Consider the following 70,756-nt stretch of genomic DNA (forward strand, 5'->3'; position numbering starts at 1 on the left):
CCGCTGATTTTCTAGAGGAGACTCTCTCCCTGGGTCTCATTTTCTGACAAGCCTCTGACTGAGGGGCTCTGTTCCCCTCTCTATGCAAAAACACTGGCCCCTCTGTTCTATTTGCTAATATGTTCCTCTGTGAGGTTCCTCCTCCTTTACGGTGATGGTGTCTGTCCAGCCACATGCTGACCCCCACCCAGACCACCTATACTGATACTCATTCTAAAGACTAAAACCCCTGGAACTATCAGCCTTTGGTTCTCCCTGTCTCTTCTATCTACATACTCCTTGGGCTGTGCGAATCATGCTCAAGGCTCTGCGCATTCCGACAAGGAGTCTGAGTCCTCCCTTTGCCAGGGACAGGGCCCAAGGAGAACAGCTGGGTGCCTGGAATCCCTAGAAGATAGCATGTGATGGTTTATCACTCAGATGCTATGCCAGGAGGAAGCGGGACCAGCCCCTGGAACACAGCCATACTATCAGAAGTACTGGTCAGGGAAATAGCCTCAGGGGAGTGGAAGGCAAGGGGAAAGGGGGATGAAGAAAACTTGGGAGAATACGGGTCACTGAATTCTCCCATTGGCAACCCAAGAGATGGGGCACACCATGCCTCGAAGGCCTCAAAGTCAGGCTTCTGGATATGACAGGTCTGTGCCATTCATACCTGGCTCTTGGCAGCGTTGTTTGGAAGCTGCCCTTTATGGAGTGAGTGTTGATTCCTGCCATGCAGGCTCTTCTGATCAGAGGAGGACTTCATACCCGGAAGCCACAGCTGTTGGCAGACAAAGCCATAACGTGACTGAATCATTATGGATGGACACAGAAAGTCCCAAGCTTTGGATAGCAACCAAAGGCCTCTGCCACAGCTGAGCACCAGGCCTCACCAAAGCAAAGGCAGAAAGAACAAGAGACTAGGGAGGCGACAGCAGTCCGTGGCCACCATGGGCAACATTCACCATCGCCAGGTTAAGCCTGTGTTCATATTCAAACCACATGCGTATACGCAGCACCGTTGCATAACTCCCTCCTCCTTCCTACACATTTACTCAGACAGCCTATGTGCCCACACCAGGACCCTTTGCATGCAGGGCTCCCATCTGCACACCCAGGAACAGCTCACACTCATGCTCAGCTGCTCCTGTCTGCATCCTCTGACACTAGCATGGTTGTCTAAGGACTGGATATGAGTAGAAGACCACAGCTTTATCAGCAGAGGGAGAAGATCCATTGTCCTGGGTTCTGTTCTGCTTAGCTACATAGTATCTCCTAAGCCCAAGCTAACTCTCTGGTGCCCAGGAGCCCTTGTCTAGCCAAAGCCTAGTCAGCCTGAGCTTGGAGGCTAGGTATACCTTTGACCACTGGGCTATAGCACAGATGTGTCTGCTCAGCACACCTACAAGACATCCCAAGGTTATAGTCTCAGCCACAAAACTGTCGCCTCCATCAGCATGAGTACCTGAGGCCTGGGGAGGACTATAGGGTTGGTTTCTATTAAAATGGAGAGCTTGACCCTCCGTCACCCAACCATCACCCTCCACTTTGCTCAGTTGCAAAAGGCAAGAAAGAATACTTACTGGTTCGTGTGACTAAACTCATGTATGGCTAGATCCAGGAAGTCCAAGGGCATGGATTGATGGACTGTCTGTACTGGCTGGTTTTGTGTGTCAACTTGACACAAGCTGGAGTTATCACAGAGAAAGGGGCCTCCCTTGAGGAAATGCCTCCCTGAGATCCAGCTGTAAGGCGTTTTCTCAATTAGTGATCAAGGATGGGAGGGCCCATTGTGGGTGGTACCATCCCTAGGCTGGTGGTCCTGGGTTCTATAAGAAAGCAAGCTGAGCAAGCCAGGGGAAGAAAGCCAGTAAGCAGCACTCCTCTATGACCTTTGCATCAGCTCCTGCTTCCTGACCTGCTTGAGTTCCAGTCCTGACTTCCTTTAGTGATGAACAACAATGTGGACGTGTAAGCTAGACAATCCCTTTCCTCCCCAGCTTGCTTTTTGGTCATGATGTCTGTGCAGGAATAGAAACCCTGACTAAGACTCTGGACTCTGACCACCACATTGCCTCCATTCTCCCATTGGTAAAATGACAGTAAATGTCCCATGGCTGACTTGGTTGGTTCCTGACCCAGAATGAAGAGATGCTCTCTCTGGCAGAAAGCAATTATCAGATCTCCCAGGAATCTGATTGGACTGGACAGGACTCTCCTGAAGTCTCTAAGGGGCTGTGGTTGGGGACAGAGCAAGGGAGTCTCTGATTACCTCTGTCCTGAGAGCATGTGCCACTCTGGGGATGGTAAACCAAATACTTGATCCTAGGATGGAGTTTCCAAAAGAGGAAGAGACAAAGAGGACTGTATACTCACAGATATGAGGTTCTAACCTGTTTCCTCTTCCCTCCCCATCATCCTACCCACCATGCCCAAACCACCACACTCTCCTCTCCTTGTGTCTCTCCATCATGCCATACCCATCCAGGCTCTACTCATCAACCATCCATCTCAGTGATCACCAACCATAGGTGGATGGTGACCACATGGTGATTATAGATGCCCAGGAAGGCAAGGGAATGATTGCTGACCAAGACCCATAGCAGATGAAGTCAGAATTGGCCTCCAGCTAGTGTGGACTCACTGCACATCTTGAATCCATCTTGACTTTTATCTCCCTGGTACGGGGAGGGGGACACTGTGCCCAGAAAATCCCAGCTCCAAAGTCCATTGTGCCTAGCTGCAGACCCCGTCCTAAAGCCGTTGACAGGACCCTCGCAAGAAATGCAGTCACCCCGTTTTCATACAGCTTTGCTTCTGATGAAAGACATAAATTTGGCCAAAGTCTAAGGTGTGGATCTGTGACCTCACATAGGGCCTTAGGCTATAGCCCAGGGATTTGTCTTGTCCCTTAGGACTATTCCAGCCTCTCTGTTCCTGGATTGTTCCTGAGTATTTGAGCTGTCTACCTGAGACTGAAGGTTCAGGGTCAAGGCTGGTTATTCTCCAAGGGGTGGTCCAGCAGAGAGCTCAACAGGGGTGAGGGAGGTTTGGAATAGAGAAGATGTAACAACATATGGTTCTATTCTGATAGAAAACAGCCCTTCCCCTGGTGTTATACCTGAGCTTGATGACAGTGCAGTGCTGAGTCTCAGACCTGGGACCCTCTGCCCAGGCTGCACCCTTAACTGGATCCCCCTCCTTTAAAAGACCAAGTTCATAGGTTAGTGGGGGGGGGTATCTTATCTTAGGGCCTGCTGAAAGTGAAGGTTCTCCAGTCTACTGAGACCAAAGAAGTCCTTGAATAGCCCTTTTCCAACCTCCATACTAATCCTCATTGCTCTCCTGAGGCTAAGTGCTTGGGCAGCTAGTGAAAGCAGTTTGTCTCTGAGCCCATCACTCTCTTGAAGGCCCAGAATGTATAACTGGGTCTCTGAACACCAAATATACCAGACTTCAGCAGGTGAAATGTGGAGGCAGGCATCAGGTCAGAAAGCTGCCATGGAGAGGCAGGACAGGTTCAAACATGTGAGGACAGAGGGGGTTTCAAGTGCTGGGGACTAAAATGTCTAGAGCTGGGGAGATGGTTAACTTAATGAGAAACCCAAAGCAAACAGAATAATCCCACAAGAAGGAGGAAACTGAGTCTGCCAGTTTTGTGAGGTCTGGGCTAGTAGAAAAGGAATCCACTCCAGCTTCTCTTCAAGGAACAAGTCTGCCCACAGCTGCAGAATCAAAGAAAGAGATTGGTGATTATCAGGTATCAGGTAAGATACCTGAGTGCATGTCAGCACTCAGGAGATAGAAGTCAAAGAATCAGATCAAAATCAGGCTCAGCTCCATACTGGGTTTGAGGGGCAGCCTTAGTGACATGAGATCCTGCCTCAAAAAGGGGGGGGGCTGAGACTCATTTTACATCATCTCTCACACAGACACACTTCTTGGTCAAGTGCCTTAGTCAGGGTTTCTGTTGCTGTGATGAAACACCATGACCAGAAAGCAACTTGGAGAGGAGAGGGTTTATTTGCCTTACACTTCCACTTGCCCTTCTCAGCTCAAGGAAGTCGGGACACAGGGTAGGATCCTGGAGGCAGGAGCTAATGGACGGATGCTGCTCACTGGTTTGTTTCATGTGACTTGTCAGCCTGCTTTCTTATAGAACACAGGACCACCGGGCCAAGGATGGCACCACCCGCAATGGACTGGACCCTACCCCATTGATCACTAACTGAGAAAATGCCTTACAGCTGGATCTCATGGAGGCATTTCCTCAAGGGGGGCTCCTTTCTCTGTGATGGTTCTAGCTTGTGTCAAATTGACACACAAAGCCAGCCCATACAGCCAAGGACCTAGAGTCTTGCCTCTCCCCACCTAGAAGCCTTCCATTCTCAACTACTAAGTTTCACAATATTGGACAGGAATGACTTTGAATATCAGCTAGACTTGGGATGATATACCAAAGAAGGACTCCCCTCCCATGCAAAAATGCTTGCATCTTAATCCCAGAACCTGTGAAGCTGCTGCCTTTCTTACTGATGGTCAGAGCTGTCAGGGTTGCAGCAGGTATTTCTAGGTTTTGGCCTTTTATCCAAAGAATTGAAAATAAGGGCTGAGCTCTCTGAGAGTGGTGCACACTGTGGAGCACTGTACAGTCTGCTCCATCCTGACTCATTGCTGTTCACTCCTGCTGAAGAATAAGTCTGTCAGGAAGCCATGCCTCGGCCATGGCATTTAAAGATTACGGGAAAGAAGCCCTTGGAGCCTGAGGTGGCTGGCAGTTCACTGAATTTGAGTCATGCTCACCACCTACAATGTGAAGTCGCTGGAGATTTGTGCAGATTTGATCAAAGTCGCAAAGGAAAAGAATCTGAATGTGAAAAGGCTGATGTGCATGCATACCGAGACATTGAGAATCACTACCAGAAAAAAACACCTTGTGGTGAAGATCCTAAGCGAAATCTTTTCCAAATGAGGATCTGCAAGCTATTCAATGGTTTACACTGTCCTTCTGAGATTATTAAGCAGATTACTTCCACCTATATTGAGCCAGAAGTAGAGGATGAAGTCACCATTGCAGATGTCTAAGTTAACTGTTTAAATAAATTAACATGATGTTAAAAAAGAAGAGCTCACACCAATTTGTGTAAATGTAACTTACCAAATATAATTGTCGTCTCAGAGACTTACTGCTGAATAAGTTCACCGTTTCTAGTTCTTTGTGAACTCTGGCTGGCTGGTTCAACACAGCTGTTCTGGCTCAAAACTTCTCTCCAAACTGACTGATTAGAACTGGCTTCTATCAGCATCTGACTGAATTGCTCTGCTTGGCCTCAGAACTTATGCAATCTGTTCTAATCTTCTGATTACTTCTCATTCCCTGGCTCTTTCTGTCTTCACCTGCAACATATCTCAGTAAAACTGCCCAGGGACATCTGCCCCACCCCTCTCTTTCTGTGCTGCTCTCTTACATCACCACTCTTGCCTTCCCTCTCCTCATGAGAGTTGATATCCTGTCAAATCTCTCATTTGTCACGCTGCCACTCAATCAGACATCACTTTCAAACGTGGGTGCTTCCTTCTACAAACTAACCTTACCTACATTGTTTGGGATTTAAAGTGTATACTAAAGGCATGTCTGTATTACAGCCAGAGCTGTTAGAAGTGTGTGTCATGTCAGCATTTCAGCTGAACCACACAGACCATAGCCAAGTAACTCTAATCAGGGGGAAGTGGTGACACAGATTGGAGAGGGACACACTGTCAAGACTGGCATGGTTGAGGATACTCAAGGCTCCAATTATGGCTCCCAAGAGAATGAATGGTATGTTACTAAGAGGTGGAGCGAAGATGGTTCTCTGTTTTGATTGACAGCTTTGGACATCTAATCATCTTTCTTCTGTGCATACCCTTTCCAACAATGCATCTGACTTTCATCATACACACACTCTGCTATGCATAGACATAAGATGGTAAAAATAGAAGATCCTGCCTACAAGCTTAATCCAGGGTACGGTTTTGCCTTATCCTGCATGTTTACCCGAGACCACCTGAGGCCACATCGGCCTTTCTAATCTTCATACCTAGACACACTGGGGATATATTTAAATAGAAATCATCTGATTGTTGTTAGGGGAAGAGAAACTTAACCCCATTGTTTCAAAGAGTGAGTGTGCAACCTGACAGAGGTAGTGAGCCAATGTTGCTAGGTTACCTGGTTACGAGGGGGAGTGTGTGCACAGTATGTGCATGTAAAGGAGCTAGGACTGCCTGTTATTAGTAGAAGAGAGAGCTGCACCTAGCCTAACCCAGAAGAGCCCCCAAGTTACTGAACTATCCCTTGACTGCCTGCCTCACCTTACCTGGCAAAGGAGCTTTGAAAAATATACAGTGAGCCCAGATCCAATCCCTGGCACCCACATCCAGCAGCTCACAACCACGGTGACTACAGCACCAGGGCATCCAGGACCCTATTCTGGACTCCATACACACTGAACACATGTACACATGTAGATACACAGGCATACACGATTTAAAATAAAAACATTTTTATTTAGGAAGCCAGAGTCCAAAAGGTTGGGAAGTCTCTCTCTCCAAGAACCCCATACCCTAATAGCCTACTACTCAGCCTGCAGAATCCTGAAGGCCAGATGCAAGGGGACCCTGCTTAGTAGAGTGTTTTCCAAATTTATTTAGCCACAGGTCATTTCTCACAAAACCTGAGAAGTGACCCTCCAAAACGCAGTTTATAAAATCTGACCCGGATGGAAGGAACGAGTAGTCTTGGGATCAAGCAAGGACACTCTGGCTCTTTAGGGATGCCAATCCCTGCCACACTCTACCAACCACCCAGACAGCTGGAGGCAGTGATGCCCTGTGTCTAGTAGGCCTTGTGGCCCACTATGTGCTACCTAACCTTTTCTAGCCATGAGATGTTACGGCTGGCACTTGTTCCATGACCCTTGCCCTTCCAGGTCTGCCTGATAGGTAGCCGCCCTTGGAAAAGCTAGTTCTGGCTGTTTCAGGTGTGATCTATGAGCCGGAAGGTTCTGCAAACCCTAGCCACTATTGGTGATGGTCTCCTTTCTTCGGTGTCGAGGTGCAAGGACAGCAGGCTCTTTCTGAACCATGTACACTATACTAAGAAACGTGGTGTTTGGAAAATGGACACATGGGGCTGGAGATGGCTCAGGGGTTAAGAGCCCTGGTTGCTCTCCTAGGTTCAATTCCTAGCATCCCCATGGCAACCCACAACTGTAACTCCAGTCCCAAAAGATTGCCCTCTTCTGGCCTCTATGGTCACCAGGCACACATCTATATATAGGCAAAACACCCAAACATATAACAATAAAATAAAACTACATCAAATCAAAAATGAACACACAAACCAGACATGGTGCCACATGCCTGTAACTCAAAAGGCTGAGATAAAAATACTGCTGAGAGTTCAAGGCAAGTCTGGGCTATAAAGTATAACCCTACTCAAATAAAGAAAAAAAAGAAAAGAAAAAAGAAAAAAAGAGAGAAAATTGACATCATAGTTTAGCTGCAGAATTTATTGGCTACCATAGAGCAAGAGAAACATCACATTTCTTCCCAAAACAGGTGCTCTGGTTAAGCAAAGGCAAGTACTGGACTGTTCCTTTGCTAATTCTAAAGATGCCCCATCAGGACTGCTGGTTCAAACCTGCCTTTCCCAGGTTTACGGTTTATTCATTGCTAGACTGCAGGTGCTGGTAAACAATCCCCCTGGCTGCTATTCTTCTTCATATTAACAGAAAAGTCCAAGACAGGAAAGACCACGAGCTGGACTCTTGGCCCTCTTTCTAGCTACCAGGCAGGCATCCCAGGTACCTACAGACAGGTAGAGCAGAGCAGAGCAGAGCAGAGCCAGCTGGACACATGCATCTGCAGCCCCACCCAGTCCATGCTGTGTCTCTCCAGAGTACACAGTTATCGTCCCCTTCTATCATCTGGGTCCAGTCTTCTCCAGATGCTCCATCTGCCCAGAATGTCAAGAGCAGCAAGGCTTTAAATGCCTTTGTGGGAGAGCCATGACTTTCCATCTCACTGTCCAGGGAATGTCGGTCTTTTTCTTGGTCTCGACTGGTTCAAGTAACAGCTGCACCTTTGGTGCAGTTATGGCCAAGCAAAGCTAAGGTATTTTCTGATCCAATAGAAATGACTTCATGCTCTGTGGTCCGTGACATCCACTCAGATGGAAAAACACTTTAAAGGAGTTAAGGCCACTGTCACTCTCACTGGAGCAAGGGCACTGGTCCTCACACAAGGGCAGGAGAAAGCGATGGGGCCTTGGAAGCCCAGCTGGCTGCCTTTGGCCTCCCTCAGCACAGGGTAAAGTGTCCAGGTCCCATAAGCCCTTTTTTTTCTGACATAGAATGACATGAAACTGGCAGAGTCTGGGAAAGACCTCATCTTCAAGGACACTGGCACCGTGCAAAGACTGGTTCAGGATTCCCCAGTGGACACTGAGGGCCAGATGACAAAGGAAGAGAGGTTACAGTACCTTCATGCCAGGAAACCCTGGGCTCATGCCAAATAAGAGGTGTGCCAACGCCTAGTGATGTCTGGTCTCCTTGAAACTTGTCCGGTACCGAAAGATGACAGAATCCGCAAACTGCCAGCTCTTCTCACAGAGGTGGGGGCCGGCGGGCGCTCAGAACAGAAGGGCTGAGGGGAACTGCTTAGGAGGAGGCAGCCCAAGCCAGGTATCTCAATGGTCCCAGCACCACTATGTCCTGCCTTGTGACCTTGAAGAGTCCCTGCACCTCTCTGGGTTTCAAATCCTTACCTGGGATGAGACTGCTCCCTCACCCCACAAGGTGACCTGATGCATAGGAACCAGAACAACCTCCAAGGATACAGCAAGTGTTTTTACACAGAGCTTCAGCGTCAGGAGGGGACCTCGGGAAAGTATATTGCAAGGATCTGACAGACAAAAGCGGTTTGTACTACAATGAAAAGACCATTGTGAAAATAGATCTGATCAGATACAGACCCTCCTGAGAGTAGATTCTTCCAAGTGTTCCTAGCAGCTGACCTGGCCCTGCCTGGGCTGTTCCTGACACTGGCTTGTACACCGCTCAGTCCTAAGGCCCATGCTTCCAATTCTCTGGAGTTAATATCCGAGCCCGGTTTTGCTCAAAGAGTTCTAACATTTTCTCCAAGTTGTGGTCAGCCTCAATCACCTGGAAATAAAACAAACAGGTCACAGGCTGCACTAGCCAACTCCAGCCCACTGGGGAGGGAGGCAGGAGGCTGAGAGACCAAGAGGGTCAGAACCACAGACTCCGGCTCCAGGGCAGTCGACACTCAACCGGATTTCCATGGAAGAATCATCCTGGCAACAATGCCCTTTCTTTTCACTGGGATTTGGAGTCTAAACCCAGGTACTCCAATGTCTAGACAAGCTCTCTGCCACTCTCCCACTTCCCAAACCCCTTTCAGGTTTGCTTTTCCCAGTGAAGGAAACAATAAACTCTGAACGCTCCCAGTGAAGAAGTCCCTTGACACTTCCCTCTCAGGGCTAGAATGTCTATGTGGCCTACAGACCAAGGCCATAAACAAAAGCCCATGATCCCCTGCTAGATATGTGGCAGCCCCAAGTAGCACCTGTCTGCCTGAGGAAATGCAGAAAGGGCACTAGAGCACAGAGCATACGCGGTAGGACATACAGATAAGCAGGACACACAAACACTGCTACAGTGGGACCAGAGCTCAGAGGCAAAGGAGTGTGGCACTGTATACCTCAGCACCTCCTGAAGTGCCACTGTGTGACAACTAAGGACAGCCACTGAGATGGCTTCAGAAGATACTGAGTCACATAACCGTGATGATGGCTCTGTGTCACCCACTAAAGAATAGGCCATATTCCCAAAGGTACAAATGCAAACACAGGTCCAGAGCAACTGGGAAACTCTTGTCGTGATGCTGTGTATGACATGTTACTAAAATAACTAGCCTTCTCAAGCCCACATCCCTCTGAGTCTCTGTCCAGAGCTCTTTTCTGTGGCATGGGTGACATTCTCTGGACCTTCCTCTCATAGGAAAGTTTCCACCCTGGGAGGAACACTGACTTACCAGAACAGGGGCTGCAGCTGGGAAAAGGCTACCAGTGACCAGCCACTCCTCGTAGAGGTGGTGAATAGCACTGAGGTATTCCTGCAACAGAAATACAACAGCTGTGGGAGCGGGAAGGGGGAAACCCACCCACCAACAGTCTTCTCACAGGGACAGGGCAAAGCAGAATTCTCAAGGACTATTAGGAAGTGACATGAACAAAGGCCCGTGTAACAACCAGCCTGGCTGTGGAATCAGCCTGCGATCTAAATGGTCATTGCATCCCCAACCGCCCACTGGTTCTTCCCCAGCTCCCACTTCTTGCCATTTCTCCAGTGGGAGACCCAGTTCTACCATGTGTTAATGACAGGTATTCCCGGACTGAGCAGATACACACTCTCCCTCTGGCTTGTCCTAAACGTTCCCTGTAGAGCATTCATTAGAGACTGCCCAGGCAGGCCACAAGGACCACTCCTGTGGAAAGCCTGATGTGGGGCTCCAAGACAAGAAGACAGATGCCCCCCACGCCTCTGTTACTTCCACTCTGGGAAGCCCTGACTACATGTACTCTCAGGCACTCAGCCAGTGTATGCTGGCTACCTGGTACCTCCTCCAGCAACACTCTGCCCTGTCTCAAAGGCCAGCCACAAACCACGCTGCCGCCTTCTTACCCACTGAACTCCCCCTGGGTACTAGGAGCCAAGCTTGTCCTAAAGACCTTGTCAAGCCCTTGGATAACGGCTTGGAAGAACTCCAGGCATGGCATTGCCAAGCCCCATGACAGCACAGACCGCAGTGCTCCATCCTCTGTCACTCCTGCCTTTAGATCTCAAAGGAAGTGCTCGGAGCAAGGCCTGGGCCTTCATGACTCGACTGTGCCTTGCTCGTCCTCAACAAAACGTGACTGAGCTTAGGAGATCAGACAGGCCTTTCAGCGCTCCACTTCATCTTAAGTCCAGAACAGCATGATGTCCCAAAAGAGCTTGCCAAGCCCCTATTATCCTTCAAGGAAAACTGCATATAAGGTACAATATTAACTGAGCCACTTCTCGGTGCCAGGCCCCAGGACACATGTTAAAGACAGAAGAAATAAGACCAAAATCTAAAATGTTCATATAAAGAGAAATGGGAACAAACACTGTCAATGTGCTATCCTGAGGGTTCTCACCATGGGAGGCCTAAGCCCAGTGTAAGGAAGGTCGGGGGAGGTAACATCACAGCTGAAGACAAAGAAACTACTGTACAAAGATACGTTTGTGCAAGTGCATGTTGTGTGCGCGTATGCATGTGCGTGTGTGAAGACAAACTACTGTCCAAGAGCAAACGTAATCTATAGTGTGCATGTATGTGTGTGTGCGTATGTGTGTGTATGTGCGTGTGTGTGTATGTGTGTGTGTGTGTGTGCGTGTGTGCAACGTGTGTGTGTGTGTGTGTGTGTGTGTGTGTGTGTGTGTGTGTGTGTGTGTGTGTGTGTGTGTGTGTGTGTGTGTGGGAGTGCAGAGGCTGAGTCAGGAACCACAGGAAGTAAAGTGGCCCTTGGACCCACAAGGGCTCCAAAGCCATAGAGGAAGCCAGAGTTCCCTTCTGTTGTACTTCCTGGTTTCTGCTACAGATAACCTTGATAACGTCATGATGGATGAGGAGGGAGGGCTGGCAGGATGAGGTGGAGGAGGTTGTGGTTCTTACCATCGGAATGACTTTCTCCTCTTCCCGGCACCTCATCTTTAATCTCTGGTAGCAGATTTCAGGAGTGGTTCGAAGATAAACTGAGAAGTAAAACCACAAGTGGCCCTGACTGCTGTGCTCCTGGTGTGGGAGCACAGACAGGGGCAGCACATGGGCTGGGCTGGAGAGCAGCTACCTTGGTCATGGCAGGAGCCTTACTAAGCCTGCTCAGTCTGTGTGACCAACAGGAGTCTTGATCAGGCCCCAATCCCCTTTCTTGTCCTCAGCCCCACAGCATCATCATGATGCTTAAAGAATTCCATTCTTAGACAGGGTCTGGCGAGCCATCGGCTTTAGCCATTACCCAATTTCTGCCCCTCCCACATGATACAGAAAAGCCATCAGATCAGAACAGATGGGGCCCCTGGAAGTAGTTGACCCAGGGGAAGGAAGTTTACAGAACCAAGGCTAGAGTTTCTTCACAGGCGGAAGAAACCCCTAAATTCTGCCTGCCTTTGGGGAGCTCTGAGAGAAGGAATCATGGGTGATAGGTGTCCCTGCCTGCTGTCTCAACAAGGTGGAACCTCCCAAGTATTCCCCAGCTGTGCCCAGGGAAGGCTCCAGGTAGGGGACAGAGAGAGACTGTCTTACCTATCAGATCAACAGAGACATCAATGTTCTTGATGATCCAGTCAAACCACTCAGACAGAATCGCATAGTCAACCTCGGGCATCTTCCCACTGCAATCAGAGGTCAAAGGTTTTTTATTCACCCATGTGCTATGTCATTTCCTCAAAGAACCAAGGGATGGCTTCTGTTTGGAAGGGCAGTACCAAGAGCATGTTGCATAATGTGGTCCAGAGGTGGCCGTGGTACCCTGATCATCTATCTGTCTGACTCCACCACTAGGAGATGGGAGCTGCCAGGACAGTGACTGATGGAGACTACTTTGGAACTGAACTCAAGTAGACAAAAGCACCTTTGTCTGCCCTCTAGACATGGAGACATCCTTCAAGTCAGGAGTGGATGAGAAAATCATTAGAATTCGTTTTCTGTGAAAATACTCATGGATTCGTGCCATGGACCACTGTTCAGCATAATGAGAAATGCAGTGGTTGATCTACCTCTGCAGCAAAAGCACATAGTAGCTGAAGGATGGTGTAGTAAAGCCATATGCAGGCAGGGGAAAGGCTCTGAACTTGATGCTCGATGAACACGGGAGGTTAAATTGTATGCATATGCCTGACCACACAAAAAATATATGTCCACACATTTGCAAAAAAAACACAGACATGCTGGCAGTGTTGTTCTCTGAGCTGCAGACGGTAGACTTTTTCTCCTTTGCTCTTTACTTTTCATACTTGAGCAAAGTACCAGTGCTCAAAACAAGAGTGAGGCAGCATTATTACATAGTTTAAATATTAAAACTGAAAAAAGCAAAGCTGGGAAAAGGGCTCAGTAAATAAGAGTGCCAGCTCTGCGAGCTGAGTGCTGAGTTCAATTCCCCATAGGAAAGAAAAGGGAAAAAAGCCAGGCATGGCCCTGGTGCCTATAAACCCGGCCCTGGGGTGCTGGGATGGACAGAACTCCCAGACTGGCAAGTCTAACCAAAAGACAAGCTTTAGTTCATTCAAGCCCCTATCTCACGAGAAGGTAAAAAAGTGATGAACAGGACTCAGTGCCCTTATCTGGCCTCCACACTCATGTATGAGCACACATACACACTGGGTTCTATAAGAAAGCAGACTGAGCATGCCATGAGGAGCAAGGCAGCAAGCCAGCAGCAGCACCCCTCCACGGCCTCTGCATCAGCTCCAGCCTCCAGGTTCTGTCCCTGCTTTAGTTCCTCCTGGTTCTAACTCCTCATGATGATGAGCTGTTCTATGGACCAGTGAGTGAAATAAACTGTTTCTTCTCCAAGCTGCTTTTGGTCATGGTGTTTCATTACAGCGATAGTAACCCTGACCAAATCAACTCATTACCTGAGCCACGGACAGCCACACTGTTCGCCATACTTTGTACTTGGTTTCCATTTAGTTCAGTTGAAAATACCTGATGCTCAGAAAACAAATCAAAGGCTGGTTGCAGCGGCATCCTAGCACTTAGGAGGTTGAAGCAGGAGGACTTTCTGATTGACACCAACCTGGGCTACATAAAATTCTTAGTCCCAGACTAGCCTAGGCTACACAATGACACACTATTTTAATTAAGACAGCAACCTGATAATTAAACACACTTTTTCCTGCCCCAGCCCTAAGTTCCAGCTGAGGATAGCATGGGGGTTCAGGCCCGAACCTCACCACAGTCCCACCTGCTCCCTACTGCATTAGCTGTCCTCCCTGTAGGGCTAACCTGGATCAGTGTGTTTCTGTGGCCTAGCCTCCTGGTTCTGGACCAGGGCAGTGGAGGTGGGGAGGACCTGCCCATTGTTCCCATGTGCCGGGTGAGCCAATGCCATGCTCCCAGCTGGGCCCACTCCACTCCTCTAGCCTGTCCTTAGGAAAGGAGGACCCAGCAGGCAATCTTGTAAACCTTTGCTCAATCCCTCTGCCCACAGAGCTTTCTACACTTCCTGTGTGGCTTCTTTAGTCATAGGATGCTTCTGCACCACCCTCAGCTTTGCATCATAGCCCAGTTAGTGCCACAGCTCAGACCTTCCTTTTTTCTGAGGACAGCATGAAGGTTCATCTTCCTCTTCAGCAATGCACACAAAGCTCTCTCGGACTGCTGTTGGCATAACTACACACTCTGCCCCCACCTCACCCAAGAGGTGGGTTTCTCCTTTTCAGTTCTCTTCACTTGTTCAAGATCCCAAAGGCAAGAACACTGAGAACACTGAGAAACTTTGCTTTAAGGAAATGTAGAACACCAATTCACGTCTGTTGGCTTTCCCAGAAACCCAAATCTTCAAAAAGAGATGGCAAAGCCAGGCCCCTACCTCCAGATCCTCAGCAAAAGGTTCCAAGGAACCTTAGGGAAAAGATCAACCTGGCACTGCCAGGTCAGCCATGAATAGACCTCTGTGTATGAAAGGGCTCTCTACCATGCACATTAGCAGCCTTTCCCTTGAGCATCACAGGAAGTAGGGAATCACCACTGAGCTTCCACAAGACATTTCCAAGACATTTTGGTCCAAATATAGGCTACCACTAAGGTTCTTCATTACTTATGGTACAGGCTGAAACATGTTGGTTGCAACTGTATTTTATCCACCATGTGAACCTGGTCTGTATTCCAAGCCCTAAAGAGGAAATAAAGATATTCAGATAGCCATTCAGATAGCTTAACTGACACAGGACACACTGTCGGCTTTTTGTTTATTTAGTGGTGATTTTTTGAGACAGGGTTTCTCTGTGTGACCCTGGCTGCCCTGGAACTCACTCAGTAGACCAGGGTGGCCTCACACTCAGAGATCTGCCTGCCTCTGCCTCCAGAGTGCTGGGATTAAAGACATGCACTACCATGCCCAGCAACCCTGACAGCTTTAAGAAAAGCTAGGTGCTATCCAACTGCCAGCCTGAACAAATAAATCTCTCTTCCTGCTGAAGGGTGCTGGGATCCATCCTCCATCTTGCTCCATCACCCAAGACACACTTCTGCCCACAAATCCCTAGTAAACTGCACTTTGCACAATCCTGGGTCTACCTGGCTCTTATTTGGTTTTTCAGCACTGTTTACATTTGGTGACTAATTCTCATACGGCAGGATGAGATGGGAACAGGAGGCAGAAAGCTCTAGACAATCTCTCTATGGCACCCCATTGTGATAACCCAGTGCACTGGGCATGCTGGAGTTACAAGAAGAGTGACTTTACAAGAACCCCAAATTCCCATCTTCCTCCCATTGGTCCTCTGAAGCTCTGATCGAAAACCCTTTGCACTGTCAAAACAGAAAGCCTTTGGCTGACAGCTGCCCCACTCTAGGCCTGGACAGAAGTCTGGGAACCTTTACCACAAAAAGTGTAAAAACCCGACCAGCAAACCTCAGGCAATACATGTGAAATGGAAATCACAGGCAGAGTGCAAGAAAGAAGAAACCTCGAACCATAAACCCTCAGTCCCAAGGACAATTCTCAGAGTTCAGTCTTGTTCCTGCAACAGAAGCCTCCTCCCCAGGAAAAGGGCTAAGGTGTAGGGATGGAGGGCTCCCTGTATCATACACATCATATTCCTCAACCAGAAGGTGCTTGATAAACATTGAAGTCCTGGCCCCAGCCGCAGTACTAAGGAGCCTTGCCTGTCAGTATGGTAACAGGGGCACCTCTGGGTTGTCCTAAATAAGAGAACTCTGGGAGCCTATCACTATTCCTCACCCTTTGCTTGATAATCATTCCTTGTCTTGAACTGTTGCTTCCACCTTTGGAATGGAGCTGGCTATGTGATCCTGTCTTAGCTCCTCCCTCACCAGACAGAGCCTAAAGTCAATCGCAGCAGGTCCAGTCCATGGGCCAGCTTCACCCCTTAACCCCTACACAAATGCCCCAGTGTCTAAGGATGAACAAAGCTGGTCCAGTTCTCAAGCCAATTACCTACCTAGAGAAGCTGATTCCGATGCCTGGTCTAGACTCTCTGCTGACCTTAGGGCTTAGGGCATGAGACTGGGGGTGGCAGGGGGCACTCAAGGCCACTCAATAAACATGGTATTTACTAAAAGATCATCCATTTTCTCAGGATAAGTATACAGACTAATGTCTAACATTTAGATATGAATAGAAAAACACAGACTCCTAGGATAAAGGATGATATTCAGAAGAAACACCCGAGTGGTTAGGAGGGCAAGGAGCTAAGTCATCCCCACAGAGGTCTGAGGGTCATGGCCCTCTCCCATGGCCCTGTACCCTGAGGCAAGTAGTCTTGCTCTCAGAGCACCCCAGTGCTGCAGCAGCCTCTGAACTACCTAAGGTCACATGTGGGCCAACAGTCTTTGGCTTCTTCTGAGAAAACAGGAAGGCTTTCAGGGAAGCCTGCTCTCTTGCAGGCTACACAACCTCAAAACAATCAGCTCACAAGGACAGAAACAAAGACTGAACTCTTCTGTGCTTCAGAGTCTCACAAAAATCCAAACCACAGGTGCTCGAGAAGTACAACCATAAAGTCACCAGGACAGGAAAGGAGCTGGAAAAGGAACAAAAGGGAGAAAAAGAGAAAGGGGGAGCTACATTCTCCTCCTCTGCCACCCACAAACAGCCCAGATCAAGGCCAAAGGAGAAGGGGTGGAGAGAGCAAGGATTTCAAACTCTCCCCTCACCTCTGGCCATTGTACTCCAAGTTAATACCTCACAAACCAGCCCAGCAAACAGCCTTCAAGAGAGAGGCAGTGCTGTCTCCCAGGTTCACAGGAAATCAATCAATCAATCTCTCTCTCTCTCTCTCTCTCTCTCACACACACACACACACACACACACACACACACACACATGCACACACACACAGGGCTGGGGCAGGACCTTAAGGAAAGCTGTGTTAGTACAGAGGGATCTGGGGAGCCAGGAACATCCTGCACAAGTGTCAGAACCAGCTGCCCAAGAAGTGGCTGTGGTACTGCAGGCTCAGAGCAGGAAGAAGTGGTAAGAATCAAGGGGAACCAGACTCACGGCTGTAAAGATGGAAACAGCTCAGAAAGGGCTGAAACTTCAGACTTCAGTCTGCAACCTGACTCCTCTAAGACCCTCCCAAATCATCAATACCTGAGCACAGAAGTGTAGCCCCCACCCCACACTGAGCCCAAAGCACTAGGGGGTCACTAGAAGCCTTCCAACCATCTAGACAAAAGCTTTCGCCTGTGAGGACAGAAGCTACACACGGCATAAGCACTGGGCAGACTAAATGCTCCAAGCATTGCAACCTTCATCCTCCCATCAGCCTTGCACTGTGCCACAGAACCCTCGGCCCTCTTGCCTGCCAACCCTGAACCCCTCAGCTCTCTCATCTGCCAACCCTGAACCCCTCACCTGCCAACCCTGGGTGTGGGACCAATGGGATGTGCACAGGGTGGAACAACTGTGAACATGCAGCTGTCTCCCACTGGGACTTTTGTCCTATGCCATGCACATGAGATGACAAGCCTATGCTTACTCCTGGTCCCAGAGGGGATGATGGGCAAGAGGGAGAGAAAGGAGTTGCCTGGGTTACCCTGGACAAGTCCATTCTAGTCCAGCCCATTCCCAGACATTTTGCTAAGCCCAGCCAATGTAAAAGGAGCCACCTGTCTTACCTCTCAACTGACCTGGCAATAAAGGAAGGTGGCTGTCACTACTGGACTTTGGGGTTGTTAAACAATATTATAAAGCAACAGAAGCTCATCAATACTGTTGGTGCTCCGTATCAGTCAGGTGGATAGGCAACTCCACCAGCAGTAGTTTAGGGTTGGGGAGATAGCTCTGCTGGTAAAGTATTTGTACTAACATGGCGAGCCAAGTTCAACTGCCAGATCCCATGTAAAAAGCATGGACGTGAGGCTACCTGCTTGTTATTCCAGCACTGAGACTGAGAAACAGGCAGATTAGGCCAGTCGGCCTAATAACGAGGCCAACTGAGCAGCTCTGTCTCAGAAAGCACGGTGGAGGGCTGGAGAAATGGCTCAGTGAGCAAGAACATTTGCTAATATTTCAAAGGACCTCGGTTCAGTTCCTAACACCCACATGGCTCACAGCCATCTGTAACTCCAATTCAAGGTAATCTAATAACCTCTTCTGTCTTCTGTGAACATACTGGAACACATACATGTATGTAAGCAAAAAACCATCATACACATAAAACTGAATAAACCTAAAGGAAAAAATATAGTAATATGGATAGTTCCTGAGAACCAACACCCAAGGTTGTCCTTTGGCCTTCACACGCCTACATACCCACACCTATGCACTCATACCTACAGGCCCACATCTACCTACACCTACACACACATATATACATATACACACATACACAAAACCAGTTGTTTAATAAATGATGGACTATACAAGCTACAGTACCTTCTATACAGGTTTTCTACAAAAATGTATCTTGCGCTGTAAATTGACCTTTCCATCAACCGTACAGGTGACATCTAAAGGAATGGAAAAAGGAATTTACTCTCAGGTAAGGAGGAGGAAGGTACAGGAAGCCCTGAACACTTGCCTATCCATCACACGGTAAACACCTCTCTTTGCTGAACAGAGACTGTGAGGAGAGGACGACAGGATGACAGAAGCCAAATCTGCCATGAGGCTCCCTGTGCATCTCCCTCTCCCTGAAGTTTACAGGGCAGAGGACAGTAAAGGAGCCCAGGACTGCCAGCGGCCCCACAGTACCTCTCACAGGAGAAGGAAGACTCACTAGGGGATGGAACACGCTGGCAACACTGTCTTACTGTCGCAGTCTAATGAGTGGAGCCCTGAGCCGGGAATCCGCCTACATGAGGACCTGAGTGTCTGAAGCAGAGCCCCAAAAGGCTAGGGCTGGGGAGGCTCTGCCTGCTGAAACTGACAAGTCAACTGCCCAGCAGGGAAGAGGCTGGACAGCACCTTTCTGCATGTTGCTCACACCCTCTAAGGATCATCTTTCCCTTGTCTACAATGCCCCTTTGGAGAGCAGGAGGGACTTGCCTGTCTGACACCTGGTGGACAAACAGTGTGGCCCAGAGCACATTCAAGCCCACAGCCTCCTGTCTGCTTACCTCTCGGCCCTCCGGGATCTCTGCTCACCCACCTGCTTCCTTCCATCTCTTCTGTCCATGCTCTCCTATCCTTCGCTGCCCATCTTTTTCTGGCTCCCTCTTCAGCCATCTCTCTCCTGCTTAGTCCAACCAGCTCTGTCTCTGCCTCCTTAGCAGATTTCAGCCCGTATCCCATAATATTCACATATTATCAGATGTAATTAGAATGCCCATCTAGGCAGAACAGAGCAGAGCAAGCCAAGGGGAAGGTGCTAACAGTAGGTGTTCTGCTCTCTATGCTTTGGGAAAACATTTGGAAAGGACAAATTCCTATTATTCTAAAGAGTTTATTCACGTCTGTCAATTTGAAAAGATACATATTTATGCCGACAGAAAATGAGACCTACAGCTGCAGGTAACCAGACTTGGAGTAAACTGCTCAGCCTAACGACTGTGCTAACACGATTGGCTTTAGGGGTATCCTGTCTTCTACATGGAAAGGCTCTAGCTATGTATAAAGCTTGCCCAGAGGTAGCAACCATGGTCACCCTTGCCACCTTACCGCCTAAGATACTCTGCCCCTGCTAATGGAAGGGCCTAAGTATTGCTATGTGCCCTGTCCTGCCCCTACACCTGGTTGTGACCCAAGGTGAATTAGAGTCTTTCTGGGATGTGAAAGCCAGACCTCACAAAGGTCTGATCAACTGTCCTCAAACACAGACACACAGAACACATGTCCAGGAGTTCTGCACAGACTCCTACACTTTAGCCCTAGATTTTCTGACTCAGTAGATCTGGGGAGGAGCTAGGAAATGCACACTTCTACCAAGTCCCCAGGTGACAGTGATGCTGCAGTGCAGGGAACTCTGTGTTAAAGGATGGTTAACAGTTGGAATCACACAGGGCTGTGACACGAATCTCAGTTGTGTGCATGTGAAAGAAGATGGGTCGTCAGCCATCTTTTGGTATAACAGAGAAAATCCATCGGCCTTCATACAGAAGCCAGAGAGGAACTCAAGGCTTGATAGCAAGTAAGACAACTGTAGTTTAGATGTCTGAGACTAAAGGAGACACGTCAGAGACCAGAAGGACAGCCTCAGAAGGTTGCATCATGGGTATTATCCTTATCAACTTTTCATCTGATTACAAACGTGAGCTCGGGATGGCACCAGGACAACCACCTGGAGGACAGGAGACCTTGCTGAAGTCAAAGATTGCACAGCATAAAGGCCCAAAGGGACGTCATAGTGAATGTCTCTATCTGACAACACCTTCAAAAACAAATCTGAAGGATGCTTACAGGTTGAAATGAGACCTGCAACATACCTGAGGACGAGTGTGCTGGTCCAGCATGGTGAGCTGCACATATGTCTGCAGCGTGAGGCCCCACCGACTGGCATCATGGTACATGAGACTCTGCAGAATGGAAAACAAACACTTTGTCTCCAAGTGGCAAGTGCGGGCCCCAGGTCTAGAAGCCCGAAAGCCATTTCAGGAAACCTACAGGTGCAGGGCTAGGGCCAGAGATGTAGGCTGTAGGATTCTCAGAGTAGGGTGGGTAGAGACAGATGTGAACACAATTATGAGAGAGCCCCTAACAGCCAGACCAGGATGTGCTCCTTGAGGAAAAAGCACTCAGACATTCGTAGTTGGCCTTTGAGTTTCCCTGTGGTCTGTTCTCTATTCAGCAGCCAAAGTGAGCTTGCTAACATCTCCCTTGTAGGAACTTTGCATTGTGTTCAGATCAAATCCAAACCCTCATCTGAACCACAGGCCCTAAAAATCCACTGCCATCCATTTGTCTCTTACCCTTCTTTCTCTGGCCAATCAGCTTCCAGCCACACAAGCTTCTATAGAGCTCTGCAAACATGCCAAACGGCCCCCATCTCAGGGCCTTTGTACCTGCCTCTTTTACTTCTCCTTCGGGTGTCTGCAGTGCTTCCCTAACTCATGTGTGGGTCTCTGACAAATGTCACCTTAACAGAGATGCATTCTCCTACCTACCCTAATAAAACAGAGGCTGGCCCTCAATCATTCCATTACTATGGATAAAAGCACTTCCTGATCCAGTGTGCTCTCAAGGAATCTTTTGCTTCTCTCTTTGGGGGTGCGGGAGTAGGGGTGGGGGTGTGTGTGTGTGTGTGTGTGTGTGTGTGTGTGTGTGTGTGTGTACACGCGCACATGCATACTTGGGGAAATGGGTGGGAGTTCTGTCTGGAGAGAGAAGAGGGAAGACCAGGTCTTCCTGTACAGACAGGACAGTCAAGAACTTGGGATTTTCCTGCCTCAACTTTTACAAGTGGAGAGATCACGCATGTGACACTATGCTAGCTTCTTTTCTGCACTTTTATTTTTGCTTGGTTTTGATTTTTCTTCTTGAAGTAAACTAATGGCACTCAAGCCCTCAGCACTGGGAACTAATTTCCTAATTATGGGTGAAAGAAAATCTCAGCACAGAAGCTGGATGACTGCAGAAACAAGTAAATTTCTGTATCACAGAAGCAGTGCGGTGACCCATAACTGTCACACAAGCATCAGTCTTGCATCTCCAACCAGCAGAAAGTAGTGGAAATATATCTGATGATGATGGTGGTGGTGGTGATAGTGGTGATGATGATGAAGATGATGAAGATAATACCCATAATGCAACCTTCTGAGGCTGTCCTTCTGGTCTCTGAAGTGTCTCCTTTAGTCTCAGACGTCTAAACTACAGCTGTCTTACTTGCTATCAAGCCTTGAGTTCCTCTCTGGCTTCTGTATGAAGGCCGATGGATTTTCTGTTATACCAAAAGATGGCTGACGACCCATCTTACTCCACATGCACACAAGTGAGATTCGTGTCACAGCCCTGTGCGATTCTTATTTAAAAACTGAGCTTTTGTCTTCTCTAACTAGCATCCTTTCACCTGCTGTAGCTCTCCTCACAGCTCATGTCACGGCCACCACAGTCTAGTACCTGTCTCCTTCATCTCCACACTGGATCTTAGGGCCAGGAGGCCAGAGACTTTATTAAACTGTTCAGTGTCCCAGTGTGCAGAGCAGCGTCTGCCACGTACAAGGTATGTCATAAATCCTCTCTGAAAGAGAGGATTCTGAAAGAGCAAGCAGATTCTAAAGCCTCGGCAACACAGCTGTGTGCTAGCAGACACAGTGCTGTCTGCTGTGGACCTGAGTCTAGCAAACCCCACGAGCTGCTGCCACAGCACTGCGAGGCACTGCTAACCTACACGGCCATTTTCTTAGTTGAGAAATACTAAGCGCCCCATACCATAGCATGGGGCCCAGAAACACGGTTCCTTTCTTCATCCCCTCTGGTAGTATCTGCCTTCTATCAGTCTTTTTTTCAAGCAGGTAGCACGAAGCTTTCTGAGTATGGGAGGAAGAAGAGGCGCGTGCTCATTACGGTCCCTTGCTCTCTAACCCTGCCTTGGGAAGGAAGATAGGTAGCTTCGGGGTAAACCACAGGGATCCATTACTGGATACTGTGAAGCCCAAACCCAAATCGGAGGCTCATCTAGAAACCTGATGATCTGGAATGAGGTCCAAGGAAAATTAAGCCACTTGCAATGTTAGAGACAACATTAGAGGTTCCTGGGCTTCGTGCAAACACATCCAGGCCTCAGAAATCCCTGGTTCACCATTCTCCATTCCTCCAAATCAGCTAACAGTCAGGTCAGACTGACTGTACTGGGCTCAGGTTTCAGCACCAGCATTCCTAGGTGCTCTCAGGGAAGGTGGCATCTGTGCAACAGACAAACTACTCACCAGAGGGTTATGACCGTGGATATTTCTCCACTTGAGCACAGGCTCCATTAACACCTGGAAGGACAGAAAACATGTGACAGCGTGCCAAGTGTAGAATACAGACAGACTGGCACTATAGGACAAGGGTGGGACGAACCCTCTGAATGGCCACAGCTCCTTCTAGGTGGGGAAGTCCTTCCTATGGCTTCCAGAAATAACCTGCAAATGACTGCAAATGAGTTCAGTCTAAAGGGGAGTAGGCTTAGCAAAGTAAACCAAGCTCTTCACAGCTTGGAGACAAACACAGGTGGCCTCCCTGAAATCCCCAGCCTTAGCTGGGTCTGACCCTGACACACATGACCTGACAGGTGAGGACTCTCCACAGGGACAGATCCAATTGCATGAACATAGAAACTGGCATACAAGATGAAATTCGTTAGCAAATTTGGCTCATGTAATTACGGAGGCCAAGACCTGTGTGCCATGACAAGCTGTCCACAGCTTGGGTTCTGGGGAAGCAAGCAGCACAGCTCAGTCTAGGTCAAAAGCCTGAAAACAGGGAGGTCATTGGTGTGATGCTAAGTATGAGGCCGAAACCCTGGAACCTGGGACCTCTGGCTAAGTCTCAAAGTCCCAAGGCCGGAAAGCTTGCAGTTCTGAGGAAGGAGGAAACCCTTTTCTTTCCTTTTTTGTTCCATCCAGGACTGTGGCCAACCATATGGCCTGTTATATTAAAGGTGGATATTGGATGTTGGCCCGTAAACCGGGAAAGGGAATAACACTCGAAATGTAAATAAGAAATACTCAAGTTAAAAAAATAAATTAAAAAAAAAAAAAGGTGGATATTCCCTACTTATTAAGGCCACCAATTTAAATATCAGTCTTCTCCAGAAACACCCTCTAAACATGTATACAGGTAATATTTCATTAGCTCTCCAGGCCCAGTCCTGCCTCCTTGTTACTGGGGTTATGTTGCAAGATCCCCAGTGGATGCCTGAAGCTTCAGATACAATGCTGTGCCTTTTTCCCCTATACTAGACAGAGGGATGGTTTACATAGGCAGGGTGAGGGCTCACTGGGTACATCATACTACAATGCACAATTTAAATTTTATGACTGTTTACATCTACGAGTTTCTACTTAATACTTTCAGATCCTAGTTGACTCCAGTAACTGAAACCACACTTCAGTGTGGGAGGCTGCTGTAGTCTTTATTTCTGGCAAGCTGCCACCTAAAATTAACTATCATACCATATAAATTTTATAAGCCAGTTATCATTTGATTCCTCGTGTCAGCAGAGGTAATTAATAGTGCTTACCTCAGAAGGGTTAAGCAGATGAGTACAGAATCAATTAGATAATGCCATAAACACTTAACACGGTGCTTTGGATAATTTTAGCTACTGCTTGGCTACTGTTGCTAACTGGTCCCAAGGTCTACAGTGGGAACATAAGCACTTTTCATGTTCTATTCAGAGGGTCACCACTCAAGGCAGGTGCTGGGTTGCTAAGACACCCTTTTCCAGTCTGGTGATTGATGAGACATCACCCAACACTGACAGTCAATATTAACTATAACAGCACCAAATCTGCAAAGAGAAAATGTACCTGGAGGGAGACGGGGCAGAACTCCCAAGTATACTTGCCCGGTGGAGTCACACAAGATTTTCCCAGCAACAAGTTGTGACAACACATGTCAAGTGCTGTCCACCAGGGAAGCTGACCTGGCCCTGGGAGCTCAGGGATCCCATAGGTACACAGGCTAATGCTGCCTGGCACACACCCAAACCCCAGCTCCCCAAGAAGCAAGCAGTTGTTCAGGATAACAGGACTTGTGTTGTGGCCCCAAACAGGGGCCACAAGCCACATGCAACCACGATGACCTTGAAGTTTGACCACAGATGCTCCTCTTCTTACAAGGGGGCTGTATCCTCACTTGAAAATAGCCTGAGTTGAGATTCATTATATACTAATCTACTGAGCATCTCGGTGCTGTTTTACTGAATGTGTGCTGCCTTGGCAGCCCTGTATAGTCAAGTAAAATCCTAAGTTGAAACATTATGACTTGGGGACTATCTGTCCAGATACTATGGACTATGAGTCCAGATCCCAGGGATTTAGTATCAAACACAGAATGTGAACAGCCCATTTATTACTTTAATACTGACTTCATGTTGACATGTTAGCATCTGGGGTGTCTTACAAAGCTCCTTCTGCTTCACTCCACGAGGCTGTGGACCACACTGGCGGCTGGCATCAGTCTTCTGCTGGACAGGGCTACCTGTGCCCCATATCACTTATTCCACTGAGGTGTTTCAGGTTCCTGCAAACCCACTGTGAGAGCCATACCTCGACGTCTGTTGTGTTGGAGAAGAACTCCAGGCATGTTGTCTTTCCACTTGCAATATTGCCCTCAATACAAACCTGGCGGAAGACAAATGTACATTAGGGATAGAGATGATGCTCCCAGGGAATCGTGACCGAACAACTAGGCTCGGGTAAATAGCCCACTTGGTGCTGGCCAGGACCCTGCCACAGGAACCCCCCAACATCCCACCAAACGGTAGGAAAAAGCATCCCTCATGCTGAGCCCTTCTGACACCCATGTGACCCATCCACACCTGACCCAGCCCCACTTATTCTTGTTTTAACAATAAGCTAGGGGTCAAACCCACAACACACACACACACACACACACACACACACACACACACACGTCTATCAAGCTGTCTACCCCTGGACTACATCCTCAGTTCAAACCAACACTCCCCTCTCCCCACCCACCACCTGTCACCTGAACCACAACACAACTTGCCTGCCCAGTCAAGTTCGGAGCCCTTCCCTAGATCCACCCTGATGTGTGTCAGCTAAAAAAAAGTGTTCCACTTCCTTAACCTGACTCTGATCCATATCTTTGAGACTGAAAAGCAGTGTGTGTTGTCCAGGATCCAATTGCAGATTGTACAGAGAAGCCCTCAACTGATATTTGGGTTTTGGTTCCAGCAGATTACAATGGTTGCACAGTTCATTATAAGACAAATGGCTCCTTCAGACACTCTTACACATCCTGAGTCACACAGAGACATGCCCACCCTTTCGTACAGTGGTCTGTTGCTTCACACCCTGGCTGAAGTACTCACCATATGTGGTGATTTGCCAAGGCAGTAAACCTGGTCAGTGGGTTAATTACACCTAGGTCTTCTTATGACCTGTGATGCCTGTCACATTCCACACATAACACCTATCACATCTCTCCTTACCACACCCAATATAAAACTCTCCCTACCAAGTACACTGTTGATTGGCAGCAAAGACCTCCAGCTTTGACCCTAACAAGTGCCCAGAATGGACAGTGACATTTCCCATGGATGCAAGGCCATCCACCAATCCCAGGTCCCTGTCAGCTCATATGATAGAACCCAGAGTAAATACAAAATGAACCCAAAGGAGTAAAGTAAAGAACAAAAAGCCGCCCCAGAGGGCACTACTGGGCCTTTTGCTGCTGTTCCTTCGTGAAGATGACCTTTGTTCGTGGGAAGACCACATGCCTGGAGTTCTTATCCAATACAGCACTCAAGCTAGACATCACTCTATAGCTGATATTTCTTTCCTGTTCACTACAAAGACGCCATTGCTGTTCAGACTGTTTGAAACACTTGCCCCTACTCCCACCACGAAATCCTCAAGAGGGATGGTAAGTGTAGACTTCAAATGTGCTCAGCTTCTTCTCCACCCTTCCCCATAGAGCAAGCAACATATAAATGAGAACACAAGAGGAAAAAAGGATAGTCTGGCAAAGGAAGGCTTCCAATTTTTTTCTTTTTTAATGGGGGTTCACTATGTAATCCAGACTGGCCTGGAACTTGTAATCCTCCTATTTCAGCTTCCTGAATAGAATTACAGGCATATACCACCATACTCAGCCCAGATCCTTCTTTTGTGAGTGTATATGTGTGGGCACATGTGTGCACTCATGCGTATGCATGCAAAAAACAGACTCCAGGTATCTTCCTTGAGCATTCTCAACCTTATTTTTTAAGGCTAGCATGGAATTCTCCTGTCTCTGTCCCACCCACCTACCCCTCCCCGACAGGGGTGACAGGCACATGCTTTGCTTTTTATGCAAGGGTTGGGGGTCCAAACTTGGGTCCCCATGCTTATGTAACAAGCACGTTACCCGCTAAGCCACCCCACCAGCCTCTGCCTGACATCTAAAAATATTTTGAGTGGTGTCTGCCCACAGAAGAAGTTTAAGTCATCACATAGAAAATATCACCCACAAACTCAATGCAAAGGTAACACCATTGTCTTTTGGCCTATTCCCTCATTTTTGACTCTTTCAATTGCTGGCTGGAGGCCTACTATGTGCCTAGCACTTCAGATGGAAAATCTGGTCCCACCCTCCACAGTGTTCACAGTAAACGTGAGGGTAGCAAAGAAAGTAACAGACGATTGCAGAGGTAGGAGGATGTGCTGCCGAAGTATGCAGGCAGCTTGGCCCAAAGTTCTGTGTCTGTGCTGCAACTCGGCCCACTTTCCTTGAGACAGGGTCTAATTTCCAGCCACTGTGACTGGCGTGGATGAGCACCTTTCTCTGGAGCTGGGAATGGAACTTATCTGATGCTTGCTAAGCACACACTACTGACTGAAATCCACCCCTACTCTCATTTTCACTTTTAGTTATCTGAGACAGAGTTGGGTTGGAGAGATGGCATGTTCTCCAACGTATGCCTGTTGTCCATGAAGACCAGAAAAGGGGGTGGGGAAGTGGGATTCAGATCCCTTAGAATTCGAATTAAACAGTTTGTGGACTGTCATGTGTGTGCTAGGAACAAAAACCTGAATCTTCTGTAAAATCAATGACAGCTCTTAACTGCTGAACCATTTCTCCAGCCTTGAAGACCAAGCCTCCTCTCCCTGTGACATCACTCCTCCTTCCCTGGGTCATTTCATCCTCCTGACTACCCCCACTGACCCCCAGGAGGGGCAAAGGGGGGGGCACACCTTCTACCCTCCAGAGGCATCAGGTACTCCAGCTACCTTTTCCCAAGCCATTCGAGCTACAGGCTTTCAGTTCCCTTACGGAAATGAGCCCCTGACCACTTGTAGTGACACACCCCCAAAATCCCAGCATTCAGGGGTTGAAGAAGGATCACAAGTTTAAGGTACATGGCAAGATGATCTCAAAGGAAGAGACAGAACCCTTGGGCTGATGGTAACCAAAATGTTGCCTCAACATTTAAACCTGTCCCACGTGCACTTCCTCTGACCTTCGACCTCATAGCCCTACCCCCAGAGCCCACCTTGTGGACCCTCATGGATTCTCTGGTCTCCCCTAGACAGCAGAAGGTAATGGGAACACTCCCCCCCCCCATCTGGGCTGGGCAATCGGCAGTGAAGCAAATAGGGACATTTTAAAACTGTTGACATTACTCAATCAGCATCTTCTGTAGTTCACACATACCGGAAGAAGAGTACTACCTGAACACCCCACTCCCACCTGTACACGACAGAAATGGCTAACAGTGGTGGGATCTGGGGAAAGGGCCAGGGGCCACAAGAAGGAAGAGAAACCTTATCCCTGGATAACGTCTGGGGTTTGTTTTCTCACTGTGTATCGAACACTGTTTGGCTCGTAGCTGGAGAAGGCATGCAGAGAGAAACTTACCACTGCTTTTTTCTCCTTATCTTTTTCTCTATCTTTATCTAAAAGAAAAGAAAAGACATCGATGTTTCAATTACTCACTCTGCTCTGTGCTGACCTGGTAAATGACCAGATTCTGTATGCTTGCTCCTTGGCTTATGTTTACCATTCTTAGAACTCTCTACGGTTGGGTCCTGTATGTGACACTGTATAATGGCAGGCTGGGTCTAGGTCCACTTGTGCTTGCTTACTTCCCTTCGCTTGGTCCATTCTACTTTCCGTTTCACCTGGATTGTGTGCTTAGGGTCGTCACAGTGCACACAAGAATAACCTACACTCGAGAGATTCCGAGGGGTGGGTTTAGACTTAGGGCTGGGACCCAGGCTGTCTGTTCTCTAGGCCAAGGCTGGCAACACTGCCAACCCACCTGGCAGCAGCCCGAGACCAATGAAAGCCATGCCACCTGGTTTCTATTTCAGAAGAGAGAGATCCGCACTGCCAGCAAGAGTAGGAGAAAGTCAGAAGCCTGAATTCGCCCTCTGGGTCCGCAGACACCTGCATCCACTGAGAGCTGATTAAATACAGCCTGTGCCCTAACTAGCCACCTCCCAGGCTTAAAGAATCCGAACAAAAAAAAGGGGGGGAAGGGGGGCGTCGAGAAGCCGCGTTTGGGCCCCACCTAGTGCGGGTCCAGACAGTTCTTTGGGCTCCACAGTCCCCAGGCCCTTCCTAGGGACTAGCAGGTGAGGGGGCGGGGTCCAGCGGCGCCCCTACGAGGTGGCACAAAAGTACTAGTTACCCGGAGGACAGGCGCGGCGAGGTGCCCACAGCGGCCCAGCGCCCGAATCGAGACTCCCGGGGCTCCCTGAGCTCCCCGGGCCCATGCTGCGTAGCGACCGGGCAGCCCAGCTACGGAGCGACCGCAGCAGCATTGCTTCTAGTTCATGTGCAAGTCCCACTTCCTTCCGGTGCGTCCTGGAGCCCAGCCCCACCCCTCGCCAGGTCCCGCCCCACCCCTCGCCAGGCCCCGCCCCTTAAGGGGTCCGCTCGTTTTTCTCCCTCTAGACTATGCGGAAGAAATTCAAAGTCAGGATTGTCCTGCTAACAGACAGCAGAATGGCCCTGACCCAAGTAGACTTAGAGACTCGATTGCTAATAATGCCGGGGGAAGGGTGAGGCGGGGGGGGGGCCAAAGGGGGGTGGATCTCTTTGGTTCCTTAGTATATCTGATTACTTCCTAGGTTGCCGCCTCCATCCACACCTAGCCCCACCTATTCAGAGGTCCTGTATTTTCATTCTAAGGACTCTGCAAGTAAACCTTGTCAACTTGGGAACATTTTTCAAGCTTGTCCTTGAACTTTAAAGGTCCCTCGGTTTAATTCCCATCATCACAAAAAGCAGTGTGAGGGACACAGGTGAGAGGGAATGAAAGCCGTTGTTTCCCAAGCCCACAGTCTTTGGCAACGTTTGGACTTTAATGTTGGATCCCTCGGAGAACGTAAATCTCTACTAAATGGACCAAAAGGGTTAAGAAAAAAGCATGTTAGCCCCACGCGTAAGCAGGGAGCAAAAATAAACCCGGATTAGGTGCAGCTTGGGTACTATAATTCACTCATTCAAGACCAATAAACCCGGATGTTGCCACCTTGACTGTATATGGGCAGTTACAATGTGTGAGTAGAGAAGTTTTCCACTACTTCCAGGTGGCAAGATGCTGGCAGTCATCTTGGGCATGAAGAAGAAAGACATTTTCAAGTTTTTGCTTTTAGATCTGTAACCAGAAGCCATCACCCCAACAGAGCTTCCTGTTTACTTACCAGGCATCTAGCAAAGGCAAATCTAATCTTCAAAATCAAAGTCAACCTTTTTTTTTTTTTTTTTTTTTTTTTGTGAGCATCTTAGGGTGAGGTTGTTGGTAACTGCTGATCAGATTCAGCAGAATAAACTGGTCTTAGATGGGCAGGGTCCAAAGCGGTCGAAATGGACTGGGTCGGTGTACTAGTTAGTTCTTATCAACGCAACACAAACTAGAAACACCTCAGGAAAGGGAACCTCAGCTGAGAAATTGGCTGTGTCAGATTGACCTGTGGGCATGTCTCTGGGCGTCTTCTTGTTGCTAATGGATGAAGGAGGGCCTCCTCACTATGGGCAGTACTGTCCCTGGGCAGGTGAGCTGAGGGTATTTATGAAAGAGCAAGACAGAGAACTGAAGCCAGTAAACACTGTTAGTTCTTCCATGTCTCTGCTTCAGCTTCTACCTCAGGTTCCAGCCTTGAGTTCCTGTTTTGCCTTCCCTTGGCTATTATAGGCTGTAGCCTGTAAGCCAAACAACCCTTTATTCCCCCAAGATGCTTTTGGTTAGTGTTTGTTTTATCACACAGAAGCAAACTTGGACAGGTGGTTATGCAAGTACCTAAGAGAATTCACAAGACTTAACTCACATAACGGAAGTGACACATACTTCCTGTGTCTGAAATGAAGTGCTCCGAGATGGTGTAGTCCTGGCTACACTGGAGCCCTTTAGAAACTGTGAGACAGCTAAGAGCAGTGGGAGGCAAAAAGTGCTCCAGAGACAGACAGTCTTGCACATTCTAAGAGCAAGGACAGGCTATAAGCCATAAGTTCAGGCTCTATATTCTATAACTATTGATGAGCACCCCAGACCCTGCAAGCAGAGAAGCAGACAGATCCTTGCTTTTAGAATTTATATTTTTATTTTAATTGATACATAATTGTACACATTTACAAGATACCATGTAATATTTTGTTCCATGTGCACATTGTGTGATATTCACATCAGGATAAGTCTGTCTCTTCAGAATAATTTCTGTGCTGAAGACGTTCAAATTCCTTTCTTGTAGCTTTTTTAATTTTAAATGAAGTAATATGTTCTCATTATTCATAGTCAATCAGAATAACAGAACATTGGGACTTCTCTTGCCTAAGTCTAACTTTCTACCAGTGAATATCAGTTTTCCTGGGGGGTATACTAATAATCTGGAATGAGCTCTCAAAAAATGCAGAGGAACGACTCGCAGCTCTAGACAAGGTAACCAAGGGAAATCCTAAGGTGGCATTTGAGATGCTTAAATGGTGAGGAGGCCGGGCTGGCATTCTTGGGTTTTCCTCGCCTACTCCAACAGTGCTTCTCCACAGGAAAGCTCCAGGGCAGAGCAGTGGTGGGGTTCTGGCCTGGGTTAGGCAGAGTGGACCTGCGGGGCTCCAAGTCTGCGCTCTAAGGAGTTTAGCGGTAAGTGGGCGGAGCCATTGGGCGGTCCGCGCTAGTGCGCAGGCGCGTCTGGACTTAGGCGGACCGAAGTACTGCTGGCCCAGCACCGGCAGTTGAAGTTGTTGCGCGAGTCCTGGAGAGCAATTAACTGAGAAGGCTTGAAAGAGAAGCGTTGACTGTTGGGTCTGTGGGCAAGATGGATTCTCCACAGAAGGTCGTAGACCATCGGCCCTTCTGCCCCAGTCTGAAATGCTTTGTGAAGACGCTGCGGTTGGTGAGGACTGGGGCGGGAACGCAGGGCGGTTGGTGGTCCGGAGTGCTCCAGGGTAGAGAAGACTGGGTTCCGAAGCCTGGAGCAGCATTTGCTCGGCCACCTGGTTTCCAGCCACACCTTTCCAGATGCAAGGCATTGATTGCTCTGTTGCTCAGTCTGATCAGAGAAGAACCATAGGGTAGAGTGGTTTCCCTTTCAGATGATGTAGGAACACACCCATGGGTCTGTCCGAATACCCTTCACTTATTTTACGAACTTAGTGATAACATACAAGACAAGGCAGCTGCAGTCCCACCACACAGAAACCATAAAGTTGTTGTTTTTTTGTTGTTGTTTTTTTTTTAATTGATGGTCTTTTACTGTAAGTCGGGCATTGGATGTTACGGAACTTAGAGCGGATACAACCCAGAGAGAGAGCAAAGAGGAAACTACCGGTATTAGGGTTCCAGTCATAACAGGGGCATTGCAGTCTGTTCTTGACAGCACTTTGGAGAAAGGAGATCATCATTAAAGGGTAATATTCTCAGCTAGTTAGAGAAGTACAAACTGCCAGGTCCCAAAGAAACCCGGACAGGGCTCACTCTGTACCTGTAGCTCCTCCCAGAATTTCTCACCCCGCCCCTACCCTAAACCTCTCCCCCCACCGCTTCTCATTTCCATGAAACTGGCCATTTCAGCCAGGTCTCTTGGTCCCCAGCTCCTCACTTGGTCTCTTGACGGACTCTCCCCCTCTCTCCCTCCCCCTCCCCCTCTCCCTCTTCCTCTCCCTCTCCCGCTGTAGCCTCCATCCTATCTACAATAAAACTTTCTCCTCAGCCATACCTGTAAAAGCGGTCAGTCGTACACTCGTTTTTGTTTTTGTTTTGTTTTGTTTTGTTTTTACTCACAAACTACCACACAGTAAAAGGAATGTAAGAAAACTCAGAGAAAAGTAAATCATTTAAAATTTTGGAGAGTTGACATGAGATGGTTAAAAGTTACAAGGGTAACGTCTCCACACAACACAAAGAGTTTATTTTATTGAAGGGATGTCAAAGTCAAATGACCGATAGAGAAGGCAGTATTTCCCAGATAACAGAAGGCACAGATGGCCACTAGTGAGGATGTTGTAAAGGAGATTCAAACTTCAGATGAATGAGTAAATTAATTGCATATGAAACCTTCCCCATACCAGAAATCTGTGGTTCTGAGAAATAGTTCCAAATTATGATTCATATGAGACATTCAGAAAAGTACTCTGGAGCCAAGGGAGAGGTTACCTTTGCTTTATTTATTCAAGAAGGTGTTTTAGTTCCAGAGCACTGAAAGAGGTAGAGAGTTGGGGGAAGTGGGGAAGTTTACGTTTGATATAACTTGGTTTTTGTTCTGTTTTGATTTGACAGGGTCTCATACCATGTCTCTGGCTGGTCTTGAGAAATCACAGAGTTCCATCTGTCTCTACCACCCAGATGCTTTTTTTTAAAAGATCGATTTATTTTATGTGAGAGTGTTTATATGCACCACATGAATGTTCATTACCTTCAAAGGTCAAAAGAGGACATTTGATCTCCTGGCAGTGGAGTTATGGATGGTTGTGAACCACTATGGTATGCTGGAAAACAAATCCAAGTCCTCTGCCAGAACATTATATGCTCTTAACCACTGAGCCATCTCTCCAGCCCCCGATTCAACTTCTCTACACAGTATAAGAGGCTGGACAGTGGCTCAGTGCCACAGCTACTGCCCTTATAGAGAACAGGGTTCTATTCCTGGTACCCATGTTGAGTGGCTCCCAGCCAACTGTAAATCCAGCTCCAGGAGATGGGACACCCTCTTCTGGCCTCTATGAGCACTGCACACCTGAAACATACACATAAATCTTTACACAGTGTGACTATTTAATGTGCTCCAATTTGTAGGCTAGCAGCTGGAAGAAAGAGGAACCAAGAAACAAGTAGACTCCTAACTCACACAATCCTTCCATTTAATCACCAAGACAGGAGTCCCTGAATCATAGAACTTTTGTATTTAGTTACCAAAAATTCTTGAGGAGCCACCCACGGCACAGCACTCACGTACCTGAGGCCCTGGGTCCAGGCCCGAGTACCGCACAGGCATACACCTTCCCATAAACCAATTGTTTCTATAGATTAGACTTGCATGACCAACGACTAAGTCTCTGTTTTCTCTTTCTAGGTGGTAACTGTGGCCTCGATGGTCTTTTTCATCGTGGCACAAGCCCCTGAACCGTATATCGTTATCACTGGGTTTGAAGTCACCATCGTCCTCTTCCTCATAGCCTTATATATGTGCAGCCTTGACAAGACGGTGAGGTCTTTCTTTTGGCCTTTACTTGTAAGTGACGAGCTTCAACCGTAAAACTTAACTACCTTCCTGCCATAGGAACACACTGTAGCCAACGACTTGGTTCTCCTAAATCTTTTAAGGTGACCTCTGCTCACTGCTAAGATCCCCATGTTTTTCTTGAGGAAGATCCTCAGAGATTCGGGGCAGCCATACAACATGAATTCTTTTTACTGTATGGGCTAGTAGGTGTGGCTGAACTTTCCATTTGGAGAATTCTCTTAAGTATGAATGTTCTAAAGAAATTTAGATTTAGTCATGTTAATAAATTAGAGCATGTTCTTAACTTCTGCCCCCCCTTTCTGCTTCTTTCTTTTATTAAATATAGGTCCCTTTCTCATACAATGTATTCTGGGTATAGTTTCTCCTCCCTCTGCTGCTCCCACTTCCTCCCTAACTCCACTCCCCCTGGATTCACTCCGTTCCTGTCCGTTTCTCATTAGAAAAGAATAGACTTCTAAGAGAAAACAACCAAACATGACAAAATAATACAATAGGATGAAGCAAAGGCTATCCTATGGAAATCGGACATGGCAACTCAACAGGAGGAAAATAGTCCCGAGAGCAGACACAAGAGTCACAAGACCCGCTCATACCATTAGGAATGCTTGTCCCATCAACCGTTCCAGTGGCTACCACAGCTGTCAAAATAGACAAATGGAAATTATCGGGTGGGTCTAAGTGGCCCTTCAGCAAGGGATTGCAAAGTTAGTTCTAGGGAAAACAAAACAAAACAAAACAAAGAACAGCTGAACTTTTTACCCTCTCTTCTCTCTCAAGTCACATCCCAGTACCTTGTCTCCCCGGGTCTGCCCTGTGCACCCCCAATTCTCCATGCCCCCTTTGGCTAAACAGGAAGCTGCCACCTCTTCATCCACTGCACTTGTCATGTCCTCTGGATTCTGAAGTACTTATATCCAGGCTGCTAACTAAGGAGAGAAGACTTCAGAGCTGTTCTCAACCCAGAAGCATGCTTTTAAATGGTACCTTCTGGAACCATCTTTGGAAGCAAGTGATGAGAATTTCAGGTTGGAGGTGTGTAATTCAGTTGGTAGAGTGCTTGCCACACATGAACACAGCCCTCAATTCGATCCCCTCTGCAGCATAAACACACACCTATACTCAGCATCTCAGGAGGTAAAGGCAGGAAGATCAGAAGTTGAAAGTCATTCTTGGCTACACAGAGAGATGGAAAGGAACCCTATCCCAAAATAACAACATAATACAAGTCAAAAATAAGCCCAAACTAGAAGTGGTCTAGTTTAAAGAGACCATCTAGACTGTTGTCATAATCCAGCCAAAAAATGATGAAGGTATGGACTAAGGTTATAGCTATAGGAGGGAGAAAAGAATTCTCTAATGAGGTTCCTAGTACTCGCAACTGGATGCAACATCTGCTTTCTGCACAATGTCGTCACTGTTACTCTACTGGCTAGTATTTCTACTGCCACTTGTAGATACTGTACCACTGAGCTACATCTCCAGCCCTCTTTTTACTTTTTATTTTGAAATGAGGTCTTATACTGTGTTGCCCAAATTGGCCATGAACTCACTTTGTATCCCAGGCTAGCCTTCAGCTTTCACTCTACCTGCCATAGCTTCCCCAGTGTAAATACTGACCTTGGAGAAGTATTTACCCACCTACTGAGGAAGGAGAACAGGCTAAGGAACCCGATGGCATCTTTGGGTGGAAATGATAACATCACCAGCTTAGGAAAAGAATGAGAGCTCAGAGAGAATGTAGAGTGAAGAGAAGCAGCCAAGAAAGGCAGGCAAGAGACCAAGGAGGCCCAGTGTCAGCGAATGAAGCCATGCAGAAATACTAAAGAATGTCACATAGACAAAAAGAAAAGTACTAAAATATGTAAACCTCACTTCCACCCCTGGCTGTGATCGCAGACAGGCCCTGGTAGGTTCTCTCCAAAGTGGCTTGCCATGACTGGCTGGCAGGTACTAGAAAGGTTGTAAGACCAAGCACAGAAGGAAGCCAACTCATAACCAAGAGGCCACAGTGCTCTAATTTCCTGTTTCCTAAGGGAATTCTACAGATAGCAGTAGCAATACTGGGGTCCCTGCAGGTTGAGTAGGAGAGCAATCAGAGGCTCTCGCTAGCGTTAAAGGGCTTTGAGGTTCATTTCAAACTTACTATGAAATCTTCCTTTTTTGTAATTAAATTTGCATCGTGCTTCACAGCATATTTGGAGTTTGGGGCTTTATATTTTTTGTTTTCTGACAGGGTCTCTCACTAGCCCTGGCTGTCCTAGAACTCACTGTGTAGACCAAGATGCCCTTGAACTCCCAGAGAACTGTGTGCTTCTGCCTCCTAAGTGCTGGGGTTAAAGGGCTATGCCTCGGTGCCTGGCTGCATTCTTAGCTTTCCATGAAAAGACAGTGTTCAAAGTTGGCTGTGCAGGCTCACACCTAAGATCTCTGCTTGCAGAAGCCCGAAGCAGGGGGCCTTGGAGCTGGACGCCCATCTGGGCTACAGGATAAGTACAGACCAGCCTGGGCTACAGCCTGAAATCAGGTCTCAAACCCCCAAAATACATAAACATGATATTCTAAACTTCCTCTAGAGAGAGTAGGTATTCAGACATATGCATATCCTTCTTCCCCCTCCCCCCCCATCTATGCACTCCCTGGAACACTTTTGTATCAAGCCAATTACAGCTTAACTCATAACTATTCGCAGCTGCAGGCTGGGGTGAGGCCTGCTGGCTTGACGCAAAGTATCCACCCAAGACAAGTCTCACTATCTGCTGCAACTCTTTTCTTTCCTTAAATCAAACCTCTTTTCTCTTAATTGACTACTTTTCTTCTAGAATCTACAATTTCTTCATCAATTTCTTCCTGCCTGCTTATTGTAAGCATGCATAGACCATTCCACGTTGAGGATGATTTATTTGTCCACAATACACATTAATCTAAAAATGTAAATTGCTCTTTTTAAAATGCTTCCATTTGGAGAAATGATCAGAAGAAACAACAATCGGCAAACTACTGCATGACAAATGTGGGAGGGGCTTATCCTGGAAATGACTAGTTTAAATGTGTGCTGTTTTCAGTTTAGGGGTAGGGTAGGGATGGGATGTGATTTCTGTTTGTGTGTTTGTTTTTACTTGGGGTCTCCCTGGGCTGCAGTATTTGGTCTGGGACCCCATGTAGACCAGGCTGACCTCAAAGTTCTGTGTGCTGGAATTAAAGGCATGACCCACCATGCCTGGCCTCATGTTTATTAATGGCATCTTAGAAACAAAGTTAATTGACAGTAAATATTTTTCACATTTCCTTTTAAAACAGTTAGCATTCCAGCTCCTAAGGGACCCTCTGTACTCTAAACTTCTCCATAATGATCTATCTTTCCTAAGCAGATGAGTTCTTCCTCTAGCTAAGTGAAACAAATATGTAAAGCTTAAATAATTAAATGAATTCATGTGTTCTAAGAGGCCAACTAGGTAGATAGTAGAGCAACTATAGGCAGTATTTTACTGTAACATTTTAGTTTCCTAAAAGACATTGATGCCTGCAAAATTGAATAAAACACAGCTTAAAAACATGTTTGGGGGGGGTGGCTGGAGATATGGCTCAGTGGTTAAGAGCACTGACTGCTCTTCCAGAGGTCCTGAGTTCAAATCCCAGCAACCACATGGTGGCTCACAACCATCTGTAATGGGATCTGATGCCCTCTTCTGGTGTGTCTGAAGACAGCTACCGTGTACTTGTATACTTAAAATAAATTAATGTTTTAAAAAAACATGTTTAGGGACTTGCTCCCACCTTTTATTTTTAAAGCAGGACATATTGGTCTTGTTTCCCCACAGACCCCATGGAACTCCTAACCTAGAGCTCCTCTATGCACTGAGCCCTATTCCTTGTCTTTGACAACAAGTCGACTTCTCCTTTCTGTGTTCTTAGGATGTTATCAACTCGATGGTAACAACACTATTCATGCTTATTGTGTCTGTGTCGGCTCTAATACCAGAAACCTCAACAATGATAATGGTTGGAGGGGTAAGTAGAAGGCTTTCATGTTTCTTGCAGTTGGAACAAAATGCAAATTAATCTGGAAATCTGATATGATCTTGGACTGGTCTACAGTGCCTACTGGCTTTATAGTGTGTGAGAGAGAATGCATTCCCTGATTAGCCTAAATGGACAGGGTTGCATACTGGAGTCTGCCAAACAAAGGGATTCCTGCATGTTTCTTACAGGGCTATACCAGACTGAGAAGCTGCTAGAATCAGCTACCACCCTTAGCTCTGAAAAACCTGATGTTAAACAAGAAAGGAAGAAGTGTGATCATTTCACAGTTCTCCTTTTGAAAAGATCCCTATCACTGTTAGGTGAGGCAGGATATTCCCACAACTCTTCAGATGCAGTATAACAGAGTTCCTTACTGCAATGGGTATGGTAGGAAACCTTGCAAACCAAGCGTTATTCTAAGTACTGCCTAAAGAGAAGCAAGTCTACCTAGACAGACTTATGCCTGGCAAGCAAGCTCAAAAGGAAGAGTGCAGTGATTTTGCTGTACCTCTACCTGGTTTTCTCCTGAGATTTGGTCATCTGACTTTCCTAGGCTCTAATCTATAGAGCTGATTTGGAAGTGTCTTCCTTCCTACTTTCTTGTTCTTCCTTAGCAAGGGCCAAATAGAACTGATGGTGCTCTGCCATGACTGTCGGAACCCTAGATTTCAACTCCTGTAGGCACTAAGCAACTTCAGGAGAGATTATCAAAGTTTTCTAGATAGGAGGTATGCTGAGTCAGTCTAAAGATGGTTCTGTCTATTTGCTTAAAAGATGAGTCATAGGATTCAAATTCATTTACTTTTCTGTTTTCTCACTCATTGCTTAAACAGCAACAAAGTAGAGTTGTTCCCCAGCAGAGTGGCCAGCAGCCATGTGGCTAAGCAGAAGGAGTGGGGTCAGTGTGGGCTGAGATAAGCTCTGACTATAAAATACACATTTAATTTCAAAGGCTTTGTTTTCTCCCCAAAAGAACATAGACTATTTCGTACATAACTTTTATTCTAGCAAAGCTCTGTAAAGGGAATGCCGCCCAGCCCAGAAGAGAGGGAACAGATACTTCTCGCTGGCAGTGGAACTGCAGTTCGCTCACTTTCCCTTCAGCTCAATTCTGTTTTCCTCAGACCTGTTTAGACTCCTCTGCCTTACACGGATGGTGCCCAGCCTCTGAAGGTTCACTCTGGAGCATCTTATCACTCCACTTGTACAAAAGTTGTATCCCAAGTATGGTCCCCAGGACTTAATCTTGAGCAGCTGCCAGCACCAGACAAGTTTGGTGATAGAAAAAGCAAAGAGCCGACCACTGGAGAGAGAAATGTGGGGTGATAGCTAAATATGGTCAGTAGGGCTTTAAAACACACAACACACACACACACACACACACACACACACACACACACACACACACGCACACACAAGACACACGCACACACACACACACACGCACACGCATGCCAGAACAAATCGAGGAGAGGCAACTTGCATTCCACCTCAGGGGTAGTGAGTTCTGCTCACTGTGCTTCTCTTTTCCTTTACTGCGGGTGGGTGTGGGGAAACTTAGCAAAGCTCTCTAATGTCACTTCCCACTTTAGAGTTGGCCGGTAGCACAGAAAGCAAGCTCCCTACCCTGACAGGAAAGGAACCCAATGGGCAGATCACTGAGAATTTGCATGGCAGAAACTGACGACAGTGTCTCTGTTTGCAGGTGTTTGGTTTCCTGACAGTAATATGTACTGTTGCTGATTGTGCCCTTATGTGCCAGAAACTCCGGTTTCGTCCACATGGACCTTATCAGGACAGGTCTGCTACTGATGTACATGACAGTTAATTTTATACTCATTTTTACTAGCTATTAAATTAATTCTTTATACTTCCATATATGTTCTGTAGATCTCATTTCAATGTGAGTGCCGGCTAGTTTCATGTCGATTTGACCCAAGCTAGAGCTCTTTGGGGAAAGGGTCACAGTGGGAGGGTGTCCTGAGGCACAGGAACTCAGAAACCACATAGCTCTGCAAAGAAGCCCTCTCAACAGAGGAAATTCCCAGCTGAGCTCAGGACCCTTGACTTCTCCTTTCCTCTCTTCATTGCTTCTTTCCTTCTTGGCTCCTTCCAAGGAGAGAGTCACATCGAAAAGAAAATCTAATGAAAGACATTCATTGGGGGGACCGTGGTGTGTAAATGTGAATCCGGGGTTAACTGCTGGACTGGGTAGCATGGAATGGGACAAAGGGGCAGTCTCTGAGCTTCTCTGGGCAAATTCAAGTCCTGAGCTTGGGGAACTCAGGGATTGATAGGTTTTCCTGTTCAGAGATTGGTGGCTATTTTTTTCACCCCCTTTTCCCTGCATCCAGGCCATGGGTTAGGGTGGAAAGTCCTTCCTGGCCTCAGCTGTCTTTGCCAAGGTGCCATCTCTATGGGCCGTCTGGGGGGGCGTGGTTAATGGTGGAGAAGGAGTGCTGCAGAGGCAAGAAAGGAGATTTACAACCATGGACAGCTCCTAGGATGGCTGCAGGCTGAGGAGATATAATGGTGCCTCAATTTTACCTGGGGGCGCCATTTTGTACATCTCTTGTGGGATGTTTTACTGCAGCGGTCGTAGACTGAGATGAGATGACCTCTGCTTTCATGCATTTTGCATCATGCCGCATAGACATTACACATACCTCCCAAATCTCCAGAACCCCGATTCTCTGGGTTGGCTGGCAGCAGCTCCTGTGGATGTAGTTGCTGGATCTTGAGTTTTCAGGCTAGGCAAGGCACCTTTTCCACACAAGGACAGAAGACTGCTTGCTAGGCTAGGCAGCGGCCATGAAAAACAGGTGCACACGGGACAGGCTGCCAGCAGCTGTTGAAGCCAGTTCCACAGAGGACCATCGCCCTGTGATCACCCATCAGACTGGAGGGGCAGGGCCAGCCTGATATAATCAGGCTTGGAACCCACCATGAATCCTGCATCTACCAGGCATGAGTGCAGGAATGAGTCCAAGTGTAAGTCCAACCACTCATCTTCACAATCGAGTCTGGGATGCTTCCTCACCTTCACAGTCACAGGTGTCTGTTGCCTCTGCTGCACCTCACCAGGGACCTTCAGTACTGGGAACACCAACCAGCCAGGGACCTTCAGTACTCACCACACCATCTAGTAAGTCCATGCAGTCAGTGCACAGAGATCACATTACCGACAAATTACCAAAGAAACACATTCAACATGAGAAAGTGACGCTGCCTCAACGATCCAGGGTACTTACAACCATCAAAAGACAAACTGAGAGCACAGACAAGGTGATTGAATCCAGAGACTGCTTCAAGCATTTTTGCTGCTCAGCCAATGGGATGTTGAAGGTCTTGAGGATGGTGAACAGAAGCTGCCAGCTGATTGGCTGGGTGGAGGGAGGGTAGGTGGCCTTGGGAGTTGAGCACAAAGCTGTTGCTTGAGCAAAGTCTCCACTGTTCCCTATGCCACAGTTTGCTGTTCCCTTTCTTGTCCCCACACTTTTTGTTTTTAAGACAGAGTATCCCGGGCTGGCCTGGAACTCACTGTGTAGACCAGGCAAGACTTGAACTCAGACCTGCCTGCATCTGCCTCCAGAACTAAATACTGATCTGCCACACCCAGTATTACACATCAATCCTCAGGACTACAGGGTCCCCTGTCCTCCTCCTCTTAGGATTTCCCCCTGACAAATGAAAGTAGGAAAACAATGAGTAATGACAGAGTTGTAAAGTAGCAAGCACAACCAATAAGAACCACCATCCAGAAGAACTAGTCAAGCAATACATGAGAGGCAAGAATCCAGGACAAAGGGAAGAGAGAGAGGGCAGCCATGAGGGAGTGAGTGCTCCTAACCATCCCTGACAGTGAAGGGACCTGCGATGGGACACAAACCACCTGGGAGGGAAAGTTTCAGGATCCAAACTGAACCCAAAATAGAGAGATTCAAAGGGAACAACGTGAAAAACAAGGGGCCTGTAAGGTGGCTAAGTGTGGAAACTCTGCTAGAGCCATGTCCAAACACCAGACTGCAATCCCCAGAACTACTAAAGTGGAAGGAGAGAAGCATCCCCTGTTTTATTGTCTGACCTCCACATGCACCCTCTCCAGCAACCATCTCCTCAAACATAAACAAATGGGGTTTAGCTTGTCATTTTAATTCTGAAAGGATCCTTCCCTAAAGTATTTCTTAAACAGTGAATCATAAGACCGAGGGTTGATTTCAGGGTCAGCCCTTTCAAAGCAAAAGATATCATTCTGATGACGCTCCAGCTGTTTACACACACACACATACACACACACACACACACACACACACACACACACATATTTGGGGAAGATTTGCTTTTCTGAAGACTGAATCCACTTGCATTTGTCAAAAAAAAAAAAAAACTCTACCATTGAGCTAGGACCCCATCCCCTTTTTGAGTGATAAAATAATATATAAATATAATATAATATAAATATAATATATATATAAATATAATAAATATATAAATATAATAATATAAAATAATAGTCAGTAGAACACTGACATTGAAACCTGATCAGGTTTAGAAAAAGGAAACAAAATAGAGATCTCACAGAACCAAAGCAAAGATTAATATACAAGATGATTAGCAAGTGTGAGATCACAGGATGGATCCCAGAACGGGAAAAAATGTTACCATATTAAAAAAAAAATTCATCTTTACTTTTAAAACATATATCACACAGAGGAAAGCAAGGGTGATTTCCTATTAGAGCTCTTAAAATAATCCACATATTATAAGTGAAATGTTCTGAGATTAAATCAGTGTTTGAGAACGTGCAAAACATGAACATTTCTTTCTGATTCCCAGGAAGGAGGAAGAGGAGGAAGAGAGAGCTGGAAAATAAGAATTGAGATTTCATTGCCGTTCTAAAACTAAACATCTTTACCCCAGAATCAGCAAGCTCTTTAGTTAGGGTATCACACGTGTTCTTATTCACAGTACTCTTCCTGGTGACCATCACTCCAGAATCCCTCATCATGATGCAGGAAAGGAAGTGAGACTATCTGAAGAGAGGCAAGGTCTATTTCCTTTCACTGGCACAATCACAAGTCTTAAATCCACTAGGAGATCACATAGAGAAAAATAACTTAGCTGGGTGGCAATCAAATTAATAAATAAAAAGCTTTCCTATAATCAACTGACATGTAGGAAGCCAAGCCAATGATGAACACCTCGATTAAATTCCAGCATTCGGGAGACAGAGGCAGACAGATCTCTGTGAGTTCAAAGCCACCATGGTCTACATAGTGAGTTCCAGGACAACCCAGGACATAGTGAGACCCTCTTTCTAAAACAAAATAAAGCAAGCAAAATAAAAAGTAAGGAAATGTTTCTCTTCACAGTCATCAAAATGACCCATAGTTAGCAAAGAAGTAAAAATAAAAACCAATAAGAAGAAAACTTCAAAACCTTACCTGGGGAGAAAACACACTAAAATAACAATTTGTTATTGATTAAAAGTTAGCTGAAATGCTAATGAAATGCCAACAGGTTTAATGTAGGGACACAACCAAGATACACATGGGTGTCACAAACAGTCCAAGATGAAAAATGAGAGTTCTGGATCCAACAGGAGCACTAGTGAGCCACCCTACCATTTGCAAAGCCCTCTGGAGGCTGGAGCAATGGCTCAGCACTTAAACTGGAATCAGGTTTCAGCAGAGGTGGCTCACAATCCCCTTTAAGTGTACCTGCAGGGGTCTGACAGCCTTCTCTGGCCTCTGTGAACACACACACACGTGCGCACACACACAACTTTAAAAAGAAAAGCACTTTAAAATTTAAAAAAAAAAAAGGAATGAGAGAACAGAGTGGAAAGAGATACAAACACATCTCAGAATTTAGTAGATGACAAAGATTGAGTTCTTTGTCCATTAGGCGACATCCAAGAATCTCGCAGGGACTGACTGAGATAATCAGCCGTTCAGACAGAAAGAAAACTGGGGTTCTACCTCAGTGTTCTGATCAAAATCAGCATCTCTTTACTTCTATATTTACGGGTAGATTTTCTTCTAGAAATACAGACCAGTAGTAGTGATCTCTCCTCAGGAGACAGACTTGCTAGGAGTGGTGGCCCTCACCTCTAATCCCAGCACTTAAAGCAGGCAGCTCTCTGTGAGACTTCGGTTCCCTCTGAGAATCCAGAAGGCAGTCCAGGTCTCTTGGAAATGGAGTTATAGTCGATTGAGAGCCACCATACGAGTGCCAAGAACCCAACCAAGTCCTCTGCAAGAAGCACCAATTGCTATTTCCCACTGAGCCATCTCTCCAGCCCCACCTATCTCTCTATTTTTTATTTTGAGATAATATTTGAGCCTGTTGGATTGCAGTGTCCAGCTTCAATATGATAGTTTCTGCTTCATCTTATATTTCATTCTGTCATGTTTGGTTGTTTTCTCTTAGAAGTCTGTTCTTTTCTAAAGAGACACAGGAAGGGAGTGGTTCCAGGGGAGAGGAACTTGGGAGCTGTAGAGGAAGGCTAAACCAAGGATCTATTTTCAATAACAGAATAAAATAGCAAAATAAATTAATAAATAAATAAATAAATAAATAAATAAATAAATGGGCAAAGTTAAGAACATGCTCTAATTTATTAACATGATTGAAAATGTAAATTTCTTTAGAACATTGTTAGCTTTCAGACAATTCTGCTAAGCTCTTCTGTGGCACCTAGCAACAGCCTAGTCATCATCTGCCTCTCCACCAGGTACACCAGATGAGTCAGGTGTGAGCAAGCCAGGTGCAAGCCAGGGACAATCCAGGAACAAGCCAGGTGCAGCAGCAGCAGCAGCAGCAGCATATGAGAAGACTGTTTGCTACTCTTAACTCTTCCTCCTCTTTCTCTGTTCCCACGGGATCTTGGCCAGCCTCTCTTCCTCTCTAATCCTTTCTGTCCTTCTCTGCCCTCATGGCTCTGTTCACTTCTGTAAGCTAGTATCCCTTCTACAGGTTCTCATTCCCCTCCCTTTCCCCCAAATCTTCCTTATACCAGGTCTGTCACATGGCATGATTTCTCAGGGGGACACCATGGCAAGGGCCTACCAGGTACCCAAGATGGCTCTGGTCACATATTTCATAACATTGGTTCCCAAAGATTTGATAGACTCTCCTGATACTTGTGCTCTCCACCAGAGGGTTTAATTCACACATGATAGGATTCTGGGTCCCTATCTCCAGTCTGCCTGCAACAGGATCTCTTTCCTGACACCTGACCACTGGAGTTCTCCACTCACAGACCAATTGGAGAGTTTTCCCTTCTGGTCAGCAAAAGGGCTTCCCTGGAAGCCTCATTCTTCTACTGATTGTGCGCTCGCTCTCTCTCTCTCTCTCTCTCTCTCTCTCTCTCTCTCTCTCTCTCTGAAAACCTGGCACCAGGTGTGCCCTGTCTGCTCGGGTATCTGCCCTGGTCTCTCTTCATTCTTGTGATTTACTAGGAACAGCATACCATGTGGAGACACCTCAGAAGCCCGAGGCAGCTCCAGAGTGGAGACATGTCAGTAGCCCATGGCAGTTCTTTGTAAAAGAAGTTGTTCCCATTTCTCCTAACCTTAGTCCTGGACAACAGCTGTATAGAGTTCATTTGTGCATGGACTGCTTTCCAATTGGCCTTAGTGTGCATAATTATTCTATTATATCTGACTTTCCTACTTCCTTCTCCTTCTGCTCTGGTGAATTCTGTGGAACTAGATGTTCACTGATGTAAGGATTCTTAAACAATTAAAAATTGAGGCATAGGGGCACAGCACAGCACAGTCCTAATGGCCCAGGTGCATGCCATGTGCTCTCATCTTGGAAACAATGTAATAACTACACAATGGTAGTTCCAGATTAATGTTTGACTTGCAAAGAAAATTTGAAGAAATCATGTATAGAAATATTAGAAAATGAAACAGAGCCACCTACTACTAGATTCATACAGGATCCATTACCAGAAAGTGGAGGAACTTACTGGAATCATGAAAAAGCATTAGTACAAGGGACATAGTCATGGAATAAGGAAAAATGGAATAAGGGAACACAAACATGAAAGATTAATTCAGAAAGGAAAACTATTGAAGTTATGAAATGAGTTTTGACAATATTTGAGAGTAGTTCCTGGTCTCCTTTGGATATTTACGAATAAGAAAGTATAGAATGCATAAATTTTATATTAGTAAAACTAATTCACAACACTGGGACTCTGAGGAGAGTCATTGTGTGCAATGTGCAGAAGCAGGAAGCTAGCGGAACTGGTGAGTTAAGGGTTAACTTGACTCCTTCTGGCCACTGCCTGGCAGCTTTGTCATTTATCATTAGAGCTTCACAGGAAAATGCAAGTAGCTGACCTCAGAGCTCTGAGTTCTGCAGCATAAAAAGTCAAAAGTTTAAATAATGATTAGTTTGCAATTATTATTATTTTTGCCACAGGCCTAGGAATAGGAGAAGCTTGAAACTTTGGGGAACAACTGTAATTCTTAGTTCTTTGTGGGATATGGTAATTCTTTTGAATTTGCTCTGGCAATGATTATACAATGTCTTTTTTCTGCCTGCTTTTGGAGTTAACAAAGACTAGGGAAAGTTAAAGACAATGAGAGAGTGTGAGGAAAGGGAATGTGAGGTGTGCATGGAGAGTGAGCATGGAGTGAGTGAGAGAAAATAAGTGTGTGAGAAGAGTGTGTGGAGTGTGTGGAAGAAGACCACACAGAGTGTATGAGTGAGAGAAAGGGAGTGAACAAGAGAGAGCACAACCTCCAGCCCAAGGAGGGAGGAGGGAGCAAAAGTGCATGCAGCTTCAAGCTGGGGGCGGGGGGCTTTAAACCTTGAAAAATGCCTGTCAGCTTATATGGAAAAGTTGTCTGTGTAGTTATTATACATACGCCTTCCAGATATCCCTGCTTCCAGTTTAGAACTCCGATCCTATGTCGAGGCTGGACCCGGCAGTGATGACCTGACTGGACAGCTTGTACCAACTTGTTCTAGTCCTTCCTACCTGTGTTCTTAGATGCCTTCAGCTCAAGCTGGTGAATCCTTCCAGCCCATGGGAACTGCGTACAGTTATTGCCAACAATCCGGTAAACGGAACGAAAGTCGCCATTCTGTATTTCTCTTTTTTTCTAAGCCATGTTTCTTCCTGCCTGGTAACCCTCCCACATCTAGTCTATAACTTAAAACAGATTAGGGCAGGGTTGGGGATTTAGCTCAGGGGTAGAGCGCTTGCCTAGCAAGCGCAAGGCCCTAGGTTCGGTCCCCAGCTCCGGAAAAAAAAAAAAAAAACACAGATTAGGGCAGGGTAGGGCATATACCTGTTCCCACCAACAGCTATTCCTAAGTCTAGCCGCTAATCTCCTAAATTAAATGGATCATTTGTGAATTTGATTCCAAATTCTACCTACACTCCTATTCCGTGGCACTGGCTCTCGACCTGCCCATGTGGACCTGTGTGCCCCTCCCTGCCCCTCCCTGCCCTCCCTGCCCCGCCCCTCCCCACCCCTCCCCCACCTCCCTGCAGCTGACCAGCATCAATAGTGCTGTTTCCATTCAGAAACTAAGATTACTGATTTCCAGATTCTCACTGACACACACAGATGATTCTCTGCTCTACACTTAAAAGTTCTATTCCCCCACTCTTAAACCTATCTCTGACTTCTTTGCATATTCTAAAAAGAAATATGTCTTAAGATTGACTATGCTGGCCTTCCTTCTGTAGCTTGCCTCTCACCAACTGGCTTCCATGGCCAGGAGGGAGCTGCTGGGTGACATGAGACGCCGTGGTGAGGACACTCAAGTGGGCCCCCACCTTCAACTCAGCTGAGTCAGCATAGCCCTTGAAGCCTCCGTGTGAGAATCCATCTTGATGGGTTCTGAACTGTGAAAGTCATTCTCCTCAGTCCCAGCACAACCTGGCTTCAAGGCCTCCCCTCCAGATGTTTTCGGAACCTTGCCATATAAGAAAAACCAAGAGTGGGTCTTACTTTGATTTGTTTGCAAGTAGTTATGCACAAAGGCAGGAGGAACAAAAATGCGTGCTGGAGGTGATTGCTCAAGGCTGCCAGGGGGTAATTTATGGAATTTTGCTGACGATCCTTGTTTAAAGGAATTCCCTGTGAGATTTATGAAGCCCTTCCAATTTATTATCTTTCCAAGCAAGGGCTTCATTGCTGTAAATGGTGGCGAACCGATGAAGCTGCGCCTTCTGAAAAATCAGACCGCCCATCGCATGAGCTGTAGAGTTTGTGAACACATTTATATTGGGTCCATAGTGGTGCAATGCACACAGACTCCTGCGAGTTCCCCTAAGTTCTTAGCTGACTGTTTTGCCTTTTGAATCAGAGAGTTGCAAAGTTCGATAAAGAATGGCCCTTGTAGATAAGCACAAAATCAAGCGGCAATGATTGGACAGGGTTTGTGAAGGTATCCGCCCCCAGATCATGAACGACCTCCTGTACCCCCGCCCCCTAGTGGCACTGATGGAGACTGCACTGTGGAAATGCCCATCCTGAAGGACCTGGCCACTGTCGCCTCCTGCAATGCACAGTCCACTCAAGAAATCCATGAGGTGGTGTTGAATGAGGCTGCAGGTGTCATGATGTACCACACTATCACCCTCACCCGGGAAGACTTGGAGAAGTTCAAGGCCCTGAGAGTTATTGCTGAATTGATAGTGACTAAGACAACGTGGACATCCAGACTGCTGGCGAGCTCGGGATCGCCATGTGCAACATCCCATCTGCTGTGGTGGAGGAGAGAGCAGATTCGACAGTCTGCCACATCCTCAATCTGTATCGGTGGAACACATGGCTGTACCAGGCCCTACGAGAAGGCACAAAGGTACGAAGTGTGGAACAGATCCAGGAGGTCGCCTCGGGAGCTGCTCGGATCCGAGGGGAAACATTGGGCCTCATTGGCTTTGGTCGCACTGGGCAGGCAGTTACAGTTCGAGACAAGGCCTATGTATTCAGCATCATATTTTATGACCTCTACTTACAGGATGGGTAAGAGCGGTCTCTGGGCGTGCAAAGGGTCTACACCCTGCAGGACTTGCTGTATCAGAGTGACTGTGTCTCCTTGCACTGCAATCTGAACGAGCACAACCACCACCTCATCAATGACTTCACTACCAAGCAGATGAGGCAAGGAACATTCCTTGTGAATGCAGCCCGAGATGGCCTGGTAGATGAGAAAACCTTAGCTCGGGCCCTCAAAGAGGGCAAGATACAAGGAGCTGCTCTAGATGTACATGAGTCTGAGCCCTTCAGCTTTGCTCAGGGCCCATTGAAGGATGCTCCAAATCTCATCTGCACACCACACACAGCCTGGTACAGAGAACAAGCATCACTAGAGATGAGGGAAGCAGATGCCACCGAGATCCGTCGAACAATCACAGGTCCCAGAAAGCTTACAAAACTGTCAACAAAGAAGTCTTCGTTTACTTCAGCTTCTAGGTCAGTCATTGACCAGCAAACAATTCATCCTGAGCTCAGTGGTGCCACATACAGGTGTCCACCAGGCATTGTAGGTGTGGCTCGAGGAGAGCTTCCTCCAGCTATGGAAGGAATCATCCCTGTGACTCACAACCTCCCCATAGTGGCCCACCCTTCTCAAGCTCCCCCCTTCAACCAGCCCACAAAACACGGGGACAATCGAGAGCACTCCAATGAGCAATAGCAGAGAAAGCCTGAAGGTAATCATTCAGAGAAACTTGGGACCGAGAGACAGTAGAAAACGGATGAATTTGATGGTCTTTTAAACTGATCCTGGACATCAATGATACTGCAGTGTTAAAGCTTCAAAAGCTAGAAAACAAGATGGTATCTGCTTCCAGAAGTGTAGAAAGACTAGGATGTGATTATTAATGACCAAACTTCTGTTAGTGTGTGTTAAGTTTTTCATCTGTGCATCAAATTACAAAGAATAGAGCTTCTCCTTTATCAATCCCTAGGCACAGCAGTTCCTGGGCAGCTTGCTGTAGAATGTTGCATCAAGAGCTCCGAATATCAATAAAAAATTGAGAGGAAATCCCCATCAAGGCTAGTCCCTTTGGTCTCCAGGGGCTGGTGCCTCCTTTGCTGATAGGAAGATTAAAATTAAGACAAGATGGGGAGGACATTGTTTGCCGGTGTAGACATCTCCGCGCACAGGATTGAAGAAGCAAAAGCTCCTGTACAGAAGGCTTCACATCTGAGCAGTGAAGTCAGTTGTGAGTTCAGTGAAACCCTCTGATAATACAAAAAGGAAAAGAACAAAAGAAAAAAGTATTAAGTTTCACAAGCTGTTTGTACTCAAATATATTTTCTCAGTTTCAGCTCCTCAGCTATTTTATTGAGTGGAAAGTCTTGGAGAAGAAGGGTTCAAGAAGAATACTGTTGCATTTCCTTATGTCTCGGGAAACACTTTTTATGGTAACTTGTCAGATTGTCTATGAACAAATCCACTTTTTTAGACATTGATTAAATTCTTTTCTTCATGTGATATTTTACACAAGAACACTTCAGACATGCCATTAGCTGTGACTGATTTTAACAAATCCTATTAGATTTGTATCAGCTAGTTACATGTTCTATTCATAGTCTTGTAAATCATTGCCTTTTTGTTTTTAAAGATGGCCTATTTTGAGCCTTTGTATAGGTACATTCCTGTTTTTGTGACAAAAGAAAAACTTTCAAACTGTCCCAAACAGAAAAATAATGGCTATAGAAGTATGTCTTGTCTTAGTGTGAGTTTCCATTACTGTATTTGTTTATTGTAAAGATGGACATTTAGCATTCAGTGCAGTTTCCAATAAAAAGTAATGAAAACTTCTTTTAAGTCCTGACATTTAAGTATATCTCACCTATGTAAAAGCTGGGATGTCATCACACTGTCAGTCAGCCAGTTTCCAACTCTTGTGGTACTAGTGTCTGACGTCACAGAAGTCCAAACTAGGCAGGCTATCCTGAAGATGAGGCAGTGCTTTAAGGTGAAGTCAGTTCCAGAAACAAAACTGGTTTGTTTTAGAATTTTGATTTAATATGCCCAAATGTAGTAGGATGTGAACTCTTTTTGTTTGGGGGAGAGGGAGGGGGATAACCTGAGCTAATATTTACAAAGTGACCACAGACTGAAGACTTCCACTTGTACTTACCTTCTAAAGTAGCATTCAATGCTTTTAAGTCTCACAATTCCAAGGTTCAAGAGAGAACAAAGTGTCTTACAAGGTAAGCCTGCCTGGTTGCCACCTTTGCAGGAGGGTGGGCCCCCTTAACTGCTCTATAAAATGAACTCACATGGAGAGCTCACATGAAGAATGCTACCTTCACAATCACAGATCTTGTCAGTGACTGTGAAAAAGAGGCCCCAACCATCTACATGGCAGTATTTTACTTAACATTTGCTATATCTAGCAAAGTAAATCTAATGGTCAGAAACAGAAAGTCAGATCTGAATCCATGGTGTACCTAGGTTTTGTTTAATTAGATTGCAGGTGCTTAAACAGTCCTTTAGAAATGATTATATATAAATTGACTCCAAAGAACAACATCAGAATAAAAACAAAATACTGGTTTCACCCTAGAAAAAGAACCATAAAGTCCATGTAGTTATAAAAGTATTACTGGTCCAGTCCATCTAAAGATACCTACACCTGCCACCCAGCCATGTATAATCTTTGACAAAGGACAGCATCACATTTTCTTGGGACAATAATTTATAGCTGTTGGTTTAGCTCAAGAGCTTAACATAGCATTGACTTCCCAAAAATGTTGGCCTTTTCCCAGCCAGCAGTCTGCTATAGAAACTAATGAAAGCACCATTCTTAAGAGCCCAAAAAATGAAGCCTTCTTTAATTCTTTCCCACAGGGAAGAATGGGTACCTATCTTACATGTGGTCGGGGTCACTGGTCATAAATAAATAAATAAATGAATAAATAAATAAATAAATAAATAAATAAATAAATAATAAATAACTGGGGAAAGAACACTCAAGAAACTACAATCTGCAGAACAAGGTTCAGTCCTGAGCCCAACTCTGTACCACAAGGTTTGGGTACAACATAGATGTACGGAGAGACCAGTTTTTCCCTCTCAGCTCTTTGTGGCTTTCTTGGGAGGAAGGCTTTGCTTAACTGGAACTGCCTTCTAAACAATCAACTCTACACATGGAGATCAGCTACTCTAGACCCTCTGGATGCTAAATGCTTAGAGCAGCAGCCTTCTATTGACTTTGTTATTATTCACTGACAAAAATGAAAATGAGACAGTTTGTAGAAAAATATTAACTACTGGAACAGTAACATTGACCAGTATAGTTACCACAACTAATTTATATGGAGTCACCTAACTATGAAAATTACTTCCTAGTTTTAGCATGCAGCATAAATGACCTTTCATCCTGGGAACACCTTTTTACTGAGTGTTCACGAGAGAGAGAGAGAGAGAGAGAGAGAGAGAGAGAGAGAGAGAGAGAGAGAGAGAGAGAGAGAGAGAGAAAATAAAGACATAACAGTTCATAGGTATTTTTTTTTCTTTTTAGTATTCCAGAAAACCTTAAAAGTTGGGTACACTCCAATACCATCTCATCAGAAAAACAAGATTTACAGTTTTCACAGCCTTTTCAGTAAAGGGGAAGAAAAGAGGAAATGTGTGTATTTGCCACTTTACAACAGCTTGCCACAGCAGTCTTAAGTGCTTATCAGGACACTGGGTATTGTGCCTGAAGAGGTCAAAGATATTTACCCAGTACTAATACATGCCTGAAGTGGTCAATTAATACTCTCCATAAGTGTTTTTCTAAAAGTATGGTTTTAACTTTAGTGGCTGCAAAACTTCTCAGACTACACAGAAACTGATCATACAATGCATTGACCACCTTACTGCATTTTAAAAAGTCTCTATTCTGTACTGAACTGTATTCCCAATTAGCCTAAGAAAAGGCATGCCCTTAATACAGGATCTGCTTTGAGCAGAGGTTACAAAGACAGGAAGAATCTGAAGACTGTCTGCATGGCTCCCTGGGAACAGAACAGGTTGAGTCCAAGTGACTGTCACACAGCCCTCCCAGGGACCAGTGAGCCTGCTCCCTTTCTATCCATCTATCCACGTGGGTATAACTGCACAAATGCACCTGCCCAGAGTTAAGTAGGAACCCTCTTTACAGGGCACTCTTCCAAACAAATAAATATCTAAATAATGAAAGCAGCAAATCAGAAAACTTGAAAGCAACAGAAACTAGAACCCTCTTCAAAAGCAACAGGATGTTTATGTTAAGTTCACTCCACAAACTTGCTAGTTTTTCTTGAAGTTTGTTCCTAAGGGTTTGATTTTATTTTATTGGGCACAATTAAATAAAGGCTTTTTTATCAAAAAAAAAGATTGATTATGCTATTAACTCTCATCTAAGGATTTATAAATTGCCCCTTGGGTATGGGTTAAAGTCTAGTTTGCAACAATATTTGGCTTTTTTTTTCAGCTCTTTTTAAGAACACATATGTGTGTACTTAACTCAAATTCCACTCTATGTATATAACGGGTTTAACTCTGTGTATATGTGCATATAATTTGAATGCTACATTCATAGATAGATAGACAGGTGATAGATAGATAGATAGATAGATAGATAGATAGATAGATAGATAGATAGATAGATAGATAGGATAGATAGGATAGATAGGATAGATAGATAAATAGATAGGATAGATAGGATAGATAAAGATAGACAGATGATAGACATACAGATGATAGATAGATGAGATAGATAGGATAGATAAAGATAGACAGACAGACAGACAGACAGATAGATAGATGTACTAGGAAACATGTTTTAAATATTAGAACGATCAGCCACATGGCTTTGCAACCTGCCATGTAACATTACCATCTCAAGATGATTACATGATATGAAGCAGCAATTATAAAATTTCTTAGCCCTAATGAACTGTTTATTATTGTGTCTCTTTTTAGACTAAAAAGGCAACAATGAGTCTCATATTTTAAGTTGATATGGATTTTTGTGGGAATGCTGTTTCTTTCTCCTGCCACCAGCCACCTATGTTCAATTCATCCTCTGGTTTTCTGGCCACTGGATCTAATCTCATAGGGATTCAGATGTTATTTAAGTGTGGATAATTTTGAAGTTGTTCATACTGTTCTACTGCTATTTTATGCTGTTCTACCTTATTGCTAGCTCTGAAAATGTCTAACTGCTCACATTTTACAAACTCAAGCGTGTTTTTAAGTCCAGGATCAAAACAGTAATTGAAAGTCTGTGTTCACCGAATCTTGAGTCATGTGACATGATTCCATTCTGGAATAAAACCAATGCATGTCTAGTTGCCATCTTTGCTAAGGGCTGAAAAGGTGGAGCCATAGCTTCACTACCATCTTGATTAAGGGCAGTCACATGGCTGGCAGCCATCTCTGTTATGGGATGTCATGGCTTACTAACCCTAACCCTAACCCTAACCCTAACCCTAACCCTAACCCTAACCCTAACCCTAACCCTAACATAGATTGAAGAGTTTTGTTCTGATCCTAGAAGAGCTTCAACTCAAAATGGTGATTTTTAAGGTCCTAACCTAACAGGTTCTAGTCTCAAAAGCTACTATAGTTTTAATAATGAAAGCTAATAGTGGGTAACCTTATGAATGATCATATCTTTAATATGTTCAGGATTATATTTAAAGTCATGCTAAGAACTGATACAGTTAATTACAAGGATAAGCTTATTTGACTTCCTGTTTTATGTTTGCTGGGTACAATTTAGAGCAAATAACTAGAAACAAACATAGATTGTTTAACTCAGGTATACTGAATAGGTACTAGCTTTCAGTCTTGTCAGGAATCTTCTGGATATGGCATTAAATATTTATTTAAACTTACTATGACACAGACTCCAAAATACTAACAGTGATCACCACCCCCCTCCAAGGTCTCTAAAAAGATATAGGCACAGTGATAAAGGACTCCATCTGGATTTTGGTACACCAACCACTGGGCACTTGTCTTGCCCACTGCCAGGGCCCAGCTTGAACTGTGGACAAACAGAGGATACCCAGAGTGTTAATTGTCTCATGTTGCTTAAGACAAGGTAAAGTTATCTCTCCCATGTTCCTCTTCCACAGGAAAGAACCTGATAGCCAGACTGTCTCTGCCCACATTATGATGGAGACCACGGGAGCCTGGGAAAACTGTCTAGGTTGCAAACTATGGACTAATTTCTCTCATTTTAACTAATATATGACATTTAGATTATAATTTACCCTTCTCAGGTCATACAGCTAAGCTAACTGTAGCTTGACAGCTAGAGAACAACAGGCAACTAGCTGCTTATCCCCGAGGTAATCCACCACCATGTTAGTCAATTCATTAGCTAGTTAAAGCTACCAGATCTCTGCCTCCTGTAATTGTTTTCTTCTCCCTCCCAAGTGGGATTGAAGCATCCTCACTTGGGCTCTTCTTGTTCTTTAGTTCAATGGATTGTATCCTAGGTATTCTGTATTTTTTTGGCTAATATCCACTTATTAGTGAGTACATACCATGCATGTCCTTTTCGGTCTGAGTTACCTTACTCAGGATGATATTTTCTAGTTCCATCCATTTGCCGGACAAACTCCTAATGTCCTCATTCTTAATAGCTGAATAGTATTGCATTGTGTAAATGAACTACATGTTCTGTATCCATTCTTCCGTTGTGGGACATCTGGGTTGTTTCCAGCTTCTGGCTATCACAGATAAGGTTGCTACTGGGTAGGAGAGGGGAAGGGGAGGGGAAAGGGGGATCAGGCATGAGAGAGAGGCCTGAGGGCCAGTAGAATGAATGGAAACAGGCAACCTCAGGGATGTGAGATTGGGGGGACCCTCTAGAAAGTACCAGAGACCTGGGAGGTGAAAGAATCTCAGAACTCAAAGGGAGGGATCTTAGATGAAATGCCCTACAGTGGGGAGAGGGAACTTGTAAAGTCCGCCTTCAGTAAGAACATCAAGTGGAGGGGTGGGGTTCCCATCCCACAGTCAAAACTCTGACCCAGAATTGTTCCTGTCCAAAAGAACTGCAGGAAAAAAAAATGGAGAAGAGACTGAGGGAAAGGCAGTCCAGTGACCAGCCCAACTTGGGATCCATCTCAAGGGGAGGCTCCAAAACCTGACTTTATTACTGATGCTACGGCGTGCTTACAGACAGGAGCCTAGCATGGCTGTCCTCTGAAAGGCCCAACAAGCAGCTGAGACTGCTGCAGATACTTATATCCAACCATTGAACTGAAGTCAGGGACCTCTGTGGTTGAATTAGGGAAAGAAGCTGAGGAGGAGGGCAACCCTATAGGAAGACCAGCAGACTCAACTAACCCAGACCACTGAGATCTCCAACCAGGCATCGAACACTAGCTAGTCCAAGGCCCCCAATACATACACAGCAGAGGACTTCCTGGTCTGGGAGAAGACATGCCCCAGGGAGTAGGGAGGCCTCCAGAGGGCAGGGGAGAGAGGACATCCTCTTGGAGACCTGACGGGGGCAGGGGTGGGTGGGTGAGGAACTGTGGGAGAGTGGACTGGGAGGGGGTAATAACTGGACTGTAAAAAATAAAAGTAGATAAAATAAAAAAAATTTAAAAACAAAATTACCAGATCTCTTGCTAGAAAAGCAAATAGGTATGCCTTGCTCACAGGCTTAGTAAGAAAAGATAAGCAGGCTACGGTAGCTTTTTGCTATTCCTTTAAAGAAACTCACTTCGCAGTGACTTCTTTCAGTGATCAACCACCTGTGTCTCATAACTGAATAAGAAAAATTTTAAATTTATATAGGGTCTGGAGATATGAAAGCTTAAGTTATGAGGATCTAAAAAAGTGTTTTGAGGATCTCAGAAAATGTTTCGAGGTTGGTAAATGCAAGCTATGAATGTTGGGAGGATGTGAAAAACTTAGGTGGTAAGAGGAAAGTGATTTAAGGCACATAAAAGATGAAAAATGCTTCAGTTTTCTTCCCCTCGCTATGTTACTGTTGTATTAGGACTTTGAAAGTCCAGAGTTTAAACATTGTGGGAGGTGCCATTCCTGGGCTGGTAGTCTTTGGTTCTGGTAGTGGAGTTCTGATCAATTATTAGCTTAATGCTGGTAAAACATTCTGCTATATGATCAACTATCATAGTTACAAGTTCACGATTTTAACTTTCCTTTGGTCATCTTTTAAGTAGAGACTTAAAAATGTTTCTCATTGTGCTAAATGTGTGTACACTCAGTCTTCTGGATAGAAGGGGAAAGCCCCTCTTGACCTTCTGCTCCACCAAAGATTTTTGTCTTCCCTAACCACACTTTAAATAGCGTCTTAGGGTTTCTATTCCTGCACAAACATCATGACCAAGAAGCAAGTTGGGGAAGAAAGGGCTTGTTCAGCTTACACTTCACGTTGCTGTTTCATCACCAAAGGAAGTCAGGACAGGAACTCATACAGGGCAGGAACTTGGAGGCAAGAGATGATGCAGAGTCCAGGGAGGAATGCTGCTTACTGGTTTGCTTCCCCTGGCTTGCTCAGCTTGCTTTCTTATAGAACCAAAGACTACCAGCCCAGGAATGGCACCTCCCACAATGGGTTAGGCCCTCCCCCCTTGATCACTAATTGAGAAAATGCCTTACAACTGGATCTCATGGAGGTGTTTTCTCAAGGGAGGCTCCTTCCTCTATGATAACTCCAGCTTGTGTCAAGTTGACACACAAAACCATCCAGTACAAATAGTGTTCACGCTTTAAACAAATTTATTTTTTTTTATAAATTTAAAAATATTCTTGTAAGCTTCAGGGAATTCTTGGATCCACCTCTCATGGGTCAAATGAACTCTACCTGGATAAATACCCTTGTTGATTAATAGCATAAGTTTTCTACCTGTTGTCTATTCCAGAGGGTGGGATTCCTCCCCCTTTCCCTGGTTTTGGTACTCCCCTATGCCAACTACCAAGGCCATGGGCCCAAAGGTTTCAAATATATACCTACGGGGGAAAAAAACCTTTTCCCTAACCTACTCAACTTTATATTTTCTGCCTCTAATATGTATATATAGCCTCCTGACAAATCCAGGTGTTTACTCAAAATCTGCATCCAGGACAGCTCTAGAGTAGCTACCCACAGGTGCTCCAGTCTAGCCCCACAGACTGTTCCAGCTGGAACTGCACAGATGGAACAGTATGACCTCACTCCTGACCCACCATTACCACTTCCTAGCTCCTCATTTTAATTGAGCAAAAAGGGAGGAATGTTAGTTTGCAGGTGATTCCCTTAGGCTCTTCCCAGGGAGGAACCTAACAACAGCATCATCACCTGCATTACCAACAGAGCTAGGAGCAGCAGAGGTAGCATTCTCTCTCTCTCTCTCTCTCTCTCTCTCTCTCTCTCTCTCTCTCTCTCTCTCTCTCTCCTCCTCCTCCGCCTCCTCCTCCTCCTCCTCCTTCTTCTTCTTCTTCTCCTCCTCCCTCTCTCCTTCCTCCTCCACCTTCTTCCTCTTCCTCCTCTCCTCTCCACTTCTCTCTCTCTCCCTCCACCAACCTGTTCCTGATCAGTCTCTCTTCCTCTCTTTCTGTCCCCTCTTCCCTGCTCCCTTTTCTTCAGGTCTTCATTCCCCTCCATTGCCGCAAATAAACCTCCCTCATACCAGGTCTGTTTTGTGGTGTTTATTTCTTAGTTGCACACTTTGGTATGGGTCTTCCAGGTACCCTCGCTGGCCACCAGATTATATTTCATAACATTTACAGTTAAGATAAAGGTCAGCCACACCTACTGGTAGATACAGTAAAGATAAATTATGTTCTGTGGGTATCCTGAATCCCTGAGAGCCTTCCCCAAGTACATCATGGACTGTTTAGCAGTGAGCAGAGATCACCTTAAAAGATTTAGGAGTACCAAGTAGTTGACTAAGGTGTCTTATGACAGGAAAGGTAGTTAAGGCTTAACGTTGAAGTTTCTCAAGCAAAGGCCAAAGAGCTATCTCACCATCTTGTCAAGTCTGCACATATATAAGGCTATGAGAAAGAGAATGATGGTGACTTCAAGCCCAGTGATAACGATATATGGTTCATGGGCTTGTGCCATGATGAAAAAGGTCATAGAGGCCACAGTTATTACCTAAAAGGAGAAAACAGAGACATAGTCATCGGTCATGCAAGTCTAATCTATAGAAACAATCAGTTTATGGGAAGGTGTGTGCCTGTGCGGTACTGGGGGTTGGATTCAGGGTCTCAGGTATGTGAGTGCTGTACCATGACTTAACACATATCCCTAGCCACAAAATGAGGTCTAAAAACAGTAAGATTTCTGCCATACATTGTAGACTTGAGAGACGTGGCTAACATGTGGAACTGATTCCTGCTTGCGGTTTAGAAGACTAAGTGACCTGTTTCAAGTGCAGCTAATCACTCCACTGTGCTTCTCAGGCCTGTCCCTTCCGAGTATCTCCTTTCTCCCTCAGTTTGCCTTCCTCTGACAGCTCTTCTCTTCATCTTCCTATAAGCACATCTAGGTTGTCTTCTGTAAAACCCTCCTCCCAAAGCCCTTTCCTCTCTTCCCCAGACAAGCCCTGTTCTGTTCTGCTTGTTTTTTGTTTGTTTGTTTGTTTGTTTGTTTGTTTGTTTTCTGCTTCTTGCTACTTCTCAAAAACATCTACATCCTGGCTGCCTAGAATTCTTCATTGTCTGCTCCCTCACAATTCTTTAACTCTTAGTAATCAGCAATCTACTATTAAACTTCAGTTGAATGCTGCCATGAGGGGAAAGATGAAGGGGAGAGTGGGAGTGGAAGAGAGGGAGGACATGGGTAGAAACATTGTCAGAAGAAAACTAAATCTATATGCATTTTCATGCAATTCCTCTTACTAAATACATTTAGTGTGGGAAGAACCTAAATGATACCTGTTAAAGAATGGATAGAGAACATGTGACTAGAGCTCGGATGTAGCTCGGTGAGAGGTGTGAGAGGTCCCTAACTTAACACATGTAAACGCATTTGTTAATCCCCAGAAACACATGAACATGCACATGCATACACATACCACATACATACATATACACACAGCCACACACATGCTCTGGAACACACAGGCATGCACAGACACACACAGGTGCACACACTCATGTACACACACACAAGTGCACACATGCATGAAGGGCAGGGGAACAGGTCTATCCATGTAGATTGTTGTCTGTAAGCAGGTGAGGGTAGGTGAAAGACAAGGCTAGAGCCTGTGATTGGACAGTAGAAAAGGAGGGCGGGCTGAGAGTTTTGGAGAGGCAGGAGAGAGTACTGAGAGAGGGAAGGAAGGAAGGAAGGAAGGAAGGAAGGAAGGAAGGAAGGAAGGAAGGAAGGAAGGAAGGAAGATGGAGGAAGAGAAGGACGACCCAGATCCATGTGGCTTTAAACAGTCACAGGTAGCTGTGAATATCATTTAAGGGAGGGATTATTACAGGACAATTTGTCCAATAAGTGGCTCTGAGTTCTTTCAGCATTTGTGGGGTGAGAATTTACTGATATAAATCTGATTGATAAATTACAAGCCTCCAGAGTTTTGATTTTACTGGGTTAGAGGGGTTTGTGACAGCTAACCATGAGATGAGTGCTTGCTGCATGGGGCAGCGAGATCACTGGGGCTGGAGAGTAGCTGGCACTAGCATGGGATGGTACCTTTTTTTATATTATTTAATGCAACATATTCACATAATGGAATGCTAGTGAAAAGAATGAAGTATTAATATGGATATATATTGACATATGACTCTCATGATTATGATGGATGAAAGATGACAGATGAGTACACATTAGGCTATTTATAGGACATTCTAGGAAATAAAAGCTCATCTGCTGTTACAACAAAAGCTGTATTTATAGAAAGCAGAAGCAAACTTTATAGAAAATACACAAATTACAGAAAACAGATGAGTGGACCCCTGGGGTTGGAGTAGCCAGGAAGAAGGAATTAACAAGGGCATGAGGAACATTTTAGGGGTTTGGGTGCCAATCAAGTGCCACTTCACAGACGCACTCTGGGAAATATATTATTGAGTAATTTTGTTGTGCAGACTATCATAGAAATATAGACACTAAGATGGCGCTGATATCACCAGGTGACATCATCTCATGGGACCGCTGTTGTATGGGCAATCAGTCTATAACTAAGGTTTGCCATGTATGGCTGTTTTAAATATGCTGCTTATGGTGGATAACTTCACAGGTGTATATCTATGTCTAGTCGGTCAAATGACAACCACGATGGAAATGCAAGTGTCTTTTCCCATCAACTATGATAACACAACCTTCACTATTTCATATAATACCTCCTCCGAAGGCCTCTGAAGTGTGGGAGTTGAAGAAAAATATCGAGGAAACAAGAGATTGCAGCAACTCCCATGAAGATCTAGGAAAGCAAATGGCTGTTCATTTTTTGGGGGTCGTACGTACGAGGAACTCACAGAGGCCCTCCCTTGTCTTTTATCAGACTTGATGCACAGTGTACCCCTCAAACTTCCCAATCCTGGACCCTAGGTCTGCCATCTGTGGTTTTGTGCCCAACGGCCCAACATCTTTTTTCCTTTCTTCTTTATACATACATGAATGTCACAGATAGCGGGATGAATTTCCAAAACACCACCTGTTTTCTTTTTAAACTGTGTCTTGATCATTAAAAATTTGCAGGGGTTGGGGATTTAGCTCAGCGGTAGAGCGCTTGCCTAGCGAGCGCAAGGCCCTGGGTTCGGTTCCCAGCTCCAAAAAAAAAAAGAAAAGGAAAAAAAAGAAAAAATTTGCTATGACTCCAAGCTTTATGTATTCGTTCATTTGAGATGTAACCTCATACACCCCAGGATGGCATTGAAATCATGTTTAAGCCAAAGATGGCTTTGAACTTCTGATCCTCTGCTTCTATCTCCTTCGTGCAACACTATAATCAAACATGAGGCACCACGGTAGGTTTTTGCAGTGTGGTAAATCAAGCAAGGCTAGCATTCTACAGGATGAGCTCCCTCCCAGCACCTGACTCTAGGATTTATTTGACAGTGATTTAAGAAAATCCACAGCTCAGCAGAAAACGCCTTACCATAGCGGTTAAGTAGGGCTTTGGCAATGTTCGTCTAGCCTTGAAAGCAAAGAATATAGAGCCTGCGAGGAACACACAGGAGAACAGGCTGTTCAATAGATCCTGAAAGTGGGAGAGAGAGAAGCTGGTCTTAGAGAGCTGTGACCCATCCACCCTGGAAACAGCACGATCTCCTCCACGGAACCATTTTCAAACGCCTCCCTCTCCCTGATCATTTAACATAAAACATATAAAGGCAAATGAACTTCTGACCAGGCAGGTCAACCAGTCACTCCCTGCTGGCTCCTGTGAGTGGAGCACAAAGTCTAAACTTAACTGGCACAGCCCTCAGGAGACATGAGATACCATCTGGTCTACATAATCAGCTATCTGGTGCCCATCAATAATCATGTAAGTGAATGCATAGCCAGGTCACTTCCTGCACCTCTGTTGGGCTCCTCCCCTCATCATCTCTGTTCTCTCCTCTCAGGGCCTTTCATGAGCAGTGTTGCTGGCAGGACGTTCTTTCCCTCTGACTTAGCACTGGGAGCCTTGCAGCTCCCTCTTACCCCAGCCCCTGCCTCACCCCTGGACCACCTTCTGGGATGGCTTGTTCCTTCATTAACTCTTTTTCCCTTGGGGCATCTGGTCTTCTCTTACTGCATACAACCTTTCTTCTCCCAACACAGAATGTATGGGCGGTGATAAAATAAAGAGAATAAAAAGCAAAACAAAGCCCAGAATTTCTATGTGTTTGTACCCATTGTCCCATTTTTTTTTTACTTTTTTTTTTCAGAAGGTCTAAATATTAATTTGTTTTTAACTTTCGGGGGATGTACACTCTTCTTGCCAATATCCCTACACACTCTCATTGAATACTCTGTCCAATTGTATTTTAAAAGAAAAGAGTTGTTTAATTTATATTTTATGTGTATAAGTGTGTTGCCTGTAACGAATGGAGTCCTAACAAATCTGCTCAGTGCCCAAGGAGGCCAGGAGAGAACACCGGCTTCATGGGAGTTAGACTTCCTGCAGTTTGGGAGCTGCTTGGGTGCTGGGACCCTAACCCAGCTCCCCTGCAGGAGCAGCCAGGGCTCTGAACTGCTTCACCATGACTCCAGCTCCTGCCCTAGTCTTCTTCTTCAATGCCACCTCTGTCTTACACAAGTCACAGGATGTATAGAAGTCTGGATCCTCTGAGTCTGCATTAGTCTGCTCAGCACACCATTATGAAATGCTATAGACTAGGTACCTCAAACAACACATGCTCATCTTCTCAGCGTTCTTGGGGCGGGAGGACCAAGATCCATGGACCAGAAAATCCGGTCTCTGCTGAGAGTCTTCTGCCTGGCTGGAGACAGCTGTCCTTCCCTCTCTATCCTCATAAGACCTTTCATTGGACAGAAGATGCTACTGTCTCTTCTTGTAATGATATTAATAATCGTTTTACATCAGGGTCCCAACTTGGTGTTTTCTGTTTTCTCTTTCTGGCTCCCTCGAAGGCCCAGTCTCAGGATATGAATTCACGGAGGACACAAACATTCAACTTGTAACAATTCCATTAGTTAAATCCTGATCTAGCCCCAAAGCTTTGTGGTAAATCAGGTGTCTTTTAATTAATTCATGGTCGTTATAAACAACTATGGCTTCATTATATTTTCCTACATGTATATAAAGTATTTCAAACATGTTCCAGGCCCTTCTCCCTGTCACCTTCTCTTTGTGCTTCTTATTCTGGATACTCTGCTCCTCTCAACTATCCCCACCTTCTCCTCCTTTGTGTGTGTGTGTGTGTGTGTGTGTGTGTGTGTGTGTGTGTGTGTGTGTGTGCCCATGCGCGCCTTCATGCTCGTATGCAAGCCTGGGCCCCAGTGAATAGTTCACTGTGGTTGGTTTGGGAGCATGGATGGGGATTTGTATACAGAAGCAAGGCATCTTACCAATGGCTACAAGCTGAAGAAAATGTCTGTTCTTTCTGCATCAATCCTGTGACTACATACAAATCTTTTAGGTTAGCCCCTGAACCTTCCATGGAGGGTGTTAATGGGCCAGATCGAGTGTATAGAACCACAGCTATTGTGAATTCAAGAGTGTAACAGCTTCGTCAGTCACCTCTGTGCACCAGAGCTCATCTGTCGGCAGTTGTGTCTGCCATCTCTACGGTAAGAACTTCCTACCTGGGATTGCAGCAGATTTCCCAACTCATTGGGTTTCCTTGATATCCATTCACCAGATTTCATAATCTTGCCATAAAGCTGAACTTGTCTTTCAGCAGGCTTATTCTCAGACACGAGGTAGACTCTGCATGGTGTGAAGGTCACATTTTCTCACTGCTCTCTGCTATCGTGCAGCAGCACTGCTGTTTGGGCCCCGGAAACCTTAGTCACTCATTTGGACCAACTGTGGCTGCAGATTCCTCTGTGTTCTCTCTGAAGAGACTCATGTTACATGGGAGCAATCCTTGTTTCTCCGCCCCGCTCTGCACACACCTGCACACTCTTGTCACATTATACTCAGATTTCAGTTCAATAAGAGACAGGGTCAGCAGGATTGATAAAGAAAGGCTTCACTAAGAAATGCAATGCCGGGTAGACACCTCTTACTAGGATCAGATGAGTCCTTGAAGCCCAGTTTGTCAGGATTCTTACAAAAGCTATTATTGATCATTACCAAATAGTTTTCTGGCAACTTATATTTTTGTTGTCAATATAGAAGAGTACACGTGTATTGATAGAGTTTGAAGACAAAACCATCTTTACATCCCTGATGGATGATGCTTCTCTGTGATAGGCTGCTCCGATGTGCTGCTTGATTTGGTGTGCTAACATTTTATTGAACATTCTAGTCTCTATTTTCAATGTAAGGAAGACCTATGTTTATTTTTATCATAACATCTGCTTTCAAGGTGGAATCCCTATCACACTGAATATTATACAACCTTTAAAAAGAGAGAGAGAGGAAAGGGAGACCAAGGAAATGGAACGGAAAGACAAGAAGTGAATCTTACACGTGGGATTCTTTTAGCATTTGACAAAAACAACATTTCAAACAAGTGGGGGAAAGATGAATTAATTATAAAGGAATAACAGGGTTATGTTGTTGTCACATTATTTACTTAATGATTAAGATAAGGCAGAAATGATGCATCCCCAAGGCACCCAAACAGATCAAATCACTTAAATGCAAGAAATAATTAAAAAAATATGTTTGTGGGTAAGTCCTCTTCAACCCAGCTTCCCAGCCTAAGCCCAAGTTCCAGGTGTAAGAATGTGACTCACAGCACCTTCACCACAGTCGTTACTTACTGTCATAGGCCAGAAGATGAAGGTAATGTACCGGTTGATGGCAAAGGTATTAAGGAAGATGAAGAATATGTAGATTGCCACTTCCATACTGAGGACCAGGACCAGAACAGGATGTGGGAGCATTGATTCAAAGTAGTCTAATGCAGTGATTAAGCAGACCTGGGTGGAAAAAAAAATTAATACACGTGACCTACTGCAAGCACTCTCACCTATTTCTGAGGTCCTCTCCCATCCCAACAACACCTCAATTCCAATCCAATATACCAAAGTTACAATCTTTGTAAAGGCGTGTCCCGACAGCCAGAACGCTTTATTGCCCTGTTTCAGTTCAAACAGATAGCGTCGAATCCCTTTTTTGGGGATCGCGTCCTCCTTGCGCTGAGCTCCTTTGGGCCGAAATGCATACTTTATTCCTGATGCCATGGTTGTTAAAAGCAGTTCTTAACTCCCTACCACCCACCCTGGCCTGCAGTCCCTGAACAGGCCCAGCTCAAGAGAGAGCTGGGTGCCTCCAGACCTGTTCAAGGGAGGCTCTCAACTGACCACTAGAACTACAGAATTCCAACGCTTGCTCTTCATTGGCGCGAGCCCACCTCATCTCGTGCACCAGCAAGGTCTCCTCTGTCCAGCGGGAACCAGGCAGTCCGTGCACCCACACTCACTGAGCCCCACTGGTCCTAGCCAGGCCTTCCTTGAAAAGGAGTAACTGGCTTCTGGCTGTTGCTCCCACTCCCTGGGGTGCTTTCCCTCCAGACCTCCTGGGTCAACCTTGAGTGGAAGTATAACTCGCAACTTTTCCAGAAGGCCACATGAAAACGCGGAAGTGTTGCCAACTTAAAAGCCTTGCATTTAGGGTCACACTCACGTGGCATGGGCGCTCCGTGATGGCCTGGAGGGAGTGATTCTATAGGTGGACATGATCTCGAGTCTCTGCCAAATGCTGTGGAGGGCGGGGTGACTTCAGCGCTGCTTCTGCCTCCGTCGGGTAGCAGAGGGCTTAGTTTTCTTCCCCGGGGAACTTTGTGTTTTGTGCCTCATCTTTTCGGTAACGAACAATGCATCGATGACACACAGGACTGCTGCCGAGAAGCACAGGACCTGTCAGACACAACACGGGTGGGAAGGAAAGGCTAGATTACTTCACAAGCTCAGCTTCATCTCTCATTCCTATTCCTGTCCCACCAGGTCAGGAGCTGCAAGAGGCCTCCGGTCCCTCCTGGCTGCTGTACACCAGGTTTCTCTTTCCAAGAAAAGGGAGGCAGTGGGCTTTGCTGCCTACACGGGCCTGAACTTGACTAGCTATTAGATCAGATGTTCTCACCTTATGGGTCCCGACCCTTTAGCATGACCTTTAGCATGACCTTTCACAGGGGTCGTCTAAGACTAACAGAAAACAGTCATATTACAACTCATAACAGTAGCAAATTATAGTTATGAAGCAGCAATGAAGATAATTTTGTGGTGGAGGGGTCACCACAACATAAGGAGCTGTATTAAAGGGTCCCAGTGTTAGGAAGGTTGAGGACCACTGTGCCAGATCTGAGAGCCTAGCAGAGTTGAGGGTGGGGTGATGACTGGTCTGGAGTTCTTAGTAACTGGAAGGGACAGGTTCCAGATGCAGAGAACCCAGCTGCAGAGTCTGTGAGGGGAAGGGAAAGCAAACCTGGCTGAGGCAAAAAGACATGGAGGTGCCCTGCTGCTGCCCCTACAGGCAAGAAGACACGGAGGCTGGGTGTGTGGGGACCCTGGCAGGACAAGACAAAGCTCAGTTAAGGAGTTGCCAGGTTGGGACCAGGGATCACAGCACCTGGTGTTGCAGCCATAAATGCTTCCCTCTGGGCTACTTGATGAGTTTCCTGGAAAGTCTTCTTCTAGCCCCTGTGTGAGTTTCTCAGGGCAAAGGGCTCTGTTCCAAGATCTCAACTCCAGCTTGGCACAATCCAGTGGGGTTGACAAAATATCAACAATTATTAAATTAACTTCAGGAAGTTAAACTCTTTTCAAAGTTTCTCCTTTTCTTGATTCTTCTCTTTCATGTGTGTATCTGTTTCTCTGTCTACACGTGTGTGTGTGTGTGTGTGTGTGTGTGTGTGTGTGTGTGTGTGTGTGTGTGTGTGTGTGTGTGTGTGCAGTCCTGTGCATGACACAGCATGTGTGAAGGTTAGAGCCATCAGGAAGGAGTTGAGTTTCTCCTTCCATTCTGTGGATCCCCAGGCTGGAGCTCGGACCATTGCTCCTAGTGGCAGGTGGCACTGAGACATCAGCCCTGCTTTAAACTGTTTTCTTTCCTTGAGTAACTTCTCTCCACACTGTTAACCGAGAACCAAGTCCTGTTCCCTTACTCCTCCCATTCCTCCAGCATTTGATCAGCTACTCCCTGCATCCTTCCATTGGATCAGGATTTAGGCTCAGTTTATCTAAACCTGTGAGCCAGGGTCAAGTGCCTAACCTCAGTCTAAGAACATGAGTGTCTGCAAACCTGAACGTTCAGAGGCTAAGTCAGGGAGTTGGCAACTTGCTTGCTATTGGCAGGATGCTGACCTAGCATGCACAAGGCCCCGAGCTGGATGCCAGCACTGCCTACACCAGGGGTGGTGGTGCATACCTGTAATCCAGCATGGAGGAAGGAGGGGTTGAAGCAGGGCAATGAGAAGTTCAGGGTTATCCCCAACTACAGAGCAAGTTAGAGGCTAGATAGATGAGATTCCTTATTTATAAAACAGCCAGGAACATTAAAAGATAGAGCTAGAGCAGTACAGGGCACACACAAGGCCCTTCAACCTAGGCAGGATCCCTTCCTCCTCGGAACAAGCTGACTTACTCAGTTTTGACCTCTCCCACCTCCTCTTTTATATCCGTGTTTAATATGGTTCTCTCACCCAGAAAACTCAAAGTGATAGTATGGTGGTTTGATTGAGAAGGTCCGAAGTCTTATATTTGAATGTTTTGGTTCCCAGTTGGTGGACTGTGTAGGAGGATTAGGGCTGTGGCCTTGTTGAAGAGCTGTGTCACTGGGTGGGTGGGGGGGGGGCTTTGAGGTTTCAAAAGGACGTTTTTTTTTCCTTTCTCTATCTGCTGCCTGCAGATCAGATAGAACCTCTTGGCCATTTGCTCCCCATGGTCCCTGTCTACCCTACTCCCCCTACTCCCAACCATGATAGTCATGGACTCCTCCTCTGCAACTGTAAGCCAGCCCCAAATCAAATGCTTTCCTTTTGTAAGTTTCCTTGGTCACGGTGCCTCTTCACAGCAGTGGAGTGGTAACTAGGACACCAATTTATCAGGAGTTTTTCTTGCATTATTTTATATGTAGTGCATTTTAGTTGTAAAAGTTCTACAGACTGAACCATGTATTTGGATAATACATTTTAAAATTAAGTTCCAGGAATTTAGGGTTTGAGGTGGGATTTGTTTTCTGTTTGTTTGTGTGTTTGTTTTTACATGGATTCTCCCTAGGCTGTACTAGCTGGTCTGGGACCCCATGTAGGCCAGGCTGACCTCAAAGTTCTGTGTGCTGGAATTAAAGGCTTGACCTACTGTGCCTGGCTTAATGTTTATTAATGGCATCTCAGAAACAAAGTTACTTGACAGCAATTTTTTCACATTTCCTTAAAAAAAAATAACATTCCAGCTTCCTAAGGGACCCTCTGTACTCTAAACTTCTCCATAATGATCTCTTTCCTAGGCAGATGAGTTCTCCCTCTAGCTATATGTATGTTAAGTGAAACAAATATATAAATGCTTAAATAATTAAATGAATTCATGTGTTCTAAGAGGTCAATTAGGTAGATCATAGAGCAACTATAAGCATTATTTTACTGTAACGTTTTAGTTTCCTAAACGACATTGATGCCTGCAAAACTGAATAAAACACAGCTTAAAAACATGTTAGGGGCTTGCTCCCACCTTTTATTTTTAAAGCAGGACATATTGGTCTTGTTTCCCCACAGACCCCATGGATCTCCTAACCTAGAGCTCCTCTATGCACTGAGCCCTATTCCTTGTCTTTGACAGCAAGCTGACTTCTCCTTTCTGTGTTCTTAGGATGTTATCAACTCAGTTGTAACAACACTATTCATGCTTATCATGTCTGTGTCAGCTCTAATACCAGAAACCTCAACAATGACAATCCTTGGAGGGTTAAGTAGAAGGCTTTCAGTTTTCTTGCAGTTGGAACAAAATGCAAATTAATTTGGAAATATGACATGATCTTGGACTGGTCTACAGTGCCTACTGGCTCTATAGTGTGTGTGAGAGAATGCATTCCCTGATTAGCCTAAATGGACAGGGTTGCATACTGGAGTCTGCCAAACAAAGGGATTCCTGCATGTTTCTTACAGGGCTTACCAGACTGAGAAGCTGCTAGAATCAGCTACCACCCTTAGCTCTGAAAAACCTGATGTTAAACAAGAAAAGAAGAAGTGTGATCATTTCACAGTTCTCCTTTTGAAAAGATCCCTATCACTGTTAGGTGAGGCAGGATATTCCCACAACTCTTCAGATGCAGTATAACAGAGTTCCTTACTGCAATGGGTATGGTAGGAAACCTTGCAAACCAAGCGTTATTCTGAGTACTGCCTAAAGAGAAGCAAGTCTACCTAGACAGACTTATGCCTGGCAAGCAAGCTCAAAAGGAAGAGTGCAGTGATTTTGCTGTACCTCTACCTGGTTTTCTCCTGAGATTTGGTCATCTGACTTTCCTAGTCTCTAATCTATAGAGCTGATTTAGAAGTGTCTTCCTTCCTACTTTCTTGTTCTTCCTTAGCAAATAGAACTGGATGGTGCTCTGCCATGACTGTCGGAACCCTA

General features: G+C 45.8%; 3 protein-coding genes and 1 pseudogene across 5 annotated transcripts; 2 read left to right on the forward strand and 2 right to left on the reverse strand.

Annotated features, from left to right (window-relative positions):
• Nucleotides 1–7,508: 7,508 nt before the first annotated feature.
• Tk2 (thymidine kinase 2) lies at nucleotides 7,509–29,704 on the reverse strand. The gene is made up of 10 exons (XM_032887620.1): nucleotides 29,547–29,704; nucleotides 28,772–28,809; nucleotides 25,453–25,527; nucleotides 23,125–23,178; nucleotides 20,686–20,775; nucleotides 18,698–18,771; nucleotides 12,376–12,464; nucleotides 11,746–11,825; nucleotides 10,081–10,161; nucleotides 7,509–9,188 (listed from the first exon to the last, which is right to left on the reverse strand). The coding sequence occupies exons 1-10, from the start codon at nucleotides 29,677–29,679 to the stop codon at nucleotides 9,090–9,092; spliced, it is 813 nt and encodes a 270-aa protein (XP_032743511.1). The 5' UTR covers nucleotides 29,680–29,704; the 3' UTR covers nucleotides 7,509–9,089.
• Nucleotides 29,705–31,972: 2,268 nt separating this feature from the next.
• LOC116886538 (chemokine-like factor) lies at nucleotides 31,973–40,560 on the forward strand. Of its 2 annotated transcripts, none has more exons than XM_032888058.1 (3): nucleotides 31,973–32,250; nucleotides 34,426–34,584; nucleotides 40,507–40,560. In XM_032888058.1, the coding sequence occupies exons 1-3, from the start codon at nucleotides 32,173–32,175 to the stop codon at nucleotides 40,558–40,560; spliced, it is 291 nt and encodes a 96-aa protein (XP_032743949.1). In that variant the 5' UTR covers nucleotides 31,973–32,172. The 2 variants fall into 2 exon arrangements, with proteins under 2 accessions (XP_032743949.1, XP_032743948.1); XM_032888057.1 differs by lacking the exons at nucleotides 34,426–34,584; nucleotides 40,507–40,560 and adding exons at nucleotides 38,509–38,604; nucleotides 40,322–40,494 and having other exon boundaries at nucleotides 32,010–32,250.
• An 8,417-nt stretch (nucleotides 40,561–48,977) lies between these two features.
• On the forward strand, nucleotides 48,978–50,289 carry LOC116886547 (annotated as a pseudogene).
• Nucleotides 50,290–59,362: 9,073 nt separating this feature from the next.
• Nucleotides 59,363–66,475, reverse strand: LOC116886549 (CKLF-like MARVEL transmembrane domain-containing protein 2A). Of its 2 annotated transcripts, XM_032888068.1 has the most exons (5): nucleotides 66,212–66,475; nucleotides 65,948–66,106; nucleotides 62,664–62,765; nucleotides 61,906–61,985; nucleotides 59,363–59,704 (listed from the first exon to the last, which is right to left on the reverse strand). In XM_032888068.1, the coding sequence occupies exons 1-5, from the start codon at nucleotides 66,368–66,370 to the stop codon at nucleotides 59,701–59,703; spliced, it is 504 nt and encodes a 167-aa protein (XP_032743959.1). In that variant the 5' UTR covers nucleotides 66,371–66,475; the 3' UTR covers nucleotides 59,363–59,700. The 2 variants fall into 2 exon arrangements, with proteins under 2 accessions (XP_032743959.1, XP_032743958.1); XM_032888067.1 differs by lacking the exon at nucleotides 59,363–59,704 and having other exon boundaries at nucleotides 61,770–61,985; nucleotides 66,212–66,370.
• Nucleotides 66,476–70,756: the final 4,281 nt, after the last annotated feature.

This window comes from Rattus rattus, chromosome 17 (genome assembly GCF_011064425.1).
Source record: "Rattus rattus isolate New Zealand chromosome 17, Rrattus_CSIRO_v1, whole genome shotgun sequence".
NCBI lineage: Eukaryota > Metazoa > Chordata > Mammalia > Rodentia > Muridae > Rattus > Rattus rattus.

Coding starts and splice junctions, on each gene's coding strand:
- Tk2 (XM_032887620.1), bottom strand. CDS start 29,679: ATGCTGCTGCGGTCGCTCCGTAGCTGGGCTGCCCGGTCGCTACGCAGC. Junction 28,810..29,546: donor TCGCCGCGCCTGTCCTCCGG/GTAACTAGTACT, acceptor CTTTTCTTTTAG/ATAAAGATAGAGAAAAAGAT. Junction 9,189..10,080: donor CAGCTGCAGCCCCTGTTCTG/GTAAGTCAGTGT, acceptor TTTTATTTCCAG/GTGATTGAGGCTGACCACAA.
- LOC116886538 (XM_032888057.1), top strand. CDS start 32,173: ATGGATTCTCCACAGAAGGTCGTAGACCATCGGCCCTTCTGCCCCAGT. Junction 32,251..38,508: donor TTGTGAAGACGCTGCGGTTG/GTGAGGACTGGG, acceptor CTGTGTTCTTAG/GATGTTATCAACTCGATGGT. Junction 38,605..40,321: donor CAATGATAATGGTTGGAGGG/GTAAGTAGAAGG, acceptor CTCTGTTTGCAG/GTGTTTGGTTTCCTGACAGT.
- LOC116886549 (XM_032888067.1), bottom strand. CDS start 66,370: ATGGCATCAGGAATAAAGTATGCATTTCGGCCCAAAGGAGCTCAGCGC. Junction 66,107..66,211: donor TTACAAAGATTGTAACTTTG/GTATATTGGATT, acceptor TTTTCCACCCAG/GTCTGCTTAATCACTGCATT. Junction 62,766..65,947: donor TCATCTTCTGGCCTATGACA/GTAAGTAACGAC, acceptor TCCCACTTTCAG/GATCTATTGAACAGCCTGTT.